This window comes from Triticum aestivum, chromosome 2D (assembly GCF_018294505.1).
Source record: "Triticum aestivum cultivar Chinese Spring chromosome 2D, IWGSC CS RefSeq v2.1, whole genome shotgun sequence".
NCBI lineage: Eukaryota > Viridiplantae > Streptophyta > Magnoliopsida > Poales > Poaceae > Triticum > Triticum aestivum.
In genome coordinates, this window is record NC_057799.1 from 442670356 (window position 1) to 442742444 (window position 72089).

The window sequence follows — 72089 nt, forward strand, 5'->3', positions numbered from 1 at the left end:
AGAAGAGGTTTGTGCCTGTCCCATCAGCCCATGTAGTTTGTTTTCTCATTCACACATTTACCAGTGCTTAGAAAGTCCCCTCACAACCTTACACTATATCGAGTTAATTTGATACATTTCTGCACTTGACAGACATACCATGGAGGTTAGTGGTTGTTTGATGTCACATACAAATTTAACTATTTCCATTGTAATAAATTGGATTTGCTACCTTAAATGACGGCTTTATATCTGTATTTTAGAGATGCTATTAGCATTCATATCAAAACATCATAGACAATATTTCTTGGTCTTCTGTCTCAAGAAAATCTCAATGTTTAATCTAGGGACTAGAGCAGTTGTTCCCAAGAACAAACCAGGATCATCATTCTAAACCTTTTCTCTGAAGCAAGTAGTACCTTTGTGATATTTTCATGTCGCCTGGACATTGGCACGGTTTCTAATACACTTGTTTGACCATTACATTTTTGAACTGTACAGTACAATGAACTATGGAAAAAATATAAAAAAAGTAATGATATAAACTACTTTTGAGAACTAACCATGACAAGGGTGCATGGAAGCTTGCTATCCATGTGCCAGAACCATGAGTTGGTTGCGAGATCTTATGGGTTTCACCTCTAGCCTACCCCAACTTGTTTGGGACTAAAGGCTCCGTTGTTGTTGTTGTTGTTGTTGTTATAAACTACTTTTGACAAATCTACTGTTTTTTCCCTGCGAGAATTGTTTTGACCTAAATTTATCTACATAAAAACCAATTGTTGCTAGTTATATGGAGTAAAGTATGTAGAGGTGCCCTTTCCTTCTAACTTTTGAACAATAGTGACAGGATTTATTTGAAATTTTCCTTTTTCCCTAGGAATAACTTCATTTGCTTTGCTTTTAAACTTCCTGTAAGCATTTTGGTTACTTTTTGAATAATCTGAATTGTTGGATGATCCAGCTAATCTTCAGATGAGATGATTCTCCTTACAATTTCTCACTGCAGGTGCTTTTAACAGTCCTCACACAGCTGGAAATTGGCGAGGAGCAATATCTCCATTTACTTCCTCAGTTCAGTGTTACCTGCACACTGTATTTTCACAAGGTATATTCTTATCCAGTGATCTGAGGTTCGCACCATTTGAACCAAATTTTTTCTTAGTGTGCTCAGCTGAGGACCATGGTATGTGTCCAGTAATCAATGGTTAATCCACAGTTGTTCGACAACATTGTGACCTTCGCACATGATTACCATGCACATCCCATGTTCATTGTTCTTTTCATAAGATATTATACTTTTCTCCTTTTCTTTTAACTCTCTTGATTCACTGAATTGTATTGCTGCAGACATCACCGCAACTGCTTGCTGACAAGGATATACTACTTAGATCAATTCTAAATAAGTAAACGTTCCCTCTACTTCTGTTTTGAAGTGCTCTTCTGAACTTGCTGCATCTCTCTAAGATTCTGATTCTGTATGGAAAAGCAGGTCTGAAATGAAGGATGGCAGTTATGTCTTCGAAGTACCAAGAGTAGCTAATGATATGAGGATCACAATGAATGAAGTGTTTGATCGTTTGCAAAAGCTAAAGGTTTGCCTGAACAAACCGCCATTTTTTCCAGTTAGAGTGGTGTTTTCGAGGTGTCCATGAATTCCATGGTTATCATTTACTCCCTCCGTCCCATAATATAAGATGTTATTACATCCAATATGTGAGTATATTGGATGTAATAACGTCTTATATTATGGGACAGAGTATTTATGTTCAAATATGTGTCACTAAGCTTATCAAACAGCAAAACTGGAATTGCTTTTGAGCTGATTTCAGAATTTCACACTTGCTTTCGTATTTCTTTTAGTTGAATCACTGGTTATATTTTGTTTGCTGCACATAAGGATTTAATTTCAAATACGTAGTAGGTAACCAGCTGGATGCTTCGATCTTTGTTCCTTTGTTTCCTGTAACTTTTTTCTCGAACACACATCAAAATGCTTGTCGTTGTCATTAAGAAGAGGATGGCCATGAAAATCAAACCAAAACAAAAACCTAAGCAAAATACAATATGACAAAGAAAAGAGAAACCAACTAAGCTAGGTCAGGTTAGGCCAAAACTGAGACAACAGCTGATTCGACCTTTGTAACTTCATTTTCTGTATTAGTTGCATTTTGGTACCTAACTCCCCCCATATTTCAAGAAGATTAACAGCTGGCTGTATTGTACCTAGGTATGGACAGTGTACTTAGTATAGTACCTAGCATCTGTAGCAACCGAGTAGTAACTGGCAGTTGCTACGCCCCCATGATTATGTTGCTACAGAAACCATGTCTGGCCTCAAGATGCGACCCAATAGAAGCAGTAGGACAGATGTACCGTTTATTTTGTTTTGCTTCCTTTTTTGTTATTGGTTTGCTTTTGCTTGGTTTTGTTGGCTGTACGAATGGTGGCATTTCAATGTTTTCTTCTAATGCAAAATGATGTGCGTTTAGGTGCGTATTTGAGAGAAAAAATGTTGCTATAGAAACATATATGTTACTGGTAGGAGCTAGGGCCCTACCGGATCTAGGGCGTAGGTTGTAGGGGAAGGAGGGGGAAGGACGAGGGCTGGTCCGCGGCGGCCGGCGGTGTGGCGCCGTCCTTGCGACGGGAGCAGCGGCGGCGAAGGCAGGAGGCGGCTAGGGTTTAGGTCTCCCGGTTCCCTAAAGGAAGCCGAGCAAATATTGATTGCTTCTTGCTTGATTAGATTGACACATCTCCTCTCCTTATATAGAGAGGTTTACTTGACTCCTAAGCAAACGATCCTAATACGATAAGATAATTGGGCTAAGCCCCTAATTAAGATACTTGGGCCATAACCCACTGGGCTAAGCCCCTATGCCGGTCATAACAGTTACACCCTCTGTTTCTAAATATAAGACGCCCCATTGGTTCAAGTTAAACTGCCAAAACGTCTTATATTTAGGAGCAAGGTAGTAGGTCATTTCAGCCCTGCTATGGATTGCAGTAATGTGCCACCAATAGTCATTGACTGCATTTGCTTTAGTTAATTGCTATACACACACTATTGCTACAGAAAATGGGCACACTTGATATAGCCTAGTTTTTCTGTTATGTATACCATGTTACTTATGATCACACTTCCATGTCCTAGCAAATATTTTCATTATCAGTTGTGCTGTGGCACTTGTTGCTTATCGCTGTTCTACTGTAAGATCTTTGGTCATGTAGTTACAGGCTTATGGCCTGGTATAGCTCGTGGTGACTTGCTAAAATATTGTGCTTTTGGAATGATTCATCGTCTGTTCTCTATTGTCTTTATCCTGTTGCACCACTTCTATGTTATGCTCCTTATGTTATGTAACATTTAATTATGTCTCTCTGTAAATCAGTTTTCAGGAGAACTATCTTATGAATTGAAAGACCCAGCCTACTGTTATATGATCTTAAAAAGGCCAGATGACTTGAACGCTCTTTCAGCAAATCTCACAAAATGGCTTTCTGAAGTAGAAAACTCAAAGGTGGTAAACAGTTTCTTAAGCCCTTCTAAATAAGTATATCTTGTCATACAATATTGTCCTTCAAATTGTAGCTGCAGACCATCAGTATATACATTGTACTATTTGTTAGAGGTAGTAAATTATGTACTCAATAGGCTTTTATCAATGGTAGTTTCGTCTCAGTTATTCATATTAACCGATTGCTGATGCTTGCTGTTTAAACAGATCAGGAAACTAGACGCTATGTTTGCTCTCGCGTACTATGCTGTCAAAGGTTGTAAAAAGACAGATGGCTGTTCTGGTTCTGAGCACACCCCATGCATCCAGAAGAGGATTATAGACTACTTCAGCAAGAAGGAAGGCACACCAGACGATGATTACTGTACTCCCCTCCGCAAGAGCAGGTTTGGGTGCTCTCTTCTCACAAAACTCACCAGAGCATTTGCTTCTTGCGCTGTTCCGTGCTAAGTTTTATCTGACAGAACATTTGATTTTGCTTCCTGCAGCACGTTCTTGCAGTCTGATATAAAGGTAAGAACTAATACCATGATACATTTTTCCACTGAATGGTAATGATGCCACAGGCCCGCCTGACAATTTCTTCACTGCGCTGCCAGGTATTCCTCCAGAGCAATTCGTTTGCCAAATTCACCCCGAGGGCCGTCGCGAGGATTATGCACGGCATCTCCAGCCCGGCTTTTCCAGCTGCTACCTGGGCCAAAAACCACTTCTGGTCTCTCTCTTTCTCCGGACGCGTTTTGTTATATCTAGTATGTATAGCTTCTCTTTCCACCGATTTAGCTCACGTTCTGAAGTTTTTCCAACAGGGGACGCTATATGGAGGTTGATTTTCCAGTGGTCATAGAAGCCGCCAAAGCAGAGCTAGTTAAATTCGTTGGAAAGGGTGAATAATGCTACAAGCAAGCAATCAGAACCGTTGTCTAAGGTCTTGCCAGGCTACAATGTACATACATAAGAGTTAAGTTTGAAACCAGGAACCGGATAGAAATATAACCAGAGAGAAGGTTCGTTCCCACTCCCATGTACACACTCCAATAGTTATTCCGTATGGTCAACGCTGATCGCCGTTGCTTCCATAAATTTGCAGAGGCTCTTGGAAAAAAGAAGTGTTTGCAGCAGAGGGGACAGCGTTCGCGTCGGTGTGAAGTATCTGTGCAAGCAAACCACGCGGGCCTTTCACTCAAGCTGTCTAAGTAAGATAGCGGGTCAGCCAGGATCAAGAGGCTTAAGCAGAGACATTGTTGTGAAGGAGACGTGAGACATTTCCTGATTAAAGAAACAAAGAGAAACCAGTGATATACTAGGTCGATAGATGAGAGGGTTGCTGTGTTATGCTTATATATGCTCCCTACAGTGTCAAAAAAAAACATCATATATTATGTCACGGAGGGAGTACGCCTTAGTAATAATCTGATGTAAAACTAACTTGTAAACCAAATAGCGTCAAATTTGTATCCACCAACAAGTGTTATTAATATATATGGTCACTGGCTTGATGGAATACCAAGTCTATACTACTATATAGTATACCAATCTTGAATTGGACTTATAGCATCAATCGTAACCGTTGGTTTGCTAAATCCGATGGCTGGGAGCAGCAGGATTCGTGGTGAACAGTGACCGCAGTTGTATCCACGGTGTTCTAGAACCATCACCTCGCCCTTTCCAGATAAGAAGGCCCATACATGGTACCTCTTGGGTCATGTTGCAGATTGAGTAAAAATGTGATGAGCCCAAGCAGATTGCGAGTAGAACAGGAATAACAGAAAACAAAGTACAGATTTCGAATTCTTCTATGTCTCATAATTGTGGTCTTGCGTACTGATCTACCTCTGCTATACTTATATTCAGCATTCTTATATCAACAACAAAAAATACCATGAATCCATCAGCATGTATATGAACTTTTTCGTTTTGCCAAAATTACTCCATTAATTTTAAGATGTGCATTGCACGTGCATAAATACTAGTACTTTTAGTACGCTAATACGGGTGGGAGCGTCTGCCTTACTATGATCGCTTTGCCTATGTAGAAATGATTGTGTTTTTAAGGGCAAAATCTCTTCTCCTATACAGGTTATTTACCGTTGTACGCACTGGCGTCGTATGTGGTCTACTCTGCACCGAACGGAGTACCAATCGCTGTTCAAGGCGGTGTGTATGCGGTTGGAGCGTGTGGTCAGGGAGGTTTTTACCCAACATGGGTGACAACATAATCTCCAAATCGGTCCACCTTCTTCGTCGACATAGGCATAGTTTCGGCCCCATATGGCTTTACTGTTGCCACTTTGTCGTTTTTATATTTTTTGTCAGACTGTTCGTTTGATGGCTGTGTGCATCTTATCTATGCAGAGGCCCGGGTGTCGTTCTTTATGTTTTGTATCCGCTGGATGCTACATTTTGAGTTAATAAAAGCACCCTTTATCAAAAAAACTAACTTGTAAACTTGTGATTCTAAGTAATATTACTTCGGTGGTGTTTGGTTCTCTAGTCCTAGGACTTTTTCTAGTCCCTAGGACTTTTTGAAAAAGACTCTCAAGAAGGTGCTTCTAAGGACTTTTAGCAAAAAGTCCTAAAAAAGTCTCACCATGTTTGGTTTGTTAGAGACTTTCTAGTCCCAACACAAAAAAGTCCCTGAAACCAAACACCCGCCGAGTCTTGGTAGCAGTTGCTGGAGTTGACTGGCCAACCAATCAGCAGTTTGGTGGCTTCATTGCATTTGCCGTTGTCAGCTCCGATCTGAGCATTGGTGGTGGGCAGCTTCATTGCATGCTGCCGTCGCATATTCGCATATGTTCCGGGTAGCACGGTGTGGGTCCTGGTAGGGCGCCCCTATCATTCTTGGCGTGAACCGATCCATTCCTTGATCGTGCAGTACAGCTTGAGGCGGTGCGTCCTGCAGCGTTTGTCCGGTAGATCCACTTCTGAATTGATTGCATCCTCCCATCGCTCCACCGGTGGGAGCGCACGGCTTTGGCTGGAACACCGTGTCCTGTGTGCCGAGATACGAACCATGGGGGCCTAGCCATGGTGTTTATCATGTCGCTTGCAGACAGATGCAATCGGTATATACAATCAGACTGCAGATTTGCATCTTCCGACACGGCACGGGAGACAAGGCGTGCACACAGCCATATACCCAACACACCCAAACCGAATGCCCCAAACTGAAATCGTGGCAATGTCACGGTACTGCATCTGGACAGCCGATGGACCAGCGGCCTCCCACCTCAAGCAACACGTAAGCCGGGTTGCTGTTGCACCGGTGAACACGTAGCTGTCTTATAATTACGCGAGCTACCAGATTGATGCCGTACTCGAACCACCTCAACACTTCACGGCCGCGTGGCATATTCGCGCGGCTCAAATCTAGCGACCCGATGCATATTCAGGCACTCGCTATCGATCCCAGCCAGCCGTCCGTAACGGAGGGACCACGTCAGGCGGCCGGGCCCGTGCCGTTCCAACAGGGCAACGAACGAGGAACGACTCTCCCGTGTTACGGAATCCAACCCCCGAAAGCAATATTCTGTGCTCGCGTCGGTCGATCTCTGTGGGCGTAGCCCCGAAGACTAGTAGAGGAGGAGGAGTTGCTCGGGCGGCGAGCATCCACGCACGCACGCAGAATTTACCAAAGCACACAGGAGGAGAACGAGAGAGGGAGAGGGGAAAAGCCGACGGCAGAAGGAACGCGAAGCCATCACCCCCTTCTCCCCCCGTTGCTTCCCCGCGCCGAACTCGAATCCTCCCCCTCGCGCCGCACCCGAGGGCTCCGCCGGAGATCGGTCGAGGGGACGCGGCCCTAGCTGGAGATGGTCGCCGCCGTGGTGAACTACCCGCTCGTCGCGGGGCTCCTCGCCTTCGCGGTCGCGCAGTCCGCCAAGTTCTTCACCACCTGGTGAGCTGGCTGCACCCCTCCCCCTGCCCCGCGTTACAGTTCTGGCCGAGGGTTTCGCTCCGCTCCTCGGGCTGCTGCTTGCGTGAGCATTGCGGAGCCGGTGGGAGCGATTGTGATTTTGGTGTCCGGGAGTTCGCAGCTTATCTGCTTAGCGCGAAGGTGAACGGAGATTTGGATTTGAGACCTGCTAGGAACGGGATTTGACTAATTTTATTTAGGCTGTTTTTTTTTTTTCGTTTTATAATTCGGCGGATCAGTTTCGTGGCTAGGCTGTGGATCCCCGCCAAGCTTAGCGAGATCTTCCTCTTATTTCTGCGTTTCGCTTCGCCGTGTTGGTATGATCTGCGCCCATTGCTTCTGAAACTAGCTATTCATGAACCACTAGCAGAATACTTTGTCAACGAGGCAAACGGAAATGCCAGATATGCCACGTGGTGTGAGAGTTGGACGAATGCTTACAGCTACCGAACTAGGACAAAAAACGTGCCAGAAGTTTGTGTACTTGTTCGGTATGTTTTTCGTCTGTAAGTAGTGGATCACATTACTCATAGTCATGAGGTTTTAGCTATTAAGCTGAGAGCATTTTAGGGTCATTCGGATGGTTTGGTGAGGCACTTAGAGGCCTGTTTTTTTTCACATGCATTCTGGTTCTACTGCCAGATTAGGGTTGTAGTATTTGTGATTTCTGAAGCAAATTTGCTTCATGTCTAATGCTAGAGCCGAGTTGGTTACATAATACTACTACCTGTGTTTCCTTATTTTGGTTCTAATCCCACTCAGATGTTTAATCTACTTTGTGATGATCCTTCCCATAAGAGTTATGTATGTTCGCTGCAAAGAGTGGCTTTGTTTTTGAACTTTAAAGAGTGTCTATTGGCAAAGTAAGTGACAAAATTAACTCTCGATTTCCTGATAATTTAAGCAAAATTGTTGTTACTAAACTATGGACATGAAGTAAGCCCTACCCTCAGTGGCAGTGCTAGATCTGTGACCCTGTGATCTCAATCCATTCAAACTCTTCCTTTGTAAGAATTTTTTCATGAATATTTTTTAAGAGGATTGTAGACAATTTGTGATGTCATTTATTTTTAAGAAAAGGGGCCCCCCGCCCCATTTTCATTAAAAATGATGTGATGTCAATTTACATCACCAATTGTGTGTAAAGCCACCACAAGTTCACAGGGTATCAACTTATAGTAACTGCACATTACCATTTGCTGTCTCATGCAGTATATTAATTCAAAATAAGAAAACCAATTGTTTGGGGGCCATTTGAATATGTGCAGACACCTTTGTTCGATAAAAACAAGTTTTTATTGACTCAATAACATGCACCAACACCTGAATATGCATCAGGGCAGAAATTTGAGAACACCCCGTGGAATTTGATCGCTCATGTCTGCCTTGTTATGTACTCCCTCCGTTCCATATCTGTTGTTGCTGATTTAGTAAAGTTAAAATCAGCGACAACTAATATGGAACGGAGGGAGTATGATGTGTAGTAGCATGTAAGAGGTGGCTTTCCATTTCTCTAACTGTATATCTATCTTCAAGCTGGTGCCTTGGTATATATGATTTTAGTAGTATGTAAGAGGTGGCCTTCCATTTCCCTAACTGTATAACTATCTTCAAGCTTGATTTGGGACTGGGGCAAGGATTGTGTTTCAAATTGCACTTCTGCCAAACTCATATAATTTTTGGAATCAAACTTATTTTAGAAGCATGGGTAAACTGGTAAAAACCATGCTAAACTGTCCTACTATATGCATTTGGTGTTCTCTAAATCATTTTTTGGGGTTTTTATGTAGGTATAAAGAGAAGCGTTGGGATGCCAGGCAATTTATAGCTTCTGGAGGGATGCCATCATCACATTCAGCCACAGTGACAGCACTTGCAGTGTCTGTTGGTATCCAAGAAGGCTTTCGTAGTGCTACATTTGCAACTTCAGTGATACTTGCATGTGTGGTGAGTAGCTTGAGATTCTTTATTATGTACTCATATATTATAAGCAGATGATCTTAAGACTTGACTACTTCTATTGCATGAATATCCCAATATAGAGGATAATATCAGATTATTTGCATTCATTTGTTTGCTTTCATCTTTATTTATCTCTTCTGATTTCATGCGGTACTTTGCACATTGCTTTTGAAATTTGCTGCTGTATGTTGTGAAACTATTGCTGAACAGCACTTCCCTGGCAGCATTCATAGTTCACAGCCTCTGAACAGTGATATATAATAATGATGCACTTCGACATGAAAGACATGTATGCCTAAAACCTTTGGTTTTGTTTGTAGGTGATGCATGATGCTTTTGGTGTTCGGTTGCATGCTGGAAAACAGGCAGAGGTTTGTCAGTCTCATCCTAAAAGGTCTTGTACTTGTGGTGAAATAGCAATATGCACTAGCATGTGAGGCTGTTTAGTGGCTGCCCTGATTATAAGCTAATAAGCATATGTTTTCTATCTATAACTAGCATACAGTCTTTTCACATAGGACTGCTGTTTGATTTCTATTATCTCACTTGAGGTTTATCAATTGAATCACAATTGCACATATACTTGCATTCATTAGATTGCATTAGACTTTCTCAGTTTGCTGTACTCAAATCAAGGATACACAGTGATTTGCTAGGTTTTCATAATGCTGGAAACAACACTTACAAGACCTGTATGTAAAAATTACAGCTAAATGGTTATCCGAGATTGAGATTGTTCTGTTGTTACGCATGTTCAATGTATAATTCAATGCGCAGTAAGTTATGCATGCAGTATGAGGAGCATGCATAAGTGCATAACTAAGGATATACCCCTGAAATTGGCCACTATCTCTATGTTCGGCTGAATGATATATGCCTTGATTACCTTGAACATTTGATAAACAGTTGATGAGTATCCTTAGGATATATGTTTGGCCTGGACTTGATTAACTACTTTTTAACGTGTGAACAGGAAATTTAGATAATGAAAACTGTATGTTTAAAGATCCCCATTGACATATAATAAAGAAAGGACCCTGATAAGTACCGAACGTCAGGTATGAGAACATGGCAACTCCGAACGGTTCAATGGCAAGTTTAGTTACGCGAGGATGCCAAGCATGGCAACTTTTGTGCTTCAGTTTATTTTTGGCAGAAACTTGCCGTGTGTCACTGGAATTTGCCATCCTTGCGTGTCTGGAATTGCCATCGAAAAACGTCAGGGCGGGAGTGCCACGCACCTGACTTGTGGCATTTATCATTTGGGTAAAGAAAAATAGCATAGAAGTGTGACGTCATTTTCTTGCGAGAGGATAATTTTGTCCTGTTTACCCAGTCCTATCATCAGTTATGGTCTTTCAAACTTTATGTGACACTGAAGAAAGATGGAGATTGATACTGTTGATGCAAATCCTATCAGGTGTTGAACCAAATTGTCTACGAGCTGCCTATAGAGCATCCACTGGCAGAGACAAAGCCATTGCGTGAAATTCTTGGACACACTGTCCCTCAGGTTAGCTCACATGCTTTAGCTTCCATATATTGATGTTTGTGGCCTTGCAAGTTAAGGAAAATGTGATTGTCGATATATGAAGCAGAAAAGTATAGAAGATTAACTACTAAAAATCCTTTCAAGAGCATCATTTTGTGAGCTAGTTCAACAGTTCTCGAATAATTCATATCGAAAGATATTTATTATCTGTAGCATGCACCAAAGCTGCAATTATTGAATAGTTTCATCATATGATATAGCAAACTTCTTTCAGGAACAAATACTTAGAATGCAAATGACATCTCATAAGTTAATTGGGACAAATAATTGCTAGTTGCCTCGACCCTATGGTCGGTATATGTGCCCGTTTCCCCCCCTTATGCTCGTCTCGGAAGATTGGGCATTTCTCTTGTCAGATATATTATGTTGATAACAATGATTAGCCGATATGCGTGATATGCTGGATGTAAAAACACTTTTTTTAACATGTCAGGTGGTGGCTGGTTGCATCCTTGGAATCCTCACGGCTGTGATCATGCTCTTAGCTCTGGGGAGTTACACTTAGATATCGGCAATATTTGATCATCAGATATCACATCGCCGATCTTGTAAAGCATAAAGAAAAAAGCTCATCTTTGATGTAATGTGTAAAAGTGGCCTGTCCATGCTGATGCTACAAAGTCTTTTAACTGATTTAGATCTGCGCTGTAGGATAGTGGGTCGTAGCTTCAGTTGGTGCTGTAAATCTGAGATGTTTGCCGTCGATTAGAACCTCCTCATGTTGAATGTTTGCAGTACAACTAGCAGTGATATGTAGAGCTTGAGAAGTGATGGTTCTGAATAGTTGATACCACGTCATAAGCTCCACTTTGTGGGTACACATATTTGCCTTTTTTAAATCTCAATTATTATATTTGCCTTTGATCCAAAGAGTAAGAAATATGACACAGAAAATCTAACGCAACTTTTCATAGTATAGTTCTGCTCTTTCTCTCCCAGATGATTATTCTGTTTAAGCAACACAGCCAATATAGGTACTATGTATTTGTGTATGCATGTGGCAGCGTTCTTAATCTAGATTCCCAGTCAGAGCTTGGATGCCGCCCCTCTGGGATGGTGCACAACGATGAGGCCGTAGGCGTCCAGCGTGAGGAAGTCGTCCAGCTCCGGCGCGACGCACTGCCGGATGAATATCCTGCCAGCCTCCTTGTAGCGCCCCCGCCGGAACCTGTCGGCGCCGACCTCCTCCTGGACCCTCGCCATCTCCTCCTCCACGACGTGCGCGAGCAGCTCCGGCGTGGCTCGGACCGCCACGCCACCGGCGTCCAGCACCGCGCCGTGGTGGAGCCACTGCCAGTTCTGCACGCGGCTGATCTCCGCGGTGGCCGCGTCCTCCATCAGGTTGTACAGCGGCACGGAGCCGGACCCGCCCAGCCACGCCGCGAGGTACTGCACACCGACCCGGGTGTTGAGCCGCAGCCCCTCCACCGTGCGCGCCCCCCGCGGCGGCTGGATCAGGTCCTCCTCCGTGATGGCGTCGACGGGCGCCGCCGCGTCGATCTGGTTAGGCTTCCCGCCGAGGTGGCCCTCGAAGACCTCCCGGATCGCCGGGATGAGCCCCGGGTGCGCCGCCCACGTGCCGTCGTGCCCCGCCCGCACCTCCCTCAGCTTGTCCCCGCGCACCAGCTCCAGCGCCGCCTCGTTCGCCGCCGCGTCGTCCTTGATCGGAATCTGAGCCGCCTGTCAATTGAATTTGAATCGCATCGATCACCCGTGGAGCGGAGTTAATTGACTGGGAATGGACGAGCGCTTAGTTGTTACCATGCCGCCCATGGCGTGGACGCGGCGGCGGTGGCAGGTGCGGATGAGGAGGTGGGAGTAGGAGCGCATGAAGTGCTGTGCCATGCCGACGAGGGCGCGGTCGGGGAGGAGGCGGTCCGGGTGGGCGCGGAACGTCTTGACGTAGCTGAAGATGTAGTCCCACCGCCCGCAGTTGAGCCCCGCCGAGTGGTCGCGCAGCTCGTGCAGGATCTCGTCCATCTGGAACACCGCCGGCAGCGTCTCCACCAGCACCGTCGCCCGGATGCTCCCACGCTCGATCCCGGCCACCATCTCCGCCCTCTCGAACACGCCGTTCCATATCCTCGCCTCCCTGCATGCACGTACGCTCGACTCGATTTGCAGGAATGAACCATCACGAAATGGGCACACGAACTAGTATGAGCTTACCTGGAGTGCTCCATCTTGGGGAGGTAGAAGAAGGGGCCGAACCCGGCGCCCTGGCCGGCGCGGAAGGCGGCGTGGCTGTGGAAGAAGTAGAGCCCGAAGTCCACGAGGCAGCCGATGGCCGGCTCGCCGTCGATGAGCACGTGCGCCTCCGGCAGGTGCCAGCCGCGCGGCCTGACGAACAGCTTCGCGGTGCGCTCGTCGAGCTTGTACACCCGGCCGCCGCGCGCCGCGTCGCGGAAGCTTATGGTGCCGGCCACGGCGTCCCGCAGGTTCACCTGCCCGCGCATCAGGTTCTCCCACGTCGGCGCCAGCGCGTCCTCGAAGTCAGCCTGCCACGTCCACGTCACGTTTTTACTTTGTTACATGCACGTACCTTTGGGCCCTGGTGCTGCACTTGTACGTACGTACGGCCACGCGGGCTTACCATGAAGACCTTGGCGCCGGAGTTGAGCGCGTTGATGACCATCTTCCTCGGGTCGGCGGGGCCGGTGATCTCCACGGTCCGGTCCGCGATGGCCGGGGGCACGGGCGCGCACGCCCATTCTCCCTCCCGGACGAACCTCGTGGAGGGGTCGAACCGTGGCAGCTCGCCGGCGTCGTAGCGCCGCTGGGCCTCCCGCCGGCGCTCCATGGCGTACCTGACGGCGCCGCGGAACTCGCGCTGCAGGCCGGCCACGAAGGCCAGCGCGTCGCGGGTCAGGATGGCCGCGAACTCCGGGTCGTAACGGCCGCGGATGTCCACGCCCTCCGGCGTGTCGTAGCACTGCGCCATCGCCGGGGTGCTGTTGTGCAAACTGGGCATTGTGCTTGTGTGAGCAGAGCACCGCGTGTGTAAGCGGGGATGATAGGAGTGTGCAGCTCGAGCTCGGCGAGTGGAGCAGATATATACGCGCGGCAGGGGGGCGCCGAGATCAGTTTAGGATTTGAAATTGTATTCGATGGCGTCATATGTGTGCAACTTGTGTATTCGAAGTGGCTACATCAAGCGTCGCATGTGCATGGATGATGAAGATGAATGACGAAGAGCTTCGAACAGAAACGTGGTTGTTACGATAAGGCATGCTGCGCCGTTGTTTGGCTGTAGCCTTGCGCATCAGCGCGCATGGCATCGGGTAGGCGTGGCTTGTTTCTTTGGCACACCGGGGAGATGGTTTTACCCGTCGCGCGTTGGCCGTTTCTGTTCATGTTCTTATCCATCTGCTCGGTTCGGGTTGAGGAGGAGGGAGAGCCGTGCCGCCATGGGCCAACTGCGCGGCTACGGTGTTCTTCAAATGTAGTACAGTAGGAAAATAGTGGGAAATGGTAAAAGAACTCTATTGTAGGAAGATCTAACCTTTTTTTTTGCGGGAATAATACTTGTATTACTCAAAGATCAAGTTCTTACAATCATCTCGGACAATCGACAAAATCTCCTCCGGGCCTGAACCGACCCACGTAATTGTCCGACCCTCGACTCTAGCAAGACTAGCTAGTTTATCGCTCGCTTTATTTTGATGAGGAAGAAGAGTAATACAAGAATTTTGAAGACTCGGTAAGTACTTTATTGGGACTGTCTATTTGACATTTGACTGTTTTTTAATTCGAAAACAGTCAAATTTCCCGACCAATCAACACAATACATCTGTATTAGCAGCAAAATCATCAAAAAACAGAAAAGAACACCTAAACGGGTCGGGTAAACATCTCACGCGGTTCGTCCTGGACAAACAAACCCCCCTCCCGATCAGGGGACCACATAGCACATGCTAGCAAGTTTGCAACGCATGCAAAGACCAAGCCCCTCCACAAAACAGGGCTAGAACAAATCTGGGAGCCGCCCATGGGAGAGGCAGCCATGGCAGATCGGGGAGGAGGAGAAGGAAGAGCAAACACAAAATTCGGAGAGGGAAATGTACCTGAGGAGAAGCAGCAGGGAGATCAACAACACGATCATCTACAGGTCAGCAAAAACAGTCGGACACCAACTCCCTCATCCATCATCTCTCTTCACCTCTTGCAAGAACAAAAACTGAAGGAGTTTCCTTCATGTACAAAACAGATAGATCAACATCAGAGAACATCCCAGAAAATTCCATAGTGTAAAAAACCAGAAAATTACAGTGTAAATCCCCATGTAACTAGTCTTGTTCCTAACAGATTACACTGTAAATTCCCCATAAATTCCAGTGTAAATTATACATTGTAAATACACAAAAATTACAGTGTGAATCATAGACATCAGAAAACATTTCAGGAACCTAGTCAATTTCCAGTGTAAATCCTAGAATTTTACAGTGTAAATCCCCATGTAAAACCAGTCAATTTCCAGTGTAAATCCCAGAAATTACAGTGTAAATCCCCATGTAAACTAGTCAAAATTCCAGTGTAAAATCCCAAAAAATTACAGTGTAAATCCCCATGTAAAACCAGTCAATTTCCAGTGTAAATCCCAGAAATTACAGTGTAAATCCCCATGTTAACTAGTCTAAATTCCAGTGTAAAATCCCAGAAAATTACAGTGTAAATCGCCATGTAAACTAGTCAAAATTCCAGTGTAAAATCCCAGAAAATTATAGTGTAAATTTCCAGTGTAAACTAGTCAAAATTCCAGTGTAAATCCCAGAAAATTAGAGTGTAAATCCCCATGTAAACTACTCTTGCACCTAGAAAATTCCAGTGTAAAATTCCCATAAATTCTAGAATAAAGAAATGATGGAATTACATTGAAAAGTATACACTGTAAAATCCCCATAAATTCCATTGTAAGCATGTAGACAAAAGATGAAGTTACAGTGTAAATCATAGACATCATAAAAAATCCCCATGTAAATCCGGTGTAAATCTAGTCAAAAATCCAGTGTAGATCCTAGAAAATTACAGTGTAAATCCCCATGTAACTAGTCTTGTGCCTAGAAATTTCAAGTGTAGATTTCCCATAAATTCCAGAGTAAAGAAAATGGTGTAATTACATTGAAAGTACACTTTACAGAGTAAAAAATGCAGTGAAGACAAATGATGTACTTACAGTGTAAATTACATAGTAAATTAAACTGTAAATGCAGACTTACAGTGTAAAATATGAAAATTACACTGTAGCTACCTGGAAATTTTCCACTGTAAAATCCCTAGAAATTCCAGTGTGAAATTAAACATGTAAAAATCCAGTGCAAATCTAAGGGTTTTTACACTGTAAGTACCTAGTAAATTGCAGTGCAAAACCCCTAGAAAATACAGGGACTATCTCCTGCCCCTCTCCCAATAGAAAGAAGCATTTCAAAAAAAAAACTTTCATCTATTACTAAACGCTTTGCTGCTCATGATTATGTTAACACTGACATTCTGCTTTCCAAATGTCACGGGAGAGGAGCGTGATGAGGGTAGTAACTGAAGAGGATCTACTAAGATTGCCATAGGAAGAACTCATACTAAATGTGAGGTGCAATTGCTTTGGGAATATGTTTAAAATACATAAAAGGGTAAAAAGCTAACAATAAAAACATTTTCTTTCACTGCGCTCCTTCATTCCGACATTATATACAAGGTAAAAATCCCAAAATCAAAAAAATACCAGGTACATTCAGGAGATGTCTAAAAAAAGAACTTGTGATGAACCTTGCACGTACATTCAGGAGAGGGATCTACGAACATCACCGAAACTATCTACGAAAACTCCAGGAGCAAATCAGATGACAGTTTCATCACAACAAGAGATGACAATGTAAGCAAAGCAACAGCTGAATAACTATTACAGGAAAATGCCGAAGGAAAACACACTAACAATCAATAAACTTACTTTGCAGACACTGGAGGCAGAATTGCATCAGGAAATGCCAGCAAGCGAAGATGGGGGAGGAGAATCCAATCCCTGGAACACAAACCTGTTCTACAACATGAATCTGCAACAGGAACCATCTTCTGCAAAATCATTAGGCACGAAAGGTTCACCCCCAGAATCTGCACTCTCTAAAGATGATACTACAGGAACATCCGGATGAGAGGCTTTCCGTAGCTTACCCATTTAAACCTATAAACAAGGAGGACAAAAAGGAAAAAGAAGTTAAATAACAGTGAAAGGCATCCAATTAAAACATACAAAATCACTGTAATCTAACTGACAATTACAGTACTGAACCATAGAAACTATAGAGTAAAAGTTGGTGAAAAATAAAGTTAGCTGAAGCATTTGAAAAGTCCTATAGTACCAATCCAAGCAAAGTACAGTGACATTGTCGGGTAAAACTACATTCAAATTACACTTCCAATCCGCTGTAATTACACTAGGACAATTCACTGGAAAAACATTAGGTAAAAAAAACTGCAAGACAAAGTGCACTGTAAGCTTGGGATAAAATTACACTGTAAATAATGTGTAGCTTACACTGTAAACTTGGGACAAATTCACTGTAAAAATTGGATACATTACACTGTAAGTGCAGGACAAATTCCACTGTAAACATTGGGTACATTACACTGTAAGTGCAGGACAAATTACACTGTAAACTTGGAACAAAATATGCTGGGATTACACTGTAAAAATTGGCTAGAATACACTGAAAAGTGCTATACATGAAGGGGGGCATGTACATAATCCCCCAACTCCCTTCAGAAAATTACACTGAATGCGCTGTCACAAATTACACTGAAATTAAACTCAAAAAATACATGCCTGCTTGAACTCAAAACATCATACAAACATCTTAGGTGAATTATACATCAGCATGATAAAAAACCTAACCCTGTATAGGCACAAAAGCAAGCTACATAGCTGCATACAGCAGCAAGCATCAGGAATAAATAGACCAGAACACAAAAATCCGCGGAATCACGCACCTGAGAGGGGTGGGGGGGGGGTGTCACATCTACATAATCCCCCAAACTACAACAACCCGGACAGGAGACAGGAAAACAACCACCGCATCTACAACTACATCAGCGGCGCGGGGAGGCGCACAAATCACGCACCTCCACCTCCAGTAGGGAGTCAACCATAAAATCATGCATCTATTATGCATCTCCAACTACAAAACAGGTGCTCGGGAAGACACAAATCACGTATCTCCAACTCCGGCAGGTAGTCAACAAAGTCATGCATCTACAACTACAAGCAGGTGCTCGACGGCACACACACAAATCAGTCATCTCCACCTCCAGCAGGGAGTCAACAACATCATGCATCTACAACTACAACAGCGTGCGAGACGACAAGGGCACGACGACAGGAACGACATGAACTCACCTGGATCTGGAACCAAGACGCAAGCAAAAAGCACATGGGCAGAGAGCGGAAGAGAGCGGGAGAGAGGAACAAAAGAAAGGAACCGAAATCAAAATTGAGCGGCGAGAATCGCCATGGACAGAGAGAATCGCCTACTGTGCTATGCCGCTCGAGCTCGCCCTCGAGCTTATCGAAACAGAGCGTCCAGAATGGGGAAAGTGCAAAAGACACGCTCTCCCAAATTCAAACAAGACAAAAACCGAACAGAGCTGGACCGGCGATAACGGGCGGACAGAAAACCGCGCCCGGCAAAAAAAAAGCGGACCCGGAAACGAACCCGAACAAAAAACAAAACCAGCGCGAATCTCGGCGCAAAAACGGACGGACAACAATTCGAATGACGACGAATTACAAAACACTCAGCTGTAAAATAGCAAATCAGACTTTATTTCCACAACCAACGATGTATAGATTGACTGGTCCAACTTTTCACCTGAAATCATTGCCACTGCGATGCTCGAGTCCATCTCGACTTTGATCGGAAGGTCCGATCATTGGATCGCAAAAGACAATCCTTCCATACACGCGCACAACTCCGCTTCTAAGGCATCCTTGCATGAGAACAAGTCTCTGCAAGCTGAAAAAATGATAGTGCCGACGTTATCACGTAAGATCATCCTAGCGCCCGCTCCTCCTTCCAAAGAAAATGCTCCATCAGTATTCAATTTAACCCATCCAGGGCGTGACGACTTCCAAGCTGTGTCCTGTACAGGAGCCTTCCCCTGAGGTGTAGCTAGATCATAAGATATACTACCTTTTCCTTTAACTGGATCACAATGTTCAAAGTTATAACGGGGTGCGCCAAGGTGACCCCTTCTCGCCTTTCCTGTTTAATTTGGCTGTGGAAGTTCTATCTAAAATGGTCCGTAATGCTCAGGAAGAAAAGTTGCTTACTGGATTGGCACCAGACCTCGTTGAGAATGGGGTGGCCATCCTTCAGTACGCTGACGATACGCTTATATGCTTTGAACATGATAGGGAAGCCGCGGTTAATCTAAAACTTCTGTTATATATGTTTGAGCTTATGTTGGGGCTAAAGATTAATTTCCAGAAAAGTGAAATCCTATGCATTGGGGGGGCGGGGGGGGGGGGATGATCATACACTAGCCTTTTATTCGGAGCTTTTCAATTGCCAAATAGGACATTTCCCGATGAAATACTTGGGAGTTCCAGTCAGTTATTCGACTCTTCGTAACCTGAACTGGAACTTTGTGGATGAAAGATTCCTGAAATGTTGTGAATCATGGATTGGTAATGCAGCCTCATCCCGTGGGAGGCTTATTCTCCTTAGTTCCTCTCTTACCAGTATTGTATATTTTTATATGGCCATGTTTTTGATCCCTAAGATGATTATTAACAAGTTGGATAAACACCGTAAACGTTTCTTTTGGAAAGAACATGAAGGGCGAAAGAGATACCATTTGGTGAAGTGGACTAGAATCTGTAGATCTAAGAGTAAAGGGGGGCTGGGGGTGAAAGACCGTCGGAGACAAAACATTAGTCTACTCACCAAATGGTGGTGGAAACTTGAAACACAGCAAGGCTTGTGGCAAGATGTGATTCGGGCTAAATACCTTTAAAAAGATACTATAACCTCGGTGAAATGCAAGTTTGGTGATTCTCCTATTTGGAAAGCTATAATGAAGGTTAAAGAGCACTATTTGGCTGGTAGGGAAGTGGTTCTGAATTCTGGGAACATTGCTAGAGTGTGGAATGACTCCTTGAATAGTAACCCTCCTCTATGCTTTAAATATCTTGTTTTGTATAATATTTGCAATGATCAAGAAATAACGGTGGCAAAATTCAAAATGGGGGTGAGTGATGACTTCTTTCCAAGAGGACTCCATGCTCCTTTGACAAAGCAGTGGGAGGAGCTTCGAGCTAATGTTGCTTTGTGGCCTAGTTCGGAGGATCCATACCAAGTAATCTGGAACTTGGGTAAAAAGAAAAAAAATCACTACCAAATCGGTTTATGAGCATTTGGAGCGGAATTTAGCTGGGTGCAATTACAAATGGATCTGGAAGGCGAAAATTCCCCTGAAAATTCAAATCTTCTTGTGGCAACTCTTCCAGGACGCGGTCCTGACAAGGGATGTCATGAATAGGCGGAAATGGGCAGGCAACCCAAAATGCTCGTTCTGTAGAGAGAGGGAGACATCTCAACATCTGTTTTCACCTGTCCTGTAGCTCGGGTAATCCGGAGGACGGTGGGATGTGTTTTGGGCACTGAATTATGCCCCAACAACATTTGGCAATACTTTCCTTGGTGCTACGTTTTCCTTCCTGATGGGGCAAAATTCTACACATTTGGGCTGGCGACCATGTGTTGGGCAATCTGGAACAGCCGCAACCAAGCTACCTTTGAAAAGAAAAAAATTGAGAACTCCTTTTGATATTGTGTTCTCTGCTTGTGGATATATCACTTACTGGGCAGGGTTGATGAGTGAAGCTGATCGAGAAGCGATGGAACATGGAGCCAAGATGCTGAGGACCAATGCCTCGACAATGATGAGGATTTGCACGGCGCCAGGTGGGGTAATGGAAGACTGATGGAGGCGTCTGCTTCTCTGGCCTCGATCAAAGCTCGCAGAAACAGTTTGGTCCCTGGGTTGAATTACTGCTATGCTGCTCCTGCGTGAGCTTGTTATCTCTGCTCATGTGTGAGCCTTTTTGGTTATCTTTCTAGGTGTGGATGTTAAAACTGTTCCCTTCTAGGTTGGTAGTTCTATGGTGTCCTTGGGTTTTCACCCCCACGGTTAGCTGCTCGATGACGAGTGCTAGCAGTGGGTTTCCCAAGGATGCGTTGAACTCGCTCTCCCCTTTTTCAGTTTCCTTTGATACCTTCTTGGAACTGATGTATTTCCTTTATGATGAGTAATGGAAAGGGGTTATGCCTGGTTCAAAAAAAAATGGATCACACTGGGAATTAAGCTTGACGCCGGCTAGTTCGTCCAAGTACCTCTGAAGAAAACCGACGGACACAACCATGGGCGGTGTAGGTTTTGCATGTGTTACCTCATTTCGAACGAACCAACTTCTCCAGAAGATTAACAGCAACATGCTTCTCTAAATATCATTCAACGGGGCTAATGCATGAAGAAGCCATTCCTTCTCAATATTCTGTATAGACTCAAGTGCAGGAATGTGCCAGATCGTAGCCATTGATGCGTATAGATCATGTCCAAACTGGTATCTAACAAAAGGATGGAAGTTGTCCTCTTCTTCCATACCGCAGACGGGACACGTACCGTGTTGCTCCAAACCAATTTTATGCTTATTCTTCCACGTCGGTAAAGAATCAATCGACAATCTCCAAGCAACATTACTTACTGTAGGGGGAACGTTGCACTTCCAAATGAACTACCAACACGATCTACTCCAGTCCAGTTAAGAACTGGACGCCTTCGCCGTGTCTCTGTTGGCTTCCTCAAATGCCAAAGAATTTGCTGATTTGACCGTGAAGATGCCATGTTTCCCAGGGCCCCAAGCAATGACGTTCTCTCCGAGTCTGGGAGAAACCCTTATCTTCAAAATTTCTTGCACAAAATATTGGCACAATACCTAGAAGTTCCAAGAACCATTGTCATTAAGCAAGCCAGACACAAAACAGATGCAACACCATGCCTGTTGCGACACTGGTTTGTAAGAGTACGGTCTTGGGATCCAATTGTCTCTCCACACTCTAATACTGCGACCATCCCAACCCTCCAAATTAAACCTTTCTTCAAGAGGTCCAGCCCATGGCTTATAGCTTGCCACGATGATGAAGCATTTCCTGAGAAAACCGTGTCCACAGGGTTATCGTGGGGGTAATATCTAGCCTTTAGGACCTGGGCACACAAGCTGTCCGGTCTAGTCAACAAACGCCGTGCCTGGCGGGCTAGCAATGCTTGATTGAACATACGAATATCACGAAAGATAGCACCGCCTTTGTTCTTGGGCTGTAGCAAGTAGTCCCACCCTCTCCAATGGACCTTCCTCTTTCCTTTGCTAGAACGCCGATAGCAATTCCTCACCATCCTAGTCAGGTCATCACACACAGAGTATGGTAATTTGAAAACGCCCATGATGCATGTTGGCAAGGCTTGTGCAACAGATTTGATCAAAACCTCTCTTCCTGGTTGTGCAAGGAGACCACCCCCCATTGAACCAAGCGCTTGGTGAGACTTGTTTGAAGGTTTTGAAAACGTCCCTTGGACATGCGCCCCTCGGGGGTTGGGAGACCCAAGTATTTTTCTTCGAACACCGTACTTGTAACGCCCAATACATCCTTCACTTGCTCCTGTACCAGCATCGGGCAAGATGCACCAAAAAAATATCAAGCACTTACTGAAATTGAGGCTCTATCCCGTAGCCCTACCATAAAGGTGTAAGATCTAACCTTTTTTTGAAAAGAAGGAATACCCCGGCCTCTGCATTAAGTGAGTACACAACCATTTTATTAAGCAAAGTAGCCACAAAGTACATAGTTCGAAACAAGTTCACTAGCAAAACTGAACAAATATGAATAAATTGTCACAACCAACAAAAAGTACAAGATGACTAGACACCTATCCTATTGTTTTTTAGAGAAAAGGCTCGGAACTAGCCTGAGCAAGGCTCGATCCTCCTTTGACTTTGAATTAACAAAGCCATCAACCAGCCAGAATTATAAGGAAATAAAAAGAAAACAGGGATGCAACCCCAAAGCAGATGATACAAGGCACTGAAGGAAAGGTAAAATGCCACGGACAATGAAGAAAAGGCTACAGCTAGAGGACCAAACAGAAGACTTGGTGTGGATCAAGAGCTCACCTTGGACACTGTCGGCAATGTGGAGCTGCCCTCCCGAGAGCAAGCAAGAACACAAGAATGACGAACAAGAAATGCAACGTGCACGACCACCACACCAAGAAAACCACTGCGGCCACTAGCAGTCGCCCATATCATGAAGCGCGACGAAGGCACTAGCTATAGAACGGGGCACCCCAGGAAGACACGACAGGGACTGAGCAGCAGAGCTACCAGGTGGAGCAAGACCTCACCAAGAAGGCCGACTCTCAGCCGCTGACGTGTCTGAGTCGCCGTAGAGGGGACCACTATCCCCTCTCGCCCAGGCCGAGGGTGTCGACCCAACAAACAGACCGGACAACACCGCGATGAGAGGACAAAACTTGAGGAGGATGCCGACTCTCCATGGTGAATCATCACCGCACGAAGAAGAATCTGCCGCCACCAGGATCACACAGAGCATGCTGCCGCCCACACTAGTCCTCACAGATCCAAAATGACGCCTTCAAGAAGGTGATGGCGTCATGGCATCGCCTCCGCTCAACCAAAGGTTGTGGGTTTTCACCCTGGTGCAGGGGAGGAGGAGGGGGAAGCTGGACCTCAACATCGCCAACAGGAAGGGGAACAACACCAGAGCACTGCCGATGTTGTGGCCGTTGCCGCCGGCCAAGGGGTTACCCTGATCCAGTGCTCCTCACCCCGCACATGCAACCACCAGATCCAGCGGGACACGGGAGGAGGAGGTAACATCAAGAGTTGAGCACGCCGTCTTCAGATCTGGAGTGATAGGGCCGCGGGGAGCCCTCAACAAGACGCCCACATCCGCTGCCCACCCATCGCCATGCAGCCGAGAAGAGGAAGCCCACATCGCTGGAGGGCACCGCTCACAGCGGAGCGACCACACCCACCCCACCAGAGGCTGACGCCTCGAGCTCAAGGTCCAAGGCCGAGCGACGAAATGACAAGAACCCCACCGCCACCCTCATCAGCAATCGCGCAGGAGTCTCAACAACTGCCTCCGGTGGTGGCAAGGGAGGGAGAGAGGAGGAGGAGGTGGCAGGGGGCTAGGGTTTAGTCGCCCTCGGGAGGGCGAAGCGAGGGAAAAACAATTTCGGTTTCTGAATTACCCACCTATCCTATTGTTGGAACGACATCTATACCAGTTGTAAGTCTCCCAACGGTTGCACCCATAGGCCATATGCTCCCTGACTTCCACATGGCTTAGTAACGACCATGTACGGATCCAGCCAGTCGTCCTGAAGACGACTTGCAATTTTTTGTGATATTTTGTCTGTTCAAGATAATGTCAATCCGACAGTTCCAAATAGCCCAAAGTAATGCACACACTATTACTCGAATATGCGCCGCTATCTTAGGCTCTACCCCGTTTAACCATGTCCCAAATAAATTGACAATGCTATTAGGAGGACTGATTAAATGACGCATGTATTATACACCACAATAACTTGGCTAGTGGATATTTGAGGAAAATATGTTGGATCGATTTATCCTGAACACAGAACAACACTGTTTACTACCGTCCCAACTACGCTTTGCCAATTTGTCACTTCCTTGTGTACAAACCACATAAAGTCCTTTTTTAAAGTCACCTAAATTTTCCTAGGAAGATCTATGGATTGATAGCAAACCTTTCTGTGTATTGTTCCCTAGATTATCCATGCTTTATTTTTAGTCTAAATTTTACTATTGCTAAAGCTCTTACTGATGGGTTTTTTCAATAATAAGCAACACAAAGTTGCCTGTCATTTACATTAAGGGAGAAATAGGTTTTAAATTACATGTTTTAGGTGAAGATGAACATCCTCTTGATCACATAAATGAAGAAACACCCACACCACCTAATGCCTAAAAGAGATACCCTACTCTCTAAACTCTACCTCATTCCACATTGTGTAAGCTTATTATTGGAGATGGGCGTTGATTACCCACAAGTATAGGGGATCAATCGTAGTCCTTTTGATAAGTAAGAGTGTCGAACCCAACGAGAAGCAAAAGGAATTGATAGGCGGTTTTCAGCAAGGTATTCTCTGCAAGTGTTGTAAGTTACTTTGATAGTAAGATAATTGGTAACAATTAACAAGTAAAGAAAGTAGTAAGGTGCAATAAGTGGCCCAATCCTTAATTATGCTAAAGACAACCGCTCCTCTGGGGAGCAAAAGTTCTCCGCCTCTGTTTCCGCCTCGAGACAGCGGCAGCTGATCCCAAAATTCTTCCCTTGATTTTTAGGGTAAATGGGGGATATGACCAAAGGACGCCGGGAAAGGATCTCTACCCCACAAGCCTGGGTGGCACGACCTGGGGGGTGGCCGCGCCCCTAGGCTGGTGTGCCCCTTGTTGGGCTTCCTCGTTACTTCTTTCTCCCAGTGTTTTTTATATATTCCAAAACAAATCTCCATAAAATATTACTTCATTTTGAGCTTCGGAGCATTGCTATCTCTACTATAGCTTTTTTAGGTCAGAATTATAGCTGCCGGCAATCCCTCACCTTTTTGTTTATCTTGCATTTTAAGAGAGAAAAGACACTAGAATTGCATCATAATATGAAATATAACTTCAAAATAATATAAATAACATAGGAAATCATGAAGCAAAATGGATGTATCAGGCGTACAACTCGATTTTGTCGGGCTCGAACTCGTCGATCTCCAAAAAAGAGGAGAGAGCTACCGCTACCTCAAGACCATGTCCCCTGTCTTCCTCCTCCGCGACACGGGTGAGTGAGTCCTAGATTAGGGGGTCCTCGGGTGTCCGGACTATTTGATATGGGCCGGACTGATGGGCCATGAAGATAAAATTAAAGACTATCCCCCGTGTCTGGGTGGGACTCCTATATGCGTGGACGACAAGTTTGGTGTCTGGATATGCTATTTCCTTCCTTTGCAAACCGACTCTGTACAACCCTAGGCCCCTCTGGTGTATATATAAACTGGAGGGTTTAGTCCATAGAGGCTATCAGAAAAATCATTGGCTAGACAACTAGGGTTTAGCCATTACAATCTCGAGGTAGATCAACTCTCGTAACCCATATATTCATCGAATACAATCAAGCAGGACGTAGGGTTTTACCTCCTTTAAGAGGGCCTGGACCTGGGTAAACACTGTGTCCCTATTGTCCGTTGTTACCATTGATCCTTAGACACACATCTTGGGACCCCCTACCCGATGCCGGTTTTGACACCGACATTGGTGCTTTCATTGAGAGTTCCGTTGTGTTGTCGACAGAAGATCGATGGCTCGCCTTGTGATCAACGACGACGCTGTTTTCGGGGAAACCTTTCTCCCTGGTGAACTCTTTGTATTTGGCGGCTTCGTGCTACGTGCGAACTCGACCGGTCACCTTGAGCAGGTCGACAGCTACGCCCCTGGTCACCAGATCAGGTTTGGAAGCTTGAACACTGATATCTGGGGAGATTTTATCTTTGAGGGGTTCACGGCCTCGGCCGCCGCTCCCCACCCATACTAAGAAGACCCTTCGGATCCACTATCAGATCCTGTCCAGGGGTCGACTCTCATGCTCGCCCTGGCCTTAGACCCGGGGCGGACCACTTCGTCCGAAGACGGGAGGATAAACCCCGCTGGACTGTCTCCCATTGCGGAGCTTCCAGCCGAAGACTCAGATACGACCATGCCGTCGGTGGACCCGGAGTCAAACGGGACTCTCCCCGTCATCGGGAAGCCGGACTCGCCTCTGGGCGTCAACTCCGAACTCTTGAGGTCTGCTTCCATCGGGCCCGATCCAATGGTTATTACCGAACCTAGCCCCATAGATCCTCAGACGCCTGTCCAGCCTTCGCTCTTAAACGAAACACTGGACCTAATGCGATCTCTCGCCATCACCGAAGTATCACCTCCGAACTATGCCTGGCTGGAACTAGGGGCTGAGAGCAGGGAATTTTACATCCCACCCACCACCCACTTAATAGCCACTGTCGAGGACCTAACCGACATGCTAGACTACGCCTCCGAAGACATCGATGGCATGGACGACGATGCCGGAGCCGAACCAGGTCAAAACCCGCCTATCACTGGGCGCTGGACGACCACTTCTACCTATGATGTATACATGGTGGACATGCCTAAGAAGAAGGACGACGATGGCACTCAAGACCCAGATGAGGAAAAGCCCGTCGATGAACCACCAAAACACCAATGTTAGCGGCGCCGCTCTCGATCGCATCGAGCGAGGGAAAGCAATACCGGCACCGGAGATAATGACACTCCGGATAACGCTGAAGACTCTGACCACCCCGTTGAGCCTGCGTTCGAACAGGATGAGAGGGAGGAGGGTCAAGTCAACCCCGACGAACTCACCGATCACGGGGATTCAGAAGATAGTAACTACTTACCTGTCTCCAAAGAGGATGTTAGCCTCGGCAACGAAGATTTCATCGTCCCAGAGGAACCCCTCGAACAAGAACGCTTCAAGCGTCAACTCATCGCTACTGCACGGAGCCTAAAAAAGAAGCAGCAGCAGATTCAAGCCGAACAGGATACGCTCAATGACAGATGGACCAAGGTCCTAGCCGCCGAAGAAGGACACAACTTTGAGCGCCAAACTAAAAGTTATCCCAAGCGCAGGCTACTGCCACAATTCGACGAGGAGGCCTTTGAGCCCATGCCGTCAAAATACAATCACGCCGATCAACCAGACCAACCACCACGTGGATGGGACAAAACAGCCAATCACATTGAATACCAGTCTGCGCCCCCTCGCCATAGAGGCAAGGAGACAGTGGCTCCGGGCTACACGTACGACCTACGTCAGGACCTGACCAATAGAGCCAGCCAGACAAGATCAATCTATGGATCAAGAGGACGTGCTCTAGCACGAGATGACGGCTATCAAGCCTGGCACGACAAACATAACCAAGTCCGGGGTCAGCCCCGGACTCAGATGTCATCTGAACTCCGTCGCGATGTTGCCCGGTATAGAGGTGCCATGCACCCCATGTGCTTTACCGATGAGGTAATGCAGCACCAGTTTCTGGAAGGGTTTAAACCCGTAAACATCGAGCCATACCTTGGAACGACAGATCCCGCTGTATGGATTGAAGATTTCCTTCTCCACATTCACATGGCTCGTGGATCTCCACGCCATTAAATACCTCCCTCTAAAGCTAAAAGGACCAGCACGACACTGGTTGAATAGCCTCCCAGAGAACTCCATTGGCAGCTGGGAGGACTTAGAGGATGCTTTTCGGGACAACTTTCAGGGCACTTATGTCCGGCCACTGGACGCTGGTGACCTGAGCCACATAGTCCAGCAACCCGGAGAGTCAGCACGCAAAACTTTGGACTCGGTTCTTAATTAAAAAGAACCAAATCATCGACTATCCGGACACGGAAGCCTTAGCGGCATTTTAAGCACAGCGTCTGTGACGAATGGCTCGCCCGACACCTCGGTCAGGAAAAGCCGAAGACTATGGCAGCTCTTACTGCACTTATGACCCACTTCTGTGCAGGCGAAGATAGCTGGTTAGCTCGTAGAAGCAACAGTACCAGCGACCCCAGCACCTCCGAGGCCAAGGATGGCAATGGAAGGCCGCCACGACGCAACAAAAACAAGCGTCAGAACAAAAACGAAGAAACAGAGGATACGGCAGTAAACGCCGGATTCGGTGGCTCTAAACCCGCTCAGCGGAAGAAGCCATTCAAAGGAAATAGGGACAGGCCATCCAATTTAGATAAAATACTGGACAGGTCTTGCCAAATCCATGGCACCCTTGACAAGCCTGCCAACCACACCAACAGCAACTCCTGGGTTTTTAAACAGGCCGGTAAAATAAATACCAAACATAAGGGGAAGGGACCTCAAAGCGAGGACGATGATGAGACTCGCCCTTCGAACACTGGGGGACAGAAGAAGTTTCCCCCCGAGGTGAAAACGGTGAAGATGATATATGTCACCCACATCCCCAAGAGGGAGCGCAAACATGCATTAAGGGACGTCTACGCCGTAGAGCCTGTCGCCCCAAAATTCAATCCATGGTCGGCTTGTACGATCAGCTTTGATCGCAGGACCACCCAACCAGTATCCGTCACGGAGGTTCGGCGGCCCTGGTACTTGATCCTATCATCGACGGATACCATCTCACTAGAGTCATTATGGACGGCGGCGGCAACCTCAACTTGATCTATCAAGATACTGTCTGTAAGATGGGTATTGACCCGTCAAAAATCAAGCCTAGTAACACTACCTTTAAAGGAGTGATACCCGACGTGGAGGCCCGTTGCACGGGTTCCTTAACACTGGAAGTAGTATTCGGCTCTCCAGACAACTTTTGAAGTGAGGACTTGATCTTCGACATCGTCCCTTTTCGCAGTGGTTATCATGCACTGCTTGGGAAAACTGCTTTCGCCCGCTTCAATGCAGTCCCGCACTATGCTTATTTGAAGCTCAAAATGCCCGAACCACGTGGCGTCATCACAGTAAATGGAAATATGGAGCGCTCCCTCCGAACAAAGGAGCACACTGCGGCCCTAGCAGCCGAGGTACAAGGCGGCCTCATCAAGCCGAACAGCTCATCGGTCGTCAAGACCTAGGACACTGCTAAGAGAGTCCAATCTGCATTACAGTGCGGCAGCTTGGTGGATCCCGAGCTTGAATAGCAGTTTAGCCTCCGCCGATTGCCCTATAAGTTTGCGACATACGTACCACGTGTACACAACTACGCACTTAAAATACCTTGGACAGCGCCAGAGGCACACTGCGGAAAAGGTCCATAGTACGGCTTGACCCTATTCGAACCTTATAAATTTTTTCAACTGCGGGTTCGTTAAAAACCTGCTTACTCTATGGTTGTATAGGGGCTCTTTTCTAGGTCCCTCTTTCTTGCAGACGACCATTGACTCCTCCTCTCAAAGGATTTCTCGCCAAGGAGAAACGGCACAGACGTGCAGCCGGGCATCATTGGGGTCTTCAAACCACTATTTTTTAAGCCCTGTGTAAACCTTTCCCTTATGTAAACTTTTTTGGCATGTAAAATGGACTCGGATTTATGGCATTATTTGTAATAACACGTCTCGACGTATTAATCAGGATATAAAGGAAGAAGTTGATCACCACTTTTATTTGGTACTCATTTATTTTATATTATCATCTGTATTCCCTCCCTACTTTAGACTGCCACACGTGCTTTAGTCCGGCCTTAACACCGGGGGCTGTATTCGGCCCTGCACATTTTCAAGTCCGAACACCTATAGGGTACTCTTCGGTGTCCCGGATATTGCATTATATGCATCGGCTCCGAGTCATGTCTTTGGTCTATAGTTGGGTTGCCTGGCTCCTATGCTTACCACCTTACGTTTCGCTCGTTCGGCTAAGGTAGTAAAGGGATAACTACTGCGATTGCATTTCTGGTTCGTCCGGTCAAGTACCTCAGTAGAGAAAGCCGAAAACTGACCGTCATGATAAGCGCGAGCTGGTCGGTGATTCAGCGACTTAGTCTTATACTATAAATCGATAGCGATTCACTCCGTGTTATACGAGGGGCTGGTCTTCGTCCAACCGCATGGAAAAGGCACCGTAGTCCGGATAGCCGCACATGCACCAGGGGCTAGTACTTAGCTCCACACTCAAACTCCTATGGCTAAGTGAAAGTAATAAAACTGCATAGTCTGATTGCCTGGTTCACCTCGTGGACACCTCCTTTACGGACCAAGACATTGGATAAAGTGTGGTCACGCGTTATGCCGAACACCCCTGTAGCATCTACATGGGGGCTGAAGCTGACAACCGGCAACTTTTAGAAATATAACAATAAACGGCCGCACAGGAGGAAAAATTGCTTGAAATAAAAGGCACAAGCATAGATATATAACAAGCATGGGTTCATAACATAGTTCTTAAAACCCAAACACATTTAATCAAATATCACGTCCTTAGAACATTGGCCCTCTACTACTCGGGCCCCTTCTAGGACGTCGCCGAAGTACCTCTCCGGCTTCCGATGATCTTTGCCTTCGGGGGGGGGGGGGGTCGGCCGTCGCCACTTCGGTGGCCTTCATCTTTGCCCATTGCATCTTGACGCGGGCGCAGGCCATCCGGGCACCCTCTATGCAGGTTGAACGCTTTATAGCATCAATCCGGGGCCGCACATCGACCAGCCGCTTCACCAAGCTGAAGTAGCTGCTTGGAATCGGCTCGGCCGGCCAAAGTTGGACTATTACGTCCATGGCCAGGCCCACCACCCTATGCAGCTCCGTCAGCTGCTTCAGCTGGTTGTTCAACAACACCGGGTGTTCTGGCGCAAGATACTGCGACCAGAATAGCTTCTCGGTCGAGTTCCCCTCCCGATCTCGGAAGAACTGTGTGGCATCGGCAACACTCTTCAAAAGATCCGCAAACGCGCCTGGAGAACTCCACACTCGTGTGAGCAACACGTACCTTTGACCTCCAAATATACTTTGCAAAAGAAAGGCCTTACCAGCCGCTATCTGCCTCGCCTGGTGGATCTCTTCGTGAGCGCTCCGGGACTCGCTCCGCGCCTCTTTGGCATCACGGAGAGCCCTGGCAAGCTCGGAGGACTGGGCCGAAGTCTTCTGATCCAATGTCTCGCATTTTCTAATGGCATGCTTCAGCTCCTGCTCGATTTCGGCCACCCGAGCTTCATGTTGGTGGCGGGTGATTTGTTCGGCCTCTAGTGTAGTAGCCGCTTTATCAGCGGCTGCCTTATTCGCCTCCGCCTCTTTTTGGCCTGAGCGAGTGCGCCTTTGTGGGTCTCGACCTCGGCTGCGCCCGCTGTAATTAATAATTAAAGGGATTTCATGAGTTAGCCTCTAAATATGCATATTACTTTTGATATAAAAATAAATTCCTTTTAAAACATTATACGCATAACTTGCGTCTCGCCGAACCGCTTGTTAATGTGGTCGATTTCCTCGTCTGCCACCTGAAGCTTCCGATTGAGTTTGGAAACTTCTGCGGCCTAGGCAGTAGCTGCCAACAGGGAAGCCTGTTATAGTAACAGCACAACATGTTAACTCTCCCAAATACTATGTGGATTCTTTGTCCGGTTTCTTTTAAAAACCAGACAGAGCCTCAGGGGCTATTGTCTGTACACAGGTATATTCCTCTATATGAAAAAGTTTGCAGAACATTATGTTGCATACCTCAAAGCCTATCAGTAGGCTGGTGAAGGCTTCGTTCACTCCGCTCTTAGCAGACTGAATCTTCTCCACCACCACACCCATCAGGGCTTCCTCCAGAGCGTTGGGCGCCTCCGGATTAGTGGAGGTCGCCGATGGAGCTGATGCTCCTCCCCCCTCTTTCAAAGGGGGCTGCTCACCTGACGGAGCCGCGTTGGTCTCTGGAATGGTGTTCGGCTGGGGCCCGGATTATTGGGACTCCCCGACGTGGGTTGGCATAGGGGTCGCCTCCCCTAGCTCTTCGGCGACCGAGGTGTTAACCTCGGGCGCCTTCTCGACGGCCTCGCTCGCCCCTCCTTGGTTAGGAGAGGTCCTTTGGGACCACACTTCGTTGTCCTCCATGGTGATAGGCGAGGAGGCTCGCGGCGGTGTCTCACTCTCTGCCATTTTGGGTGGCAGAGAGTTCCCCTCTGATAACAGATTTTGTAGGAGCTCACGGGGGAGGATGAAAGGCATATGACAAAATAACTTATATAATGAAAGCCAAAAGACCAAAGATAAACAAGTAAGTTTCTGAACACTTACGATTTGGCCAGGGGCTTTACCCTGGGAGGTCTCTTGGGGACCAGTTCGGCATCTGAGTCCGAACTGTCGGAGAGGATCACCTTCCCTCTCTTGGGCGCCTCCCCCTTCGGGTCCTTGAATGTCGCCCTCTTCTTCTTCCTCCCCTTACGTGGGGAGTCGCTTTCCACCTCCTCCTCCTCTTCTTCCTCATATCCCTCATGGGAAGAGAGGGCTTCGGTCTCTCCGGACACCGTGTCCGAAGGACCCTTGTGGCGGGGGCTGCCCTTGGCCTCCTTGCCTTTCTTCTTCTTGGCCTTATTCTCCAGCGCCTGATAAGGCGCCAGGACCAGCATCTTTGTTAGCTGGGGTGTGGCTGGGTCTTCAGGCCGCGGTGCCGAACAGTTGATCTGCTCTGCCTTTGTCGTCCAGCCCTGTACGGAAGGCAGGCAATACATTATATCTAACTTATTGACCGAATAGGTCTTCGGAAAAATTATGCTTACCGGCGAGGCCGGGTTCTCGATGTCGAGATCGATGTCTTCGGTCTTCATTAGCCAACTTTTCTGGGCCTTGAGGAGCTACTTCCATATATCTTCGTGCGTAGTGCCGAAGAAGTGCTTCAAGGTCCTTGGCTCCTTCGGATTGAACTCCCACATGCGGGAGGCCCGGAGTTGGCAGGGAAGGATGCGGCAGAAGAGCATCACCTGAATCACGTTTGTGAGACCGGTGTTCGAACCCAACACGTTGGAGATGCATTTCTGCAGCATCTGCACTTCCGGTTGGGACCCCCAATCAAGGCCCTTGGCGATCCACGAGGTGAGTCTCGTGGGGGGTCCAGATCTGAAGTTAGGCGTGGCCGTCCAGTTGGTGTCGCGGGGTTCGGTGAGGTAGAACCACTCCTGCTGCCACACCTTGACTGTCTCCACAAATGCCCCTTTGGGCCAGACGGCGTTGGGAAGCTTGCTTACCATAGCCCTGCCGCAGTCCGCGTGCTATTCGTCGACCACCTTCGGCTTCAGATTGAAGACCTTGAGCCACATGCCAAAGTGTGTGGAGATGCGAGAAGAGCCTCACACACGACGATGAACGCTGATATGTGGAGAAAGGATTTTGGGGCTAGATCATGGAAATCTAGCCCATAATAGAACATGAGGCCTCAGACGGAGGGGTAGAGGGGAAACCTTAGCCCTCGGAGGAAATGGGGAATGAACACGACCCTCTTGCCAGCCTCCGGAGTGGGCATAACCTGATCTTTATCAGGGAGCCTGTGCGCGATATCCGCGGATAGATAGCCAGCACTCCAGAGCTCCTTGATGTCCTTCTCGGTGACGAAGGAGGTCTCCCACTTGCCCTTGGAACCGGACCCGACCATTGCTGGGGAGGGTGGCAGTGGTGGGAAAGATTGGAGTTTTTCGGCGCTAGAGCTTGAAGATGGGAAGGCAGAAGCTAGAGGAAGGTGTGGGGAGAAAAGAAGGGATTTTTACCCTCTTATAGGCAATGAAAATACCAAACGCCCCCTCTCAAGCCGTAAACCTAGCCTGTTCCCAACGAGATCGTGCTTTAAGGCACGGTTGGGTTACCCAAACCATATTGATGACAATCCCATAATGGGCGGGCATGATATCTGTTTTGACAAGACGTGCCAATAGAGGCTATGCCTCGAAACGCGAAACAGGAGGCGTGAAAACGGTTCAAAATGTTAAGGAGTCAAGTGTGACACTTCACCGAAAAATTTGTCAGTAAAAGACACTGTTCTTACTTTGACATCTTGCCTTTGGGGCCAAGGGATATTGATTGTGCAGAGCCGGATACAATTCCTTTATGTAGGAAGCTAATTTGCAGTATTCAAGTGAGGGAACCCGCCTTCCAATGCCGAAGATAATCCGCGTGCCGAACACATCGTCATTGAAGACTGGTTCAGGGGATACTGAGGAGTCCTGGATTAGGGGGTCCTCGGGTGTCCGGACTATTTGATATGGGCCGGACTGATGGCCGTGAAGATAAAATTAAAGACTATCCCCCGTGTCCGGGTGGGACTCCTATATGTGTGGACGACAAGTTTGGTGTCCAGATATGCTATTTCCTTCCTTTGCAAACCGACTCTGTACAACCCTAGGCCCCTCCGGTGTATATATAAACCGGAGGGTTTAGTCTGTAGAGGCTATCGGAAATAATCATAGGCTAGACAGCTAGGGTTTAGCCATTACGATCTCTAGGTAGATCAACTCTTGTAACCCATATATTCATCGAATACAATCAAGCAGGACGTAGGGTTTTACCTCCTTTAAGAGGGCCCAAACCTGGGTAAACATTGAGTCCCTACTTTCCATTGTTACCATTGATCCTTAGACACACATCTTGGGACCCCCTACCCGAGATATGCCGGTTTTGACACCGACAACGGGGCCAAGGTGCTGGCCTCTAACCTTGAAGACGGTCGGACAAGCCGCGACCTGTTGGAAATATGCCCTAGAGGAAATAATATTGTATTATTATATTTCCATTTTCATAATTAAGAGTTTATATTTCATGCTATAACTGCTATGATCCTGGAATATGCGATTCAGTGGAAAACACATATGCATGTTGCTGTTTACTACACAACTTATTCTTGTAGACTCATGTTGGGCCTCCAAGCACAGAGTTTGTGGGACATCAACAAATTTCCCTCAAGTGCATGACCTAAGGTTTATCAATCCATGGGAGGCGTAGGATGAATATGGTCTCTCTCAAACAACCCTGCAATCAAATACAGAAAATCACTTCTGTCCCAAACATACCCAATACAATGGTAAATTGTATAGGTGCACTAGTTCGGTGAAGATATGGTGATACAAGTGTAGTATGGATAGTAGATATAGGTTTTTGTAATATGAAAATATAAAAACAATAAGGTAGAAAACAACAAAAGTGAGCACAAGCAGTATTGCAATGCTTAGAAACAAGGCCTAGGGTTTATACTTTCACTAGTGCAACCTCTCAACAGTGCTAACATAATTGAATCATATAACAATCCCTCAACGTGCCACAAAGAATCACTCCAAAGTTTCTATCGGAGAACGTAGAAGGAAAACGTGTATCAACCCCTATGCATAGATTCCCCAATGTCATGAAAATCCGCAAGTTGAATACCAAAACATATATCAAGTGACTCAATACCCCATTATCACCACGGGTATCCATATGTAAGACATACATCAAGTGTTATCAAATCCAAAATATTCAATCAAACATAAAGAAATCTCAAAGAGCAAGACTCAATTCATCACAATAAGATAGAGAGTGAAGAACACCATATGATCCGACTATATTAACAAAGCCCATGGTTACATCAAGATCAAGCCAAATTAAGATCACGAGAGAGAGAGAGAGAGAGAGAGAGAGATCAAACACATAGCTACTGGTACATACCCAACAGGCCAATGCACCACTCCCGCCGCATGCTCTGGCTCGGTTACCGGTGCCAGACCTCCTCATCTTGGGCTCGACAACGGCGTGGTCACAAACCCCATCACCTATAGCTCTCCGTGCTCGGCTTGAAGGTGCAGATCTATAATGCCAACACCTCCAACATCTACAGCGTCCCGTGCTCGAAGGACACCTGCGTCGACGACATCAGCCATGTCCTCTAGGTTCTTTGTGTAGATCGACTAAAGTCTGAACAGTGTTATGTCGTCTGAACTAAGTTTGATCATCTCTTTTGCCCATGGGCCAGCTCTGCTTTAAACTTAAGCCTAGTAGTGTTATGCACTGCTTGTTCTTATGTGTTGTTCTTGCTATTCTTGTGCGATCGGTTTTGTTGTTGTGTTTTGCCTGCTGTGAAGAGCTGCAAAAGGGCCGGTAAGACCACCGCATTTAGAAAGAGTGAGCAGAAGAACTACTTGCATGTTTCCAAACAGTTGTCCGTTGCATCTGCTCACCCTTGTAGTACAAACGCAGGCAACCTAACAACATGTCCTAATATAGGCCTTGATGCAATGCAGACAACCAATCAACATGTTGGTTTTCGCCTGCATTAGCTCAAACAGGCCCAACTAGGATAAATATGCAAAGTGCAAAAACAATGCACGTAACCAAACACGTCATTGTTGAGTAGATCAATTGTATTCAAGGTACGTTTTGGAGTTTTACGAACCGGTACGATAGCCAAGGTGACTTTGAGGGTGACCTAGGGTTAGCGTTCCGCCACCGCCGGCGCTGATCCGGCGTCGGCGTCCACCTTCGCTTACTCGGGCCAGTTTTGCGAGGGCGTCTCTATGATAGTGGGCATCTTCGTTTTCCTGTGCTCGGCTAACATCTAGACGATTCCCTGGCGGCTAGGGCGTATATGGCGACGGTGAACTAGTTCGCCCTCGTGGTCTGGGATGGAGTCCAACTCCAATCCTCGTTGTCTTTGTGCAGGGATCAAGAATTCCTACTGTTTACGTATGTCTATGGCAGATGTGATTTGGACGTATGTCTAAGCATGTCTGATGGTGAAGGAAACAATGATGTTATAGAGAAAATGATTGCTTCTGAATTGCTTCTCCTGATGGACAAACCATACAATGGAGAGGATGAGGCCTAGCCAACTAGAAGTCAGGAAAGTATGTGGGAAAAGATGGATGTGAATGACAAGAACATTACTAGCAGATCGACGGGCTCCCTCGAGGGGTACCACCGGGAGCAATGAATCACCTTGTGTGGAACTGCCGGGGTGTGGGGAACCGCCGGACAGTTCGTGGCTTGTTGGCCCTGGCTAGGGACAACTCCCTGATAACCCACAAGTATAAGGGATCAATTGTAGCCTCTTTTGATAAGTAAGAGTGTCGAACCCAACGAGGAGCTAAAGGTAGAACAAATATTCCCTCAAGATCTATCGACCACCGATACAACTCTACGCACGCTTACTGTTCGCTTTACCTAGAACAAGTATGAAACTAGAAGTACTTTGTAGGTGTTGTTGGATAGGTTTGCAAGATAATAAAGAGCACGTAAATAAAAAGTAGGGGCTGTTTAGATAAAGACACAACTAAGTTTGTTTTAGTAGAGAGTTTTTTGTCACGAGAGAGTTATTTGTCCCTAGGCATCGATAACTAGACCGGTAATCACTATTGCAATTTTGTTTGAGGGAGAGGCATAAGCTAACATACTTTCTCTTCTTGGATCATATGCACTTATGATTGGAACTCTAGAAAGCATCTGCAACTACTAAAGATCATTAAGGTAAAACCCAACCATATCATTATAAGGCATCAAGTCCTCTTTACTCCCATACGCAAACAACCTACTTACTCGGGTCAGTGCTTCTGTCACTCACGCCACCCACCATAAGCAAATCATGAACATATTGCAAACCCTACAGCGGGGATCCCTTATGTTTGCGTGACACGGACAACACCAATAATAAAACATGCAACTCAAACCAATCACGATCATCAATTAACCCATAGGACAAAACAGATCTACTCAAACATCATAGGATAGCCATACATCATTGGGAAATAATATATAGCGTTGAGCACCATGTTTAAGTAGAGATTACAACGGGTAAAAGAGGGGTTACACCGCTGCATAGAGGGGGTAAGAGTTGGTGATGACGGTGGTGAAGTTGTTGGTGTAGATTGCGGTGACGATGATGGCCCCGGCGGCATTTCGGCGCCACCGGGAGAGAGGGGGAGAGAGCCCCCTTCTTCTTCTTCTTCCTTGACCTTCCCCCTAGATGGGAGAAGGGTTTCCCCTATGGTCCTTGGCTTCCATGGCGGCGGAGGGGCGGGAGCCCCTCCGAGATTGGATCTCTCTCTCTCTGTTTCCTTCTGTTTCTGCGCTCCCTGATTCTGCCCTTTCACCGTTTCTTAAATTCCCGGAGATCCGTAACTCCGATTGGGCTGAAATTTGGACACGGTTTTTATCCAGATATTGGCTTTCTTGCGGCAAAATACGGGCACCAACCGCCTTATGGAGTGGCCATGAGGGCCCAGGGCGCGCTCCTCACCCTCGTGGGCCCCTCGGGCATCGTCTCGCGTCGATTCCACTTCCCAAAATTCACAAATATTCCAAAAATAATCTCTGCCAGTTTTTATCCCGTTTGGACTCTGTTTGATATGGATTTTCTGTGAAACAAAAAACATGCAACAAACAAGAACTGGCACTGGGCACTGGATCAATATGTTAGTCCCAAAAATAGTATAAAAAGTTGCCAAAAGTATGTAAAAGTTGTAGAATATTGGCATGGAACAATCAAAAATTATAGATACGACGGAGACGTATCAGCATCCCGAAGCTTAATTCCTGCTCGTCCTCGAGTAGGTAAATGATAAAAAAGATAATTTTTGATGTGGAATGCTACCTAGCATAATCTTGATCATATAATCTAATCATGGCATGAATATTAAGACACGAGTGATTCAAAGCAATAGTCTATCATTTGACATTAAGACAATAATACTTCAAGCATACCAATAAAGCGATCATGTCTTTTCAAAATAACATGGCCAAAGAAAGTTATCCCTACAAAATCATATAGTCTGACTATGCTCCATCTTCACCACACAAAATACTTAAATCATGCACAACTCCGATGACAAGCCATGCAATTGTTTCATACTTTTGATGTTCTCAAACCTTTTCAACTTTCACGCAATACATGAGCGTGAGCCATGGATATAGCACTATAGGTGGAATAGAATATGATGGTGGAGGTTGTGTGGAGAAGACCAAAAGGGAGAAAGTCTCACATCAACTAGGCAAATTAATGGGCTATGGAGATGCCCATTAATCGATATCGATGCAAGTGAGTAGGGATTGCCATGCAACGAATGCACTAGAGCTATAAGTATATGAAAGCTCAAACTGAAAACTAAGTGGGTGTGCATCCAACTTGCTTGCTCATGAAGACCTCGGGCATTTGAGGAAGCCCATCACCGAAATACACAAGCCAAGTTCTATAATGAAAATTCCCACTAGTACATGAAAGTGATAACTCAAGAGACTCTCTATATGAAGAACATGGTGCTACTCTGAAGCACAAGTGTGGTAAAAGGATAGTAATATTGCCCCTTCTCTCTTTTTCTCTCATTTTTTTGGTGGGCTTCTTTGGCCTCTCTTTTTTATTTGGGCTTCTTTGGCCTCTTTCATTTTTTTTAAAGTCCGGAGTCTCATCCGATGGGGGAATCATAGTCTCCATCATCCTTTCCTCACTGGGGCAATGCTCTAATAATGATGATCATCACACTTTTATTAACTTACAACTCAATATTACAACTCGATATCTAGAACAATATGACTCTATATGAATGCCTCTGGCAGTGTACCAGGATGTGCGATGATCAAAGATATCAAAAAAAGAACAAGCCATGAAAATATCATGCTAGCTATCTTACGATCATGCGAAGCAATATGATAATGAATGCTCAAGTCATGTATATGAAGATGATGGAAGTTGCATGGCAATATATCTCGGAATGGCTATGGAAATGCCATGATAGGTAGGTATGGTGGCTGTTTTGGGGAAGATATAAGGAGGCTTATGTGTGATAGAGCGTATCGTATCACGGGGTTTGGATGCACCGGCGAAGTTTGCACCAACTCTTGAGGTGAGAAAGGGCAACGCACGGTACCGAAGAGGCTAGCAATGGTGGAAGGGTGAGAGTGCATATAATCCATGGACTCAACATTAGTCATATATAACTCACATACTTATTGCAAAAATTTATTAGCCATCAAAACAAAGTACTACATGCATGCTCCTAGGGGGATAGATTGGTAGGAAAAGATCATCGCTCGTCGCTGACCGCCACTCATAAGGAAGACAATCAATAAATAAATCATGCTCCGACTTCGTTACATAACGGTTCACCATACGTGCATGCTACGGGAATCACAGACTTCAACACAAGTATTTCTACAATCCACAATTACCCACTAGCATGACTCTAATATCACCATCTTTATATCGCAAAACTATTACAAGGAATCAAACATATCATATTCAGTGATCTGCAAGTTTTATGTAGGATTTTATGACTAACCATGTGAATGACCAATTCCTGTCATCTCTCTAAATAGATATAAGTGAAGCAAGGGAGTTAATTCTTTCTACAAAAGATATGCCCACACTCTAAAAAATATAAGTGAAGCAAAAGAGCATTCTACAAATGGCGGTTTTCTATGTGTAGGGAAACAGGCAATCCAAACTTCAAATGATATAAGTTAAGCACATGAAGCATTCTATAAAGCCATACATCAAAAGATATAAGTGAAGTGCAATGAGCATTCTATAAATCAACCATGGACTATCTCATACCAGCATGGTGCATCAAAGAAAAGTGAAAACTAAATGCAAAAGACGCTCCAAGATTTGCACATATCACATGAACGAAACAAAACCGAAAACATACCGATACTTGTCGAAGAAAGAGGGGATGCCTTCCAGGGCATCCCCAAGCTTAGACGCTTGAGTCTCCTTGAGTATTTACTTGGGGTGCCTTGGGCATCCCCAAGCTTGAGATCTTGCCTCTCCTCCTTCTCCTCACATCGAGACCTCCTCGATCTTTGATCACTTCATCCACACAAAACTCAACAGAAAGTTCGGTAAGATCCGTTAGTGTAATAAAGCAAATCACTACTCTAAGTACTGTTGCAAACCAATTCATATTTTGTTTTTGCATTGTAGCTACTATAATATAACTTTTCCATGGCTTAATCCACTGATAGAAATCGATAGTTTCATCAAAACAAGCAAAACAATGCATCAAAAACAGAATCTGTCTTAAACAGGACAGTCTGTAGCAATCTGAACATTCACCATACCTCTGGTACTCCACAAATTCTGAAAAAATTAGGAAAAACAAACAATTTGTATAGAAAGACAGTGCAAAATGTTTCAGAACCGTTTGACGTTCCAGTAAAAATGTAAAATCGCGCACTACAACCAAAGTTTCTGTTTTGCACCGCACAAACCAACAAGCAATCTAAACATCCTAAAGGAAAATCTTGGCACATTATTTTTATAATACAATGGAATTGTACAAGGGGATAATTATTTTTGTTGAAAATTTTCTGTAATTAAGATTCACAAAGTTTCCGTGAGCATGAACAAAGTTCAAGGACGTCCCCCACATTCACAATGCTCGTCTATCTCACTTTCACTTTTCTTTTTGTGAAGTTTTAAGTTCCCCTCTATATTTTTTCGTTTTTAAACTTTATAAAAGCACTCAATAGAAATAAATGACTCTCTAAAACTTCTGGGTTGTCTCCCTGCCAGCGCTTTCTTTAAAGCCATTAAGCTAGGCTTAATGTGCTCAAGTAACGAATCCACCCGGATCCCAAGGTATATCAAAGCCAATTTTAATTAACAATGATTTGGCATTTAGTAGTGAGCACAAAGCAACATATATCAAGCAATGACGAAGTCTAACTCTCTTCCTATGCATCGGCATGTCATACAAGAACAATTCATGCACATCAAGTAAAGGCCAATACATAGCATAAGCAGTTTCTTGCAATTCTATCATGTTGGAAACATAGAGAGGTGGAGATATAGTTCCTCTCTCATAATAATTGCAAGCAGGAGCAGCAAGCACATGCATATTATATTCATCAAAATCATCATGTGCAACGGTAAAAGGCAACCCATCAATATAATCCTTAATAAGTGCAAACTTCTCCGATATAGTGTAGTTTGGAGAATTCAAAAAGATAATAGGACTATCATGTGTGGGTGCAATAGCAACAATTTCATGTTTAACATAACGAACAATAGCAAGTTCATCTCCATAAGCATAATTCATATTGGCATCTTGGCCACAAGAATAGCAAGCATCAAGTTCGTCAAAAAGGGATATTTCAAACGAATCAACGGGATCATAGCAATTATCATGGCATTCATCCTTTGGTAAGAACGAAGGGACATTAAATAATGTATGAGTTGAAGAGTTACTCTCATTAGAAGGTGGGCACGTGTAGCTAATCCGATCTTCCTCCTTTTGTTTTTCGCTCTCCTCATCATCTTTTTCATCCAATGAGCTCACAGTTTCATCAATTTCTTCTTCCATAGACTCCCGCAAAATGTTAGTCTCTTCTTGGACAGCGGAGGAGTCCTCAATATATGGTTTAACATAGGCATTAGAAGCATAATCATCATAACAATATTTAAGTATGGCAAAATTTTCAGATTTGTAAAGAGTAGCATCATACTTTTCAATCAAACAAGCAATTTCATAAGCACCCTTAAAAGCAACAAATTCTTCAATTTGTTTAACATCATAGTAATTATAAACACCCTTAGCATACGAAGATACGATTCCATTATCACTAAACAAACATTTGTATGGAAGGTGTTTCTTAGGGTCTTCAGAACAACAAGTAAAATCATATATTTCACATAAATTGCAAGCATAGCATTGCAAATGATGAATTTGACCCAGTAAAAGTTTCCCTTTTTGAGATAATCGGTGTCGCACATAACAAGCATGCTCATCTAAAGATTTTCCCTCAACTAAGCTAGTTGGGGTTTCAGCACGAGCACATAGGGATCGAAGATGATCCAAGTAAAAAGCTTCAGCACTATGATAGATTTTGGGTGGTTCTTCAACCATTGTTTTAGAAAGTGACGTTTTGCATCTTCGCTTCCGAGGGTTAGGGTATAGGCCGTTTCGAGCAAGCTTTCGCTTTTTCTCCCGGCTTTCTACAACTTTCGCTTTAGCTTCCAAAGGCGACCCAATGACCTTTCCGGAATTGGAAGTATTCGTCGCCCTACCCTAAGAAAGAAGTCACTATAAAACTGCTTGCCCTCCAGAAGTACCAAAGGTGCGCGGAGCCCGGTGAAAATGAATATGTTAACGGTTGAAGTAGATTCTTCTTTTCTCTCAAAAAACCCCTTCCCAAACTGTACAAGCTTCTTCCAAAGCATACGTCTTTCTAGATGTATATGACGATCTCTAGATAGATGGATCTTATATGAATCATATGATGAAGTACCACATGAGTGGATATATAGGAAAGGAATCCAAATCTGCCGAATCGCTCATGTTATGATCTTCTACATCCTAGGTCTCTGCGTTCCGTCATCTGGCTTATGTTCTTCATGTAGCATTCAGATCGAATGACTCTATGAAATTACGTCGATACTTCCACATATTATGGGTAACGTAGGAGACATCCCTATTTTCCCCTGGGGGTCTTAATTACCACTGCTTAGCTTTCAATTTGCCTCTGACCATCAAATTAAATGTGAATAACCCGTCCTCCTCTCTTTGAAACAAGGGGCGCTTCCGGTTCTGTGCATGCTTCAAACAATTTTGTCTTCTCCATATTACCATATCTCTAGAGCCAATAATTTTCTATGAGGAACTACTGAACTCAATCACTTGCTGCCGTTACTCAACAGTTTTCTGTTGATATTAGCAAAATAGAGCTCCTCATAGAAAAGAATGGCGAAGAAAGTGTTAGAGTACTTTCTTTCTATTCAATCCTGGAACTTGTTCTTTTCCGATCGACCTATCAACAGTAGCGATTATACCCCGTCGAGCGAGTTAGGAGCTGCTGACAAAGAAGGCCGAAACCAGATGAGATGGCCGAAGCAGATACCAGAGAATAGGTTCCTTCACCGAAGTCTACTTTATTTTAGAATTCAAATTCAATTGATGCCGCACAGGCTGACCATATTTTGTGTTCCATATCCATAACTAAAGATAGAGAACAACTTAGAACAGGAAATAAAAACTACTTAGTGATAAAGCAAACAAGCACACAAGAGAATATTCACCCCACGCTATAACTCCACGCCAACAGCGCCAGAAAAAGGTCTTGATAACCCACAAGTATAGGGGATCAATTGTAGCCTATTTCGATAAGTAAGAGTGTCGAACCCAACGAGGAGCTAAAGGTAGAAAAAATATTCCCTCAAGTTCTATCGACCACTGATACAACTCTACGCACGCTTAATGTTCACTTTGCCTAGAACAAGTATGAAACTAGAAGTACTTTGTAGGTGTTGTTGGATAGGTTTGCAAGATAATAAAGAGCACGTAAATAAAAAGTAGGGGCTGTTTAGATAAAGACACAACTAAGTTAGTTTTAGTAGAGAGCTTTTTGTCACGAGAGAGTTATTTGTCCCTAGGCAATCGTTAACTAGACCGGTAATCACTATTGCAATTTTATTTGAGGGAGAGGCATAAGCTAACATACTTCCTCTTCTTGGATCATATGCACTTATGCTTGGAACTCTAGCAAGCATCCGCAACTACTAAAGATCATTGAGGTAAAACCCAACCATAGCATTACAAGGCATCAAGTCCTCTTTACTCCCATACGTAAACAACCTACTTACTCGGGTCAGTGCTTCTGTCACTCACGCCACCCACCATAAGCAAATCATGAACATATTGCAAACCCTACAACGGGGATCCCTCACGCTTGCGCGACACGGAGAGCACCATAGAACAACACCAATAATAAAACATGCAACTCAAACCAATCACGATCATCAATTAACCCATAGGACAAAACAGATCTACTCAAACATCATAGGATAGCCATACATCATTGGGAAATAATATATAGCATTGAGCACCATGTTTTAGTAGAGATTACAACGGGTAAAAGAGGGGTTACAGCGCTGCAGGGGGGGGAAGAGTTGGTGATGACGGTGGTGAAGTTGTTCGTGTAGATTGCGGTGACGATGATGGCCCCGGCGGCGTTCCGGCGCCACCGGGAGAGAGGGGGAGAGAGCCCCCCTTCTTCTTCTTCTTCTTCCTTGACCTTCCCCCTAGATGGGAGAAGGGTTTCCCCTATGGTCCTTGGCTTCCATGGCGGCGGAGGGGCGGGAGCCCCTCCGAGATTGGATCTCTCTCTGTTTCCTTCTGTTTCTGCGCTCCCTCATTCTGCCCTTTCACCGTTTCTTAAATTCCCGGAGATCCGTAACTCCGATTGGGCTGAAATTTGGACATGATTTTTATCCAGATATTGGCTTTCTTGCGGCGAAAGAAGGGCACCAACCGCCTTACAGAGTGGCCACGAGGGCCCAGGGCGCTCCCCTCACCCTCGTGGGCCCCTTGGGCATCGTCTCGCGTTGATTCCACTTCCCAAAATTCATGAATATTCTAAAAATAATCTCCGCCAGTTTTTATCCCGTTTGGACTCCGTTTGATATGGATTTTATGCGAAACAAAAAACATGCAACAAACAGGAACTGACACTGGGCACTGGATCAATATGTTAGTCCCAAAAATAGTATAAAAAGTTGCCAAAAGTTTGTAAAAGTTGTAGAATATTGGCATGGAACAATAAAAAATTATAGATACGACAGAGACGTATCACTCTCCCGTCTTTCTTTGCGAGACGAGGCAAGTCGCGGTAAAGGTGGAGAAATTGCGATGGCGACTTGGGCTCCGTGGCTTTCATGGAGTTGATTCAGATGGAAGAGGTGGTGGACTCGAGTTGTTTTGGGATGACGCGCTGCAGGTGACGATCCTCGAAGCGTGCAGCCATTTCATTGATGTGAGAATTCTTGATCCTGGAATAGATAAGCAATGGAGGGTTACCTTTGTCTATGGGGAACCACGGGTGGAGAACAGGAAATACACGTGGGATGATTTAACAAGACTGAGAGGGGTGTCCAATGATCCATGGTTAGTGTGTGGAGATTTCAATGAGTGCATGTGTGTCACACCCTGATTTTTGGCCCTTTCTTTTTCTTTTGTTTTTCTTTGGATTTTTGATTTGAATTGCTTTTATGTGGCTCTTTGTACTTGAAACCTGAGGAGATTACCTTTGATTCCTCTCCCTAGTGGCTTTTCATCCTCAAAGCCATCTCAAGATCATGTCATTCCCGTCTTGGACCAATCCCAATATTATTTTTATTGGGAATATTCCTTTTTCTATTAAAGGAATAATCCTTTTTGCGCTAGGTTGTGAAGCAACCTACCTTTTTGTCATCCACAAAATTCCCAAATAATTCTCATAAATTGTTTGGGTCATATCTTCCACAGATATGTCAAAACCCTTCCTTGGCATCATAAAAAATAATTCATTAAGATTCCTTTTCCTATTTTGCCCTAGTTGGCACTTGGTGAAGGAAGTGTCATTTATCTTTGATTGATTGACCCCAAACTTTTTGGGAACCTTTTCCTATCCATATCATGGCCTCATACCAAAATTCAACTCAATTTGCATAGAGAATATTCCTCAGCAAATTTCCAAAGTTTGTGTCAGATGGAAGCCTTTGTGAAGGTAGTACCAGCTAGGAGTATCCAAATGAGTTGAAATTTTGCAAGATCCTTCATGTGCTTATATCATGACCCTCCACCAATTTTCAGATCCATCTAATAATCTATGTGAGCACACCTTCAAATCTTTGCTTCTGTCAATATTTTCAGGTTGTGAAGCAAGTATATTTTTTATTGCTTCATTAATGCTGAAAATTTACCAAGACCTTCTCCTACCATATAACTCCTCTCCACCAAATTTGGGCTTATTTCATCAAGTCATCTTCCCTCCAAAATTTTCTCAAGTTTGTGGACAATGAAGATCACTGTGAAGTGATGACGCACAAGTATAGGGGATCAATTGTAGCTCTTTGATAAGTAAGAGTATCGAACCCAACGAGGAGCAGAAGGAAATGACTAGTGGTTTTCAGCAAGGTAATGTCTGCAAGTGCTGAAATTGTAAGTAACAGAGTAGTTTGATAGCAAGATAATTTGTAACGAGCAAGTAACGATAGTAGTAGCAAAATTGTAGCCCAATCCTTTTGAGGCAAAGGACATGCCAAAACGGTCTCTTTTGATAGGCAAAGCGTTCTTGAGGGTACACGGGATTTTCATCTAGTCACTTTCACCATGTTGGTTTGATTCGTGTTCGGTACTTTGATAATTTGATATGTGGGTGGAACGGTGCTTAGGTGCTGTTCTTACTTGAAAAAACCTCCTACTTATGATTAACCCTCCCGCAAGCATCCGCAACTATGAGAAAAGTATTAAGAATAAATTCTAACCATAGCATGAAACTTTTGGATCCAGTCGGTCCCTTACGGAATAGCGCATATGAAAGTGCGTTATATCGACTAGAGGGGGGGGGTGAATAGGCGATTATTACAAATTCGTCACAGAGGAATTTCAAGGTGAGGAAATTCCTAAGCAACGAACTACAGAACAGAAGCGCAGTCATGATGATGAAATGAAAACAAGCACAGAGTACAAGTAGCGTGTAAACAGGATAAGCAGGCTGAAGACAAACTGACTGAAGAAATATGATTGAGGAAATTGAGAAAGTCTTCAGTCAAAGTCTTCAAACAGTAACGATCAAGTACTTCAACACAGAAATGAGGAAATGAAAGGGTTGAGGAAATAGAACCAGTAGCTTGGTGAAGATGATGATTTGGTAGATCAGTTCGAACTGCTGTGACAGTCGTACGTCTGGTTGGAGCGGCTAGGTATTTAAACCTGAGGACACACAATCCTCACCGTATTCTCCTTGAGTTAAGATCACATGGACCTCGCCCAATCACTCGTGGTAAGTCTTCAGGTGACTTCCAAACCTTCACAGACTCGATCACTCGGGGATCACAATTTCCTCTTGGATGCTCTAGACCATGACGCCTAACCGTCTGGAGGATGCACAGTCCTCAAAGGTAACAAGCGTCGGTTCCACACAGTAACAATCTCTTCAGTGATGCTCAATTACTTTGGGTTTGTAGGTGTTTGGGTTTGGGTTTTCCTCACTTGTTGATTTTCGCTCAAAGTCCTCGGAGGATGGGATGCTCTGAATGATAAGTGTTAGTTTCTCTCAAAGCAGCCAACCAACTAGTGGTTGTAGGGGGTGGATATTTATAGCCCAGGGAGTAGCCCGACATGATAAGGCATAAATGCCCTTCAATGATATGACCGTTCGGTGGGTAGATATTTTGGGACAGCTGGCGCATAGCACAGCAACGGTCGGATATTTGAGTATCAAATTCCTGAGGGCTATCATGTTCCTCACTTGTAGGCAATCCGCACTGGCAAATTCCTAACTCCTCAGTCAGAACAAATTCCTCAGAGGCCAGAAGATCTTCGTCTCTATCACTGAAGAAATTGACTGAACTGCATGAGATTTCCAATGCTTCAATCGAAAGGATTGGTAGGTGTAGGATTTTGAGATGAGCATCACTTGGAAACTTTTCCTTAGTTTTACCTCGACCCCTTTAACAGTACGGTGTTTCCTATGACTCAAGAAAGAGAAAATGAAACTACGAAAACAAAAGTCTTCACGCTTCATAATTCTCGCATGAATATCAAGTCTTCATGGTCACACCACTTTCTTCACTTTCAAAGTCTTCAGAAAACCAAAGTCTTCAGCTGAAGACATTCATTTTCAGGGGTCGACTTTCATCTTATATATCAAACTCCTCATAGAGTTATAGACCTGTGTACACTCACAAACTCATTAGTCCCTTAACCTATAAGTCTTCAATGCACCAAAATCACTAAGGGGCACTAGATGCACTTACAATCCCCCCCTTTTTGGTGATTGATGACAATATAGGTTAAGTTTTCAACGGGGGTAAACATATGAAGTGTAAATACTGATATCGAGGAATTTGATTGCAAGATATAGAAGAACTTGAAGGAAATATGCCCTAGAGACAATAATAAAGTATTATTTATTTCCTTATATCATGATAAATGTTTATTATTCATGCTAGAATTGTATTAACCGGAAACATAATACATGTGTGAATACATAGACAAACAGAGTGTCACTAGTATGCCTCTACTTGACTAGCTCGTTAATCAAAGATGGTTATGTTTCCTAGCCATAGACATGAGTTGTCATTTGATTAACGGGATCACCTCATTAGGAGAATGACGTGATTGACTTGAACCATTCCGTTAGCTTAGCACTCGATCGTTTAGTATGTTGCTATTGCTTTCTTCATGACTTATACATGTTCCTATGACTATGAGATTATGCAACTCCCGTTTACCGGAGGAACACTTTGTGTGCTACCAAACGTCACAACATAACTGGGTGATTATAAAGGTGCTCTACAGGTGTCTCCAAAGGTACTTGTTGGGTTGGCGTATTTCGAGATTAGGATTTGTCACTCCGATTGTCGGAGAGGTATCTCTGGGCCCACTCGGTAATGCACATCACTATAAGCCTTGCAAGCATTGTAACTAATGAGTTAGTTGCAGGATGATGTATTACAGAACGAGTAAAGAGACTTGCCGGTAACGAGATTGAACTAGGTATTGAGATACCGACGATCGAATCTCGGGCAAGTAACATACCGTTGACAAAGGGAACAACGTATGTTGTTATGCGGTCTGACCGATAAAGATCTTCGTAGAATATGTGGGATCTAATATGAGCATCCAGGTTCCGCTATTGGTTATTGACCGGAGAGGTGTCTCGGTCATGTCTACATAGTTCTCGAACCTGTAGGGTCCGCACGCTTAACGTTACGATGACAGTTATATTATGAGTTTATATGTTTTGATGTACCGAAGGTTGTTCGAAGTCCCGGATGTGATCACGGACATGACGAGGAGTCTCGAAATGGTCGAGATATAAAGATTGATATATTGGACGATTATATTCGGACACCGGAAGTGTTCCGGAGAAGATTCGGATAAAACCGGAGTGCCGGAGGGGTTACCGGAACCCCCCGGGGAAGTATTGGGCCTTAGTGGGCCTGAGGGGAGAGAGAGGGCAGCAGCCCAGGAGGTGGCACGCCCCCTCCCATGGGGAGTCCGAATTGGACTAGGGGAGGGGGGCGCGGCCCCTCTTTCCCTCTCCCTCTCCCTCTCTTTCCTTCCCCCTTCTCTCTTCCTAGTTGGACTAGGAAAGGGGAGTCCTACTCCTACTAGGAGGAGGACTCCCCCCCTCCTTGGCGTGCCCCAAGGGCCAGCCGGCCTCGCCCCTTGCTCCTTTATATACGGGGGCAGGGGGGCACCTCTCGACACACAATTTATATACGATATTTTAGCCGTGTGCGGTGCCCCCCTCCACCATATTACACCTCGATAATATCATTGCAGAGCTTAGGCGAAGCCCTGCGTCGGTAGAACATCATCTTCGTCACCACGCCGTCGTGCTGACGAAACTCTCCCTCAACACTCGGCTGGATCGGAGTTCGAGGGACGTCATCGAGCTGAACGTGTGTTGAACTCGGAGGTGCCGTGCGTTCGGTACTTGATCGGTCGGATCGTGAAGACGTACGACTACATCAACCGCATTGTGTTAACGCTTTCGCTTTCGGTCTACGAGGGTACGTGGACAACACTCTCCCCTCTCGTTGCTATGCATCACCATGATCTTGCGTGTGCGTAGGAATTTTTTTGAAATTACTACGTTCCCCAACAGTGGTATCAGAGCCTGGTTTTATGCGTTGATGTTATGCACGAGTAGAACACAAGTGAGTTGTGGGCGATATAAGTCATACTGCTTACCAGCATGTCATACTTTGGTTCAGCGGTATTGTGAGATGAAGCGGCCCGGACCGACATTACGCGTACGCTTACGCGAGACTGGTTTCACCGTTGCGAGCACTCGTTGCTTAAAGGTGACTGGCGGGTGTCTGTCTCTCTCACTTTAGTTGAACCGAGTGTGGCTACGCCCGGTCCTTGCGAAGGTTAAAACAGCACCAACTTGACAAACTATCGTTGTGGTTTTGATGCGTAGGTAAGAACGGTTCTTGCTAAGCCCGTAGCAGCCACGTAAAACTTGCAACAACAAAGTAGAGGACGTCTAACTTGTTTTTGCAGGGCATGTTGGGATGTGATATGGTCAAGACATGATGCTATATTTTATTGTATGAGATGATCATGTTTTGTAATCAAGTTATCGGCAACTGGCAGGAGCCATATGGTTGTCGCTTTATTGTATGAAATGCAATCGCCATGTAATTGTTTTACTTTATCACTAAGCGGTAGCGATAGTCGTAAAAGCAATAGTTGGCGGGACGACAACGATGCTACGATGGAGATCAAGGTGTCGCGCCGGTGACGATGGTGATCATGACGGTGCTTCGGAGATGGAGATCACAAGCACAAGATGATGATGGCCATATCATATCACTTATATTGATTGCATGTGATGTTTATCTTTTATGCATCTTATCTTGCTTTGATTGACGGTAGCATTATAAGATGATCTCTCACTAAAATTTCAAGATAAAAGTGTTCTCCCTGAGTATGCACCGTTGCGAAAGTTCTTCGTGCTGAGACACCACGTGATGATCGGGTGTGATAGGCTCTACGTTCAATACAATGGGTGCAAAACAGTTGCACACGCGGAATACTCAGGTTAAACTTGACGAGCCTAGCATATGCAGATATGGCCTCGGAACACGGAGACCGAAAGGTCGAGCGTGAATCATATAGTAGATATGATCAACATAGTGATGTTCACCATTGAAACTACTCCATCTCACGTGATGATCGGACATGGTTTAGTTGATATGGATCACGTGATCACTTAGATGATTAGAGGGATGTCTATCTAAGTGGGAGTTCTTAAGTAATATGATTAATTGAACTTAAATTTATCATGAACTTAGTCCTGATAGTATTTTGCAAATTATGTTGTAGATCAATAGCTCGCGTTGTTGCTTCCCTGTGTTTATTTTTGATATGTTCCTAGAGAAAAATTATGTTGAAAGATGTTAGTAGCAAAGATGCGGATTGGATCCGTGATCTGAGGATTATCCTCATTGCTGCACAGAAAAATTATGTCCTTGATGCACCGCTAGGTGACAGACCTATTGCAGGAGCAGATGCAGACGTTATGAACGTTTGGCTAGCTCAATATGATGACTACTTGATAGTTTAGTGCACCATGCTTAACGGCTTAGAATCGGGACTTCAAAGACGTTTTGAACGTCATGGACCATATGAGATGTTCCAGGAGTTGAAGTTAATATTTCAAGCAAATACCCGAGTTGAGAGATATGAAGTCTCCAACAAGTTCTATAGCTAAAAGATGGAGGAGAATAGCTCAAGCAGTGAGCATGTGCTCAGATTGTCTGGGTACTACAATCGCTTGAATCAAGTGGGAGTTAATCTTCCAGATAAAATAGTGATTGACAGAATTCTCTAGTCACCATCACCAAGTTAGTAGAACTTCGTGATGAACTATAGTATGCAAGGGATGACGAAAGTAATTCCCGAGCTCTTCGCGATGCTGAAATCGACGAAGGTAGAAATCAAGAAAGAGCATCAAGTGTTGATGGTTAACAAGACCACTAGTTTCAAGAAAAGGGCAAAGGGATAGAAGGGGAACTTCAAAAAGAACGTCAAGCAAGTTGCTACTCAAGTGAAGAAGCCCAAGTCTGTACCTAAGCCTGAGACTAAGTGCTTCTACTGCAAAGGGACTGGTCACTGGAAGCGGAACTACCCCAACTATTTGGTGGATAAGAAGGATGGCAAAGTGAACAAAGGTATATTGGATATACATGTTATTGATGTGTACTTTACTAGTGTTTATAGCAACCCCTCGGTATTTGATACTGGTTCAGTTGCTAAGATTAGTAACTCGAAATGGGAGTTGCAGAATAAACAGAGACTAGTAAAAGGCGAGGTGACGATGTGTGTTGGAAGTAGTTCCAAGATTGATATGATCATCATCGCACACTCCCTATACTTTCGGGATTAGTGTTGAAACTAAATAAGTGTTATTTGGTGTTTGCGTTGAGCATGAATATGATTTGATCATGTTTGTTGCAATACGGTTATTCATTTAAATTAGAGAATAATTGTTGTTCTGTTTACATGAATAAAACCTTCTATGGTCATACACCCAATAAAATGGTTTGTTGGATCTCGATCGTAGTGATACACATATTCATAATAATGAAGCCAAAAGATGCAAAGTTAATAATGATAGTGCAACTTATTTGTGGCACTGCCGTTTAGGTCATATTGGTGTAAAGCGCATGAAGAAACTCCATACTGATGGGATTTTGGAATCACTTGATTATGAATCACTTGATGCTTGCGAACCGTGCCTCATGGGCAAGATGACTAAAACGCCGTTCTCCGGAACTATGGAGAGAGCAACAGATTTGTTGGAAATCATACATACAGATGTATGTGGTCCGATGAATATTGAGGCTCGTAGCAGGTATCATTATTTTCTGACCTTCACAGATGATTTGAGCAGATATGGGTATATCTACTTAATGAAACAGAAGTCTGAAACATTTGAAAAGTCCATATAATTTCAGAGTGAAGCGGAAAATCATCGTAACTAGAAAATAAAGTTTCTACGATCTAATCGTGGAGAAGAGTATTTGAGTTACGAGTTTGGCCTTCAGTTAAAACAATGTGAAATAGTTTCACTACTCACGCCACCTGGAACACCACGGTGTAATGGTGTGTCCGAACATCGTAACCGTACTTTATTAGATATGGTGCGATATATGATGTCTCTTACCGATCTACCACTATCGTTTTGGGGTTATGCATTAGAGACAACTGCATTCACGTTAAATAGGGTACCATCTAAATCCGTTGAGACGACATCTTATGAACTGTGGTTTGGCAAGAAACCAAAGTTATCATTTCTTAAAGTTTGGGGTTGCGATGGTTATGTGAAAAGGTTTCATCCTGATAAGCTCAAACCCAAATCGGAGAAATGTGTCTTCATAGGATACCCAAAGGAGACAGTTGGGTACACCTTCTATCACAGATCCGAAGGCAAGACATTCGTTGCTAAGAATGGATCCTTTCTAGAGAAGGAGTTTCTCTCGAAAGAAGTGAGTGGGAGGAAAGTAGAACTTGATGAGGTAACTGTACCTGCTCCCTTATTGGAAAGTAGTTCATCACAGAAATCTGTTCCTGTGACTCCTACACCAATTAGTGAGGAAGTTAATGATGATGATCATGTAACTTCAGATCAAGTTACTACCAAACCTCGTAGGTAAACCAGAGTGAGATCCACACCAGAGTGGTACGGTAATCCTGTTCTGGAGGTCATGTTATTTGACCATGACGAACCTACGAACTATGAGGAAGCGATGGTGAGCCCAGATTCCGCAAAATGGCTTGAGGCCATGAAATCTGAGATGAGATCCATGTATGAGAACAAAGTATGGACTTTGATTGACTTGCCCAATGATTGGCGAGCGATTGAGATTAAAATGGATCTTCAAGAGGAAGACGTACGCTGATAGTAGTGTTACTATCTACAAAGCTAGACTTGTCGGAAAAAGGTTTTTGACAAAGTTCAAGGTGTTGACTACGATGAGATTTTCTCACTCGCAGCGATGCTTAAGTCTGTCCGAATTATGTTAGCAATTGCAGAATTTTATGAAATCTGGCAAATGGATAAACAAAACTACATTCCTTAATGGATTTATTAAAGAAGAGTTGTATATGATGCAACCAGAAGGTTTTGTCAATCCTAAAGGTGCTAACAAAATATGCAAGCTCCAGTGATCCATCTATGGACTGGTGCAAGCATCTCGGAGTTGGAATATACGCTTTGATAAGTTGATAAAAGGATATAGTTTTATACAGACTTGCGGTGAAGCCTGTATTTACAAGAAAGTGAGTGGGAGCACTACAACATTTCTGATAAGTATATGTGAATGACATATTGTTGATCGGAAATAATGTAGAATTATTCTGCAAAGCATAAAGGAGTGTTTGAAAGGAGTTTTTCAAAGAAAGACCTCGGTGAAGCTGCTTACATATTGAGCATCAAGATCTATAGAGATAGATCAAGACGCTTGATAAGTTTTTTCAATGAGTACATACCTTAACAAGATTTTGAAGTAGTTCAAAATAGAACAGTCAAAGAAAGAGTTCTTGCCTGTGTTACAAGGTGTGAAATTGAGTAAGACTCAAAGCCCGACCACGGCAGAAGATAGAAAGAGAATGAAAGTCATTCCCTATGCCTTGGCCATAGGTTCTATAAAGTATGCCATGCTGTGTACCAGATCTATTGTATACCCTACACTGATTTTGGCAAGGGAGTACAATAGTGATCTAGGAGTAGATCACTGGACAGCGGTCAAAATTATCCTTAGTGGAATAAGGATATGTTTCTCGATTATGGAAGTGACAAAAGGTTCGTCGTAAAGGGTTACGTCGATGCAAGTTTTGACACTAATCTAGATGACTCTAAGTCTCAGTCTAGATACATATTGAAACTGGGAGCAATTAGCTAGAGTAGCTCCGTGCAGAGCATTGTAGACATAGAAATTTGCAAAATACTTACGGATCTGAATGTGACAGACCCGTTGACTAAAATTATCTCACAAGCAAAACATGATCACACCTTAGTACTCTTTGGGTGTTAATCACATAGCGATGTGAACTAGATTACTGACTCTAGTAAACCTTTTGGGTGTTGGTCACATGACGATGTGAACTATGGGTGTTAATCACATGGTGATGTGAACTATTGATGTTAAATCACATGGCGATGTGAACTAGATTATTGACTCTAGTGCAAGTGGGAGACTGAAGGAAATATGCCCTAGAGGCAATAATAAAGTATTATTTATTTCCTTATATCATGATAAATGTTTATTATTCATGCTAGAATTGTATTAACCGGAAACATAATACATGTGTGAATACATAGACAAACAGAGTGTCACTAGTATGCCTCTACTTGACTAGCTCGTTAATCAAAGATGGTTATGTTTCCTAGCCATAGACATGAGTTGTCATTTGATTAACGGGATCACCTCATTAGGAGAATGACGTGATTGACTTGACCCATTCCGTTAGCTTAGCACTCGATCGTTTAGTATGTTGCTATTGCTTTCTTCATGACTTATACATGTTCCTATGACTATGAGATTATGCAACTCCCGTTTACCGGAGGAACACTTTGTGTGCTACCAAACGTCACAACGTAACTGGGTGATTATAAAGGTGCTCTACAGGTGTCTCCAAAGGTACTTGTTGGGTTGGCGTATTTCGAGATTAGGATTTGTCACTCCGATTGTCGGAGAGGTATCTCTGGGCCCACTCGGTAATGCACATCACTATAAGCCTTGCAAGCATTGTAACTAATGAGTTAGTTGCGGGATGATGTATTACGGAACGAGTAAAGAGACTTGCCGGTAACGAGATTGAACTAGGTATTGAGATACCGACGATCGAATCTCGGGCAAGTAACATACCGATGACAAAGGGAACAACGTATGTTGTTATGCGGTCTGACCGATAAAGATCTTCATAGAATATGTGGGAGCTAATATGAGCATCCAGGTTCCGCTATTGGTTATTGACCAGAGAGGTGTCTCGGTCATGTCTACATAGTTCTCGAACCCGTAGGGTCCGCACGCTTAACGTTACGATGACAGTTATATTATGAGTTTATATGTTTTGATGTACCGAAGGTTGTTCGAAGTCCCGGATGTGATCACGGACATGACGAGGAGTCTCGAAATGGTCGAGACATAAAGATTGATATATTGGACGATTATATTCGGACACCGGAAGTGTTCCGGAGAAGATTCGGATAAAACCGGAGTGCCGGAGGGGTTACCGAAACCGCCCGGGGAAGTATTGGGCCTTAGTGGGCCTGAGGGGAGAGAGAGAGGGCAGCAGCCCAGGAGGTGGCACGCCCCCTCCCATGGGGAGTCCGAATTGGACTAGGGGAGGGGGGCGCGGCCCCTCTTTCCGTCTCCCTCTCCCTCTCTTTCCTTCCCCCTTCTCTCTTCCTAGTTGGACTAGGAAAGGGGAGTCCTACTCCTACTAGGAGGAGGACTCCCCCCCCTCCTTGGCGCGCCCCAAGGGCCAGCCGGCCTCCCCCCTTGCTCCTTTATATATGGGGGCAGGGGGGCACCTCTCGACACACAATTGATATACGATATTTTAGCCGTGTGCGGTGCCCCCCTCCACCATATTACACCTCGATAATATCGTTGCGGAGCTTAGGCGAAGCCCTGCGTTGGTAGAACATCATCATCGTCACCACGCCGTCGTGCTGACGAAACTCTCCCTCAACACTCGGCTGGATCGGAGTTCGAGGGACGTCATCGAGCTGAACGTGTGCTGAACTCGGAGGTGCCGTGCGTTCGGTACTTGATCGGTCGGATCGTGAAGACGTACGACTACATCAACCGCGTTGTGTTAACGCTTCCGCTTTCGGTCTACGAGGGTACGTGGACAACACTCTCCCCTCTCGTTGCTATGCATCACCATGATCTTGCGTGTGCGTAGGAATTTTTTTTGAAATTACTACGTTCCCCAACAGAACTCCCCCTGAAGATGTGCATATTTGAGGAATTTGCTTTGAATAGAAAATGCACATTATAGAGTAGAATCATGGAGATCTCCCCCTATATCTTGTAATTCATACACGCATTCAACATATGATATGAAGAATTTGAAATGCATGATGAAATATGGTGTGTGATGGAATTCAGCATGTGTGCATTAACGTACGTGAGGAAATAGCATGCAGAAAATAGAGCAAAAGTATCAGACTGCCATAGGACTTAAGTTTACAACTCAATCAACAAACACTTCAGAAGAGCGAGAGTTGTAACTTAAAAAACACCCATATATAGAGACCCGCTTGAAGACTAACTCAAATTTCTCCCCCTTTGTCATCGAATGACCAAAAGGGACGAAAATGAGGACTAACGCCCCTGAAGAATATCGTCAAGATGTCGATGGAGGAGCGCTAGCGTTGTTGGGGTCGTCCATTGGAGTAGGGCCTGCCGCAGTGTTGTTCAAATCTTCAGCTTCATCTGTCTCGCGCGATGAAGAATATGAACTTGCAACCAGCTGAGGAACTTTGACCTTCTTGAATTTCTTCGAGGGTGGCGGTGACCAGTCAAAGTCCTGTTTGAAGTCCATCTCCTTGAGTTCTTCAGCAGTGTATAAATTGGACAGAATAGCCCAAGTGCAGTCAAAGACTTCATGCAAGTAGTAGTGGTTCTTCTTCACAGTATTTTGAGTGACTGTCATATTCTAAAGAATAGCACCAAACTGACACTTGACCCACTTGTGATTTCTATCCACTTTTTGATGTAGGCTGAGGAGAAGCTCACGGTCAGTCATCACACGCGGAGCAGTGGCTTGAGAATATTGCTTTGAAGCATTTGCAGCAGTGTCATGTGTGGCAGAGTCACCATTGGTGGAATAGGAAGTAGCTTTGCAAAACTGTCCATCCAATGGACGAGTGCCTTCATCTATAACAACAGCCTTGCCCTTCTCATCAGCTGAGGAAATAGGCCTTTTGAGGACTTCAATCGGGGGCAAATAGCTGAGGTGATTTTGAAAATCAGCCTTATAGTTGATTGAAGACCTTGATCTTATGAATCTCATAATCCAGGGAGCGTAAGGCTTCAATCCAAAAGGCGACAAAGCAGCATTGGCCAAAGTCCTCATGAAGAAATTGTGATAGTTGATAGGAATACCATGTATGATATTGAATAGCAGATTCTTCATTATGCCAACAACCTCTTCTTCATCAGAGTTGTGGCCCTTGATTGGACCGAGGGTTTTGGTCAATATGCGACAAATGGTTCTTGGCACATAGAGCAATTCCTTGATGAGGAATGTGGTCCTTGGAGCTTGGCCAGGCTTCAACGGCTTCATCAACACTTGCATCAGATGATTTGACAGTTCAGGTTCAGCATAGATGAGCCTTGCACCTTCAGTGGGGGACTGACTGGGATGGCGTGAAGCAATTCAGAGGCAGGAGCTTTCTAGTGAGTGTTTTCAGTCATCCAGTCCAGTACCCATGAGTTCACATCTTCAACATTGCCATTGATGTGTAGCGTGGTGAAGAATTGAAGAATGCATTCTTCATTCCAATCACAGATGTCAGTGCAGAGATTGAGCATCCCAGCGTCATGAACACTGAGGACTGGGGTGAAGCACGGTAGAGATGCCCTCTCCACATGAGGAATTTGCTCATGGTCAAAGATCTTGTCCTTATCAAAAAGTAGCGAGGAATAGAAATTCATCTGGTTGGCAGTCCAAAAACGCTTGCGTAGAAGTCGAGCAGAGTCATATGGATTGTAGTCAGAGAAGAAATGATGCTCAGCAAAGAAGTCATCAACTTTGAACTTTTGCTTCTTGGAGTGAGGATTCTGTGGCTTGGGCTGAAGATTAGCAGTTGAAGTCTTCACAGCCTCTTGACGCACAACCTCTGGAGCCACATGCTGAGGAATTTCAGGAGCAGTTTCTTCAGCAGTAGCCTTGGCCTCCATTTCTTCAGCACCAGCGGCTGGAGCTTCTTCAGGGATGGAAAGAAGTGAAGCATGATGTTCTTCAGAGCCCGTATGAATTTCTTCAGTTTGCACTGGGGACTGAGGAAGTTGGTGCAGTGGTGTGGTCAGTGGTGAATTGGGATGATGACTTTTCCAATAGTCATCATTCTGAATTGGAGTTGTTGACCCAATATCCACATCTTCATCTTCTTCATCGATTTCTTGAACGCCTGCCTCTTCAGCTGTGAGCCGAGGCATGGGCGATGATACCAGTGGGGTTGAAGGGATATCATCCACTTCAATTTCTTCATCCAACAGCTCTGACGAAGCAGCAGAAGGATTTTCCTCATCCGAGTCACTGGGAATCACATATTCCTCACCAAAGGGAACAATCTCCTTTGATGGCATGCTTGATATTGGAACAACATCTATTGGGTTTGCATAAGAGCTCGTCAAAGTCTTCACTTTCTTTGGTGCTGAAGACTCTCAGGATGCAGATGCTTTCCTTTTCTTCACTGCTGCCCGCTCCACAGCTTTGGTCTTCTTCGCTTCTGATGCAAAAGGAAGATTGATGCTTGTCATCTGTGTAGGAAGAGCAGAGGAAATTGGTGCAATTTCTTCAGGCGCAACTGATGCAGTTGCCCTGACATATTTAGATTCCTCAGGCGTAGTAGCAGATGCTTCAGCTGGCCTGGTTTGTTCTTCAGGCGCCACACTAGAGGTTGCCATGGTAGTTTCTTTGGTGGCTGGAATGTCTTCTCCAGCCCTGGTGCTCTCATTTTCTTCAACAGCCTGATTACCATCAGCTGTGCTTGCATGTTCTTCAGTAGGCTGAGAAGATGACTCAGCCTGAGGAATTTCATGTTGCGATGAAGCTGCAACATTTGGAGTGAGCCCTTTCGTCATCTTGACAAATCTCACTTTGGCTCCCAGCCAGTCAGCATAGTATCTGTCAAATTCGTCACCGAGTCCCTTGATTTCTGTTTGCAGAGCTACAAGTTCATCATGAGATAGCTTTAGAACATTGTTCTTCAGAAAGCGCTCTTTCTTCTACTGATCTTTCTTCACTTTCCTCCCCTGTTCAAATTTCCATTTTTCTTCATTTATGAAGGCCGTCAACATATGACTTTGGCCAGGAGTGAGGTTCAGATCAAGCAGGGGAGTGTTTGGGTCCCTGTGCCATATGTCAATGAAGTCAAGGATCAACTTTGGATCCAACATGAGGGGCACATCACTGCCTTTGGTTCTAGCGGCCTTGGCTTGTCGATCTCTGATGATTTCAGCTAACTCTTCATCATCAGCTTCATCTTCACTAGACGACACTTGAAAGGCGACCTGCTTCTTGTGAGGACTTGGCCTTGTGCCTCGTCCAGCAGTGGCCTTTTTCTTCAGCAAGGTCGAAGCTGTTGTGGACCGAGGAGGAGCTGAAGAACTTGCAGATGCTCCTGAAGCAATTGATATACCAGTGGTCCTTTGGCAAGAGGCGAGATGCGCAGGTGCCGAGGACTTTGTAGCAGTTGCTGAGGATTTTGCAGTGGGAACTGGAGCTACTTTTGGGGAAGTAGCTTGAGGAACAGGCCATGAGGGCATTCAGGAGCTTGGTCGTGAGGGCATTGCAATTGAGGAACTAGGCTTGTGAGCAGGCTTCTTAGGCATGGCCTTCTTGGGCTTGCTAGGAGAGGCCTCAGCAGCGTCAGTAGCAGAATCTTCATTGAATTTCTTCATTGCTTCTTTGGCCAGTTTGGCCAACTTAGCTTGCCGCTTTTCCCACTCCTTGGGAAATTCCTCACCTCTTCTGATGCTAGAGGGATCAGCAACTTGGCCTGGTGCCAATGGAGGTCTTGGGCATGGAGGGTGTACTGCGAATTTCTTCATGTACTTTGGAGTCACATATTTGTACTCCCTCCATTCTCGTGCCCATATCCTCTCTATCCTCCGAATGCGCACCTTGCGCTGATTTTTGTTCTCCTTGCCATGTTTGGCTTTGTCAGGAGTGCAATATTCCTCATAAATGTCATCAGGGATTTCAAAAGCAGTGTTTGCCTCAGGTCTCTTTCCTCCCTTCTGAGGTCTTTTTCCATTTGCCATATTCTTCGCTTGAGGATTTTGAACAATAGAATTTTCTGATGAGGTATGCAGTTTGTCTTCAAGGAATTCTGCAAATGAGTTAAGTTGATGAGAACCTAGAGATTCAGCAGCGGACATGTGTACCTGTGAACAGAATATAGGTGCGAAGAATTTGGAGAGGTCATATGCGTTCTCATAAGTTTTTCAAAAGAAACAAGTTTGAGGAATTTGATGAGGGGTGTCTTGAGGAATTTCACTAAGCATTTTTTGACTTAGGTTCTAGAGTTGTATAGATTGAAAATCCACACAATTGAGGAATCTTGAGGAAAAACGTTGCTAAGAGAAACAAATCAAGAAACAAATGCAAGTGTGGTGTTTAAGAGTGTGGAAGTTGAAGAATAAACACCTTTTGAAGATTATGTGGAAATCATCAGAATCAACAAGGGCAGTAAAAATAAATTTTATTTACCCTTGACGAAGAACATGACGAACTGAGAGTAGAAGTCAAGAAGCTCGTCCGTTCAGATCTTCCACGCCCTAACTTGGCGGTGGAAAACAGCTACGCTAGCGGCGGAGTGAAGATTTCCGCGGCCGGCGCGAGTACGACGGCGACGAGGTCGAGGCGGTGAAGCTCTTCCTCACCGGCGACGATGGAAAGTAGCAGCAGCGCTAGGTCAGAGAGCTCGATCGAGGGGAGTGAGGTCGAGCGGGGTAAATGAAGACTGAGGATGGCGAGGGGTATTTATAGCCGAGGTGAAAAACCGTTCGTCCAAGGAAAATGGACAAACGTGCCCCTGACCCTTCTCATCCTAGCGACATGTGTCACCCACGTACTGTGAAGTGGGGATTGTGTTAGATCGTGGGTGAATAGAATAATCTCATCGTGGGATGCAGAACAGTTTGAGCAGCAAAAGCCAAAAATTCAGATATGAAAAATGTTTCGTTCGCAAATTCTTCAGCTGACAAGGACACAATGAAGATTTTGAACGAGTTTCAAATAGAACGCACATGAAGAATTTGTGAATAGACTGGGTTGAGTTTAGCATAGAGGGGGACGGGTCCAATCACATTCACTTAGGTAAAAGTCAAATTGAAGAATTAGCAATAAGTGAATGCTGTAGAGGACTGAAAACTCAAATATATATATATATATATATATATATATATATATATATATATATATATATATATATATATATATATATATATATAGTCAATGAAGAACACAGACGGAAAGAGTGAAGACTTTGCAAAGTTGAAGAATTTGAACAACTGAGGAATTTCAAAAATGAAGAAAAACTCAAATTGAAGATTTTCAACTTTTCTTGGTGGCGTGACCCACCGTATAAGAATGATGATTTCATACGCCGCTTACAATTGTCGTAGGGCCCTGAGAATCAAATTCTTCGTTAATGTCTTCACACTTAGAGGGTTAGTCTTCATTGATTGAAGAAAAATGTTACTTCGTGTGTTGCACATCTAAGTCATCAATTTTGCATAAGTGTTAGGATGTGTGTCCTTTCCAAAGAACACTCGAAGATTCTAAGATATTTAGCTCATGCTGCAACTTGCTAAATATCTTCTCATCCAAGGGCTTTGTGAAGATATCGGCTAGCTGTTCTTCAGTCTTCACGTGCTCGATAGAGATGTCGCCCTTCAACACATGATCTCGAAGAAAATGATGACGAATCTGGATGTGCTTTGTCTTCGAGTGCTGGACTGGGTTATGAGCAATCTCGATGGCACTCTCATTGTCATAGAAGAGTGGCACATTCTTCACATTGATGCCGTAGTCCTTGAGGGTTTGCCTCATCCATAGCAATTGAGCACAGCACGAACCAGCAACAATGTACTCAGCTTGAGTAGTAGAGAGTGATATGCAGTTCTGCTTCTTCGAGGACCAACATACTAAGGATCGTCCGAGGAAATGGCATGTGCCTGATGTTTACTTGCGATCCACACGATCACCAGCATAGTCAGGGTCAGAATATCCAATGAGATCAAAATCTGAGCCCTTGGGATACCATAATCCAAGTGTTGGAGTGTGAGCTAGATATCGAAGAAATATGCTGCACAGCCTTATGGTGTGATTCCTTCCGTGTAGCTTGAAAACGGGCACACATGCAAACACTAAGCATAATATCTGGCCTAGATGCACATAGATACAATAAAGAGCCAATCATGGAGCGGTATACCTTTTGATCGAAGTCTATACCATTTTCATCAGTGCATAGATGGCCATTTGTGGGCATAGGGGCATAGGGATTTTGACACCTTTGCAATCTTGCATGCCGAATTTCCTCAACACATCCTTGAGGTATTTCTCTTGAGATATGAAGATGCCGTTGCGCTGTTGACGAATTTCAAGACCTAAGAAGAATTTCAATTCTCCCATCATAGACATTTGATATTCCTCACTCATCATATAGGCAAATTCGTCACTGTTACGTTGGTTAGTACAGCCAAAGATAATATCATCAACATATATTTGGCACACGAATAATTCATCATCATAGGTTTTGGTGAAAAGAGTTGGGTCAAGTGAACCGGGTTTGAAGCCTTTCTTCATGAGGAATACCTTCAAAGAATCATACCACGCCCGATGGGCCTGCTTGAGGCCATAGAGGGCCTTATTGAGTTTGAAAACTTTGTCAGGATGTTTAGGATCTTCAAAACCCGAAGGTTGAGCAACATATACTTCTTCCTCAAGCTTACCATTGAGGAATGCACTTTTCACATCCATTTGATATAAGATGATATTATGATGGTTAGCATAAGCAAGCAATATGGGAATAGCCTCAAGTCTATCAACATGTGCAAAAGTTTCATCGAAATCAATTCCTTCAACCTGTGTGTAGCCTTGAGCTACAAGACGAGCCTTATTACTCACCACAAGGCCATTTTCATCTTGCTTGTTGCGGTAGATCCATTTGGTACCGATGATATTGTGCTTGCATGGGTCTGGTCGCTTGACAAGTTCCCAGACATTGTTGAGATCGAATTGATGTAATTCCTCTTGCATCGCTTGAATCCACTCAGGCTCCAGAAATGCCTCATCTACTTTGGTGGGCTCTATGATAGAGACAAAAGCAAAGTGCCCACAAAAGTTAGACAAATGAGGAGCCCTTGAGCGTGTGAGAGGACCTGGTGTGTTGATGTCGTCGATGATTTTCTCAATCTGCACTTCATTTGCAACACGAGAATGAGCGGGTTGACGACGTTGATTGGGCTCAGCATTTTCTTCAGAGCCATTTTCCTAAGGCACCAACATGATGTTCTTCACGATCTGGAATGACTTCTTTAGTAGATTCTTCGGTAGGAATGACATCCTCAGTAGCCTTGAACTTGATGGATTCCTCGGGTGACATTTCATCTAGCACAGGAGGTAGGTGCTCTCTATGCGAGCCATTAGTTTCATCGAACCGCACATCTAAAGTTTCAACAACCTTGTGGTGAATGGTGTTGAAGACTCTGTAGGTGTGCGAGTCCTTTCTGTAACCAAGCATAAAACCTTCATGTGCTTTCGGTGCAAATTTAGAATTGTGATGAGGATCTCTAATCCAACATTTAGCACCGAAGACTTTGAAATAACTCACATTGGGTTTCTTGTCAGTGAGGAGTTCATATGAGGTCTTTTTGAAGAATTTGTGAAGATATACCCTGTTGATGATGTGGCACGCAGTATCAGTTGCCTCAGGCTAGAAGCGAGGAGGCGTCTTGTATTCATCAAGCATAGTGTGAGCCATCTCAACAAGAGTCCTGTTCTTGCGCTCCACGACGCCATTCTGCTGAGGAGTATAAGGAGCAGATAACTCGTGAGTAATACCAAGTTCATCAAGATAGTCATCAAGACCGGTATTCTTGAACTCGGTCCCATTGTGACTTCTAATGTGCTTGATCTTCACATCGAAGTTTGTTGAAGCCCTCGAAGGAAAATTGTTTGAAGACTTCCTGCACTTTAGTTTTGTAAGTGATGATATGAACCCATGTTTAACGAGAATAGTCATGAACAATAACAAAGCCATATAAAGATGCAGCATTTGTGAATGTGGCATAATGAGTAGGGCCGAAGAGATCCATATGAAGCAATTCAAATGGACGAGTGGTAGTCATGATGGTCTTTGAGGGATGCTTGGCCTTGGTCATCTTTCCAGCTTCACAAGATCCACACAGGTGATCCTTGAGGAATTTTACACCCTCGATGCCAATGACATGCTTCTTCTTCGCGAGCGTGTGCAAGTTCCTCATGCCAGCATGACCTAGTCGACGATGCCATAACCAACCTTCTAAAGCTTTTGCAAGTAGACATGTGGCGGATTGTGGTCCTATAGAGAAATCAACAATATACAAGTCTCCTCTCCTAAAGCCTTCGAAGACTTTGGAATGGTCATCTTCCATGATCACAACACAATGATACTTGCCAAAGTCAACAACCATATCAACATCACAAAGCATTGAGACAGACATGAGGTTGAGTCCTAAGGACTCGACAAGCATGACTTTGTCCATGTGTCCAATACCTTGCTTTTGCCTTTGTTAGCGTAGGTGATATGCTTCAGATGCGATGGAGACAAAGCAGTGTCCATCAATAAGTTCTTGTCACTGATCATGTGATTTGTACATCCACTGTTGAGGACCCATTCAGTAGCTCTGGGTTGATCATCCTGCAGATGAATTAGTGCATCTTACAAACTCATATACTTCATCAGTGAAGAATATGACATCAAATTCATCAGTTTCGAATTTTATCAAGTAGTACAACAGATATAGCAATATGAGGACGTGAGAAATGAAAATTCATTTCTTCATGACTAGCTTGCGTCCTTTCAAGCATTTTCAGGTCTCTAGCAAATTCATCGGACGTTCAAGTTCGTCTGGAGACCTGACCCTGCATAAGAGATTAGTTCTTTTTCTTCACCACCCACATCTGGAGGGGTGGAGGTGGCATAGAAGCCAGTCCACTTCGTTTCACAGAAGAGGGGTTAGAGTAAGCATATGAATAAGCAGAGAAATTCTTCGAGGACTTATGAACATAATGGTTTGAAGAATAATGCACATATTCATAGTCCTTAGGCTTTCCCTGCGAAACAGAAGTGTTAGCATGATGATGTTCATATGAGGATTTTGAACCATATGAGGAATTTGATCCATGTGAGGAATTTGGTCCATATGAGGACTTGGATCCATATGAAGACTTTGGTCCATATGAAGAATTTGATCTGGGGTTCCTATTCTTCATAGGTGGTGTCATGATGACATTCACCTGAATACTTTCAAGGCACCTTTTAGGAACCCAGATTTTCTTCATAGGGGGGCCGTTCCTGCAGTTAGTTCCAACATATGTAGCAAATACTTCACCATTCTGATTTTTGAACAGTTTATAGTTGGAGTCAAATGACTCATCAGAAGATATGAAGATTCACATGTAAAGCCAGATAAAGTGGATGGATCTACGGGAGGTCCTTTCGCAGCAACCCATGAGGTTTTGGGATACTGCTCAGGTTTCCAGTAGGTCCCATCAGCATTGAGTTTCCTCTCAAAGGTAATACCCTCTTTCCTAGGGTTCCTGTTGAGGATATGCTTTTTAAGCACATCACAAAGAGCCTGATGCCCTTTGAGTCTTTTGTACATGCCTGTCACATCAATTCCTTCATCCCTGCATTGTGAGTGATACTAGTGGTATCCTTAGTTGAGGAATTTGTGACCACATAGATAGTTGAATAATTTGCAGCAATAGAAGCATTTGAACTTTCAGGTGAAGAATTAGCAGATTCGCGTTCAATGCATTTCAAACATGGTGGAATGAATTCATCCTGAGCGGCACTGATCTGTTGAGCAAGAAATGAATCACGCTCCTTCTGAAGATCTTCATAACTCACCCTTAGCTTCTCAAGATCTTGCTTTCTCCGAAGAAATTCATAAGAAAGCTTCTCATGATCGGCTAAGAGAGTGTTATGATAACTTTGAAGGTTGTGAAACTTAGACTGAAGTCTTTGAAGATTATCAGTCAGAGTTTGAGTTTGATCCATTTCTTCACCCAACAGGTCATCGCTTTTGTCTAGCATGTTTTGAACCTTTTCAAAAGCCTTTTGTTGCTTTACAACAATCTTAGCAAGTTTAGAATAGCTGGGCTTGACATCAGATTCATCCTCACTTGATTCAGAGGAGGGGTATTTGAGTACCTTGGCACCTTTTGCCATGAAGCAATAGGTGGGAGCGTAGTCATCATCGTCGTCATCAGCAGTGTTGGGGAAGTCATTTTCCTCAGAGTTGAAGATGGACTTGCTGACGAAATCAGTAGCGAGGCCTAGGCTTGCCACACTAGAGTCTGACTCCTCAGATGCCTCCTCTTCCTCATTTTCTTCAGATTCAGCTTTAGAGTCCATTTCCTTGCCAATGAATGCCTGAGACTTTTTGGAGCTGCTCTTCTTGTGATATGAGGAATCAAGCGACCACATCAATTCCTTCACCACCTCATGGTCGGTGATGTCAGTGGCACCAAGCGCTTGAAGCTCATTTGAGATGTCAGTGAGGCGATCAAAGGTTTGCTGAACATTTTCATTGTCGAGTCTTTTGAAGAGGTTGAAGAGATTGCGAAGAATGTCAACTCGAGAGTCACGTTGGGTTGAGACTCCTTCGTTGACCCTGGACAGCCTATCCCAGATGAGCGTTGCTGTCTCCAAAGCACTCACTCTGCCATACTGCCCTTTGCTCAGATGGCCAAAAATGATATTCTTCGCTTGAGAGTCGAGTTGCTTGAATCTCTTCACATCAGCAGCGTTAATTGTAGGAGTGACGGAGGGAACGCCATTTTCCACAACGTACCAGAGATTGTTATCAATTGCCTCAAGATGCATTCGCATCTTATTCTTCCAGTAGGGGTAGTCCGTCCCATCAAAGGTAGGACACCTAGCAGAGACCTTGATAATGCATGCAGTCGACATAACTAAAACTCCAGGTGTGTCGGATGTGGGGTTGCGGCAAACCCTTAAGGTTCAAACACTAGGGTGCGCGCGAAGTCTTTCCCTCCTACCGATCTACGCCCTAGCTCGCTAAGATCTCGCGGACGAACTCGACGAACTCGCAACACAGGAAGACACGAGGTTTATACTGGTTCGGGCCACCGTTGTGGTGTAATACCCTACTCCAGTGTGGTGGTGGTGGATTGCCTCTAGGGCTGATGATGAACAGTACAAGGGAAGAATAGCCTCCTGAGGTTGAGGTGTTCTTGTGGCTAGGGTAGGCTCTCGGTTGGGTTGGATCAAGCTAAGATGAGATGCCCCTACTTTGGTGGCTAGCTCTACTTATATAGGTCCTGGTCCTCTTCCCAAATATCGAGCGGGAAGGGAGCCAACAACGGCGGGCAAATTTGAAGGGGGACAGCTAGTACAAGCTATCCTGACAAAAGGGTCTTTGCTTGCGAAAAGCTCTGGTGGTGACGCCGTCTTGGGCTCCACGATGACCTCCGTCTTGCCATCCTCCTGGTCTTGGTCTCGTTGCACCAATATAGCAACCTTTGTCTGATGCCTCGGTACTCTTCGCCTGCGCTGGCCTCCTTAGCACCAAAGAGGAAATAAGGATGTTGCGTGCGCTAGCGCCCGCCTGGTGTCGTTTGTCATGGCTCACGTCACGAGAGCCTCGTGAGGTTTGCCCCGCCTTCATATCTCCGCTCCTCGTGAGCTTGCCTGGCTAGGCCACTCCAGAGGAGGTCTTGCGTCGTCCGCCTCACGAGGCTTGGACCCTCACGAGGGTCTTGGATGCCTTGTTGATGAAGATGGGCCGTACGGCCTGCTGGCTTAGCCACGCCGTCGGCCGCATGCAGGCAAGTCTGGGGACCCCCATTCCCAAAACGCCGACAGTAGCCCCCGGGCCCAAGGTGCGCTCGGGCTTGGCTTCGCGGGAAGCCAAGGGTCAAGTTCGGAGCACCGCGGGCCCCAAAAGCCTGCGGCCTCGGTTGACGCGTGGCGGTTGATTGGACGTGGGCGTCTCCGCTTCCCCACACTGCCTCGGCAACTGCACGACTTGACAAGTCCCTGCGGCATGCAAGGAAAACCATCATTACCTGCGATCGTGGGAGACGCCGGTTGGCCTTCTCTTGCTATAAATGGGGAGGGGGGCGGAGCCCCCGTTGCCCATCTCTTCCTTGGTTGCTTGCTTCTTCCCCCCCGCTCCACTGCTGACAACAATGGCGCCGATCAGAAGGTTTTCTGCCGAAGAGAAAGGAAAGGCTCCCCGTGATGATCCGGGGCCACTTCCATCGAAGAAGAGGTCGATCCATCGCTGTGATGAAGCGGCGATGCAGGTGGTGTCGAGGCCTTGGTGCAAGCGGCCTCCTCCGGGGTACCCGCTACCCTTGTACGCCCGAGCCGAGGGCTCAGGAGGACGGGGCGACGTGCAGCACCGCCCGCGCCGCACCCGGGGTCGCCGCGCCACGGCGAAGCGTGCCGTCGCCCGCGGAATCCACGCCGTGGACTCCTCGCGCGAGCTGGTACTATGGGCGCCGATGCCTCCAAGCTCCTGGATCCGCTTCCCGCGGTTCTTCTCCGACGTGATGCCGCCGAGGGGGCCTCTCGAGCTCTGGTTGCAGCACACCGACTGCAGCGCTCCGGCGACCGGAGCGGAGATCGAAGCGGTTCCCACCGGCAAGATCTGCATGACCCATGGCTGGGGGGAGATCGCACAGGTCTGCCGTGCGAGGGGCGCCCTCGCGATCCACTTCGAGTACGACGACGCTAACACGCTCTTCTTCAAGGTCTTCAACGCCGAGGGCCGCCGCCTGGAGTGCTGCTCCGGAGAGGAGCGCCGAACTGACGCGCGCTCCGCTCGCGGCCACTCCAGCAGCAGCAGCCCTTGGGAGTCCAGCAGCTCTCCTGGGCTTTACGAGACTCCGGAGATGAGCGATGACAGCTATGTGCCCCCGAGCTCTCGCCGCGCTCGGAGCAGAGCTACGACGTCCGGCCGTCGCTGATCTGGATGGGGTTGGTGCCGGCGTCCCGTGGCCCACTGTTGATGATGGCGTCTGCCATGGAAGGGTGTAGATAGGATTCCCCTTAGTATCAGCTTTTGTTTCCTACGAAGAATCATGAATCACCCCGTGGGGGCATGTAAGGATCTGCAATGTCTTTTGTACTTATCTTCCTTGTTATGAAAACTTAGCGAATGCGTGTCCCATTAAGGCTCGGTCCCCCCTTTCTTTCCTCGTGATGGCTTGTTGCTCTGCGCTGACAGGTCCCGGTCCCCAGGCGGCTACATCCGTCGCTGGTATGCCAGGTCGCATGCCGTGGTCAAGGCCAGGAGGTGTGCGGCCTGAGGTCCAGTAAGAGCCCCTGAGGCGCGATCTCAAGAGGTCCCCCTTAGCACTCAAGCAGCCATGGTAAGGTGAGAAAGGGAGTTAACGTGGCCGCAACGGGGTTGCGGCGAGGCATGAAGGACCATTAAGCCCAAACATCTAGCCGATCCGAGGGCGGGACTTATCTTGTTGACTTCATGGCGACCCCTGACGTTGCGCTAGGGCTGCGCGCCTACTCATGCGGCATAGCTAGGCCGGCCCATACAAGTTTCCCTCCCCTCATGCTCTCTTTAGTGCTCTACGTCCTCAGGTCCCGGCCCTCGAGCGAGCTCAGCCGCTGCTGGTATGCCAGGTCGCGATGCCGTGGTCAAGGCCAGGGGGTGAGGGCTGGTGAGCCAGTAAGAGCTCCTGAGTCGCGATGCTCAGGAGCCCCCCTTTTAACGCGCAAGCGAATTGCACGAGAGAAAAGGAGACTCGTGGTGCCGCCTGCTATCCTTCCCACGGGATCCCTGTGAACCGGCACAAGAAGAAACACGGTTTGCTGTTACAGCTGTCAGCCTGCCGCTGGTTGCTCTGGATGAGGTGAAGGCACTGAGGGCCTGGTGAGGTGACGTGCGCGGGGCGTGCCGCGAGCCAGAGCTCGACCGCTCAGGTTTGTCGACATGACAGGGACGGACCCATGCACCAGCGCTGTGCCTGTGTGGAGGCCCCGGGGGAGGCGATGATCAAGCAGGTGATAGCAGTTGGCAGGTTAAGCATGAAAAGCAGATCAACATGGATAAATGCAGGAAGA

General features: G+C 45.4%; 3 protein-coding genes across 4 annotated transcripts in view; 2 read left to right on the forward strand and 1 right to left on the reverse strand.

Moving 5' to 3' along the window:
• The window catches only part of LOC123053705 (ATP-dependent DNA helicase Q-like 5), an 8958-nt gene extending 3957 nt beyond the window's left edge, over nt 1-5001 (forward strand). For both annotated transcript variants that reach the window (XM_044477236.1, XM_044477237.1), the window contains 10 exons: nt 1-7; nt 989-1087; nt 1330-1385; nt 1472-1574; nt 3372-3500; nt 3705-3883; nt 3986-4010; nt 4097-4212; nt 4307-4504; nt 4588-5001. The exon at nt 1-7 is cut by the window's left edge and continues 120 nt beyond it. In XM_044477236.1, the coding sequence (XP_044333171.1) occupies nt 1-7; nt 989-1087; nt 1330-1385; nt 1472-1574; nt 3372-3500; nt 3705-3883; nt 3986-4010; nt 4097-4212; nt 4307-4391 (799 nt within the window). In that variant the 3' untranslated portion in view covers nt 4392-4504; nt 4588-5001. The remainder of the gene's footprint in view (nt 8-988; nt 1088-1329; nt 1386-1471; nt 1575-3371; nt 3501-3704; nt 3884-3985; nt 4011-4096; nt 4213-4306; nt 4505-4587) is intronic.
• Nucleotides 5002-7014: 2013 nt separating this feature from the next.
• LOC123053708 (uncharacterized membrane protein YuiD) lies at nt 7015-11802 on the forward strand. Its single transcript, XM_044477239.1, has 5 exons — nt 7015-7398; nt 9207-9363; nt 9699-9749; nt 10799-10891; nt 11364-11802. The coding sequence occupies exons 1-5, from the start codon at nt 7313-7315 to the stop codon at nt 11433-11435; spliced, it is 459 nt and encodes a 152-aa protein (XP_044333174.1). The 5' UTR covers nt 7015-7312; the 3' UTR covers nt 11436-11802.
• A 10-nt stretch (nt 11803-11812) lies between these two features.
• On the reverse strand, nt 11813-17101 carry LOC123053707 (malate synthase). The gene is made up of 5 exons (XM_044477238.1): nt 16872-17101; nt 13524-15120; nt 13100-13428; nt 12692-13022; nt 11813-12610 (listed from the first exon to the last, which is right to left on the reverse strand). Exons 2-5 carry the CDS (start codon nt 13899-13901, stop codon nt 11957-11959), a joined length of 1692 nt encoding a protein of 563 aa, XP_044333173.1. The 5' UTR covers nt 13902-15120; nt 16872-17101; the 3' UTR covers nt 11813-11956.
• Nucleotides 17102-72089: the final 54988 nt, after the last annotated feature.

Coding starts and splice junctions, on each gene's coding strand:
- LOC123053708 (XM_044477239.1), top strand. CDS start 7,313: ATGGTCGCCGCCGTGGTGAACTACCCGCTCGTCGCGGGGCTCCTCGCC. Junction 7,399..9,206: donor GCCAAGTTCTTCACCACCTG/GTGAGCTGGCTG, acceptor GTTTTTATGTAG/GTATAAAGAGAAGCGTTGGG. Junction 9,750..10,798: donor ATGCTGGAAAACAGGCAGAG/GTTTGTCAGTCT, acceptor AAATCCTATCAG/GTGTTGAACCAAATTGTCTA.
- LOC123053707 (XM_044477238.1), bottom strand. CDS start 13,901: ATGCCCAGTTTGCACAACAGCACCCCGGCGATGGCGCAGTGCTACGAC. Junction 13,023..13,099: donor CCCAAGATGGAGCACTCCAG/GTAAGCTCATAC, acceptor ACGTGCATGCAG/GGAGGCGAGGATATGGAACG. Junction 12,611..12,691: donor TCCACGCCATGGGCGGCATG/GTAACAACTAAG, acceptor TTCAATTGACAG/GCGGCTCAGATTCCGATCAA.